Raw genomic sequence first — 72,089 nt, forward strand, 5'->3', positions numbered from 1 at the left:
TGGAGTAATCTCTCCGACAATAACAGCTACACCAGTTTTATAAATGGTTCCGTGATTTTTTACAAAGCACGTCATACTAACGTTTTCATCAGAAGTGTTGGGTAGTAAAATATGCTTCAATTTACTAAAATCATCCAATTCATACAATTTCTTTCTTAAAATTTTCCCCTCACAAAACTCATGGTGAAATCCTCTAAAAGTTATCAAACGGTGATTAAATTGCAGTTGATGTTGCATTGCAAGACTGAGTTCTGGATTTACTCGACTGGTTATCGATTTTGCAATAATTTTTAATGACTTGTGCTTGGCTTCAAAACGCATACAAGATGCTTATTTGAGAGAGCCTTTTTTTTTAATAAACGCGGATAATGGATTAAATGATGATATTTAGGTTTTAAAGATTCTTTACATAACTTTCTATAAAGAGAGTGATATGGTGATACTAGATCTCTAATTTTTTTTGCTGCCGTTGTGTCCGCGAAGACCGTCGCGAATTACAAACAATCAACACTGTCACACGCGGTCGCAGCCATATTGGCACTGTTTTCGATCAGCCGACACGAAAATCATATGAGCGTCACGCCACGAGTACCCAGTGGCCGATCTGTACACTTTGACGCATACGCCACGAGTACACTCTCAACACAAAATATTAGTACGACACAAACGAATGTGTCATTTCCCTGTTACGTCCAGAAGGGACGAACGTATTCGGGAAATTCATTTAGTTTTCGCTGCCACCAACCTACACGAAGTGTAGGATTTGAAACGAGAAATAATCGAATTAATTGCGAATGGTACTTGAAAATAGAAAATGATATGTGAGAAAATATTAAAAGGTGCCTATATGGTCCCGTACGGACCCCGAAGCATGAGATTGGGTCGCTCAAATAATTATTAACGGGGAAATCACATTTATTGATAAGATATGAAAAATGAAGGGTTCGACGAAAACAGGAATATATGCGAAAAGAAAAGATACAAAAGGTTTACAGTTTGAATGAAACAAGATATAATTTCGAAGATTAAAACAACAGTGAATTAGCGTTTACGCCAACTTACTCTCTCACACGAACAGGAACAATTCTCCCGTTCCGCTCCACACACCATAACCGCGCCTTCAATCAACGCGTGGTTCACACACACGCACAGAATTACCTTGGTTTTGGAAGAATAACAAAAAGTGAGTCGCGAGACTCGATAACAAAACGTCCGTGAGGCAAGGGGCAATGTGTTGCTCACTACGCGTTTGTTGACGGAACCAAGACTTATAACCTCTATGCGGTTGTCATTGTACCAGGATTTACTACCCCGCCGTGAGTTAGCTGGATTACGGAGTTATCCACGTGGACGACCGAGAGTCTAGAGCGAGCAAACGGAACTGATGTACAAAAATCCTCGCCACAGCGACGAGAGCTCGAAAGCGATCGTCGTGACGAGGTTTTCAGTGCATCTCAGCACTTTAGTCTCTAAGTTATGACTTTAGTCGTTGTCAAGGGTATCCATGAGCCACCTTGGAGGTCGCGATCAGGCGATGCCGAATCGGCGGATTCCAAGCGGCTTGTTCGATTTGCTAAGGCACGAGGCATCGCGTACTGACCAAATCAAGAACGTTCTAGTAGTTTTAATAAAAGAAATATTTTAAAGTTGAGAGGAATCGTCGTCAAGTCTCGCATTTAATGATAACTAAACGCGGGACGTGACACGCAAATTTAATAAATTACACTTTACAAGTAAATTTATAGTTAGACACACTTGAGCGTAGCCATACAGGTACATCGATTATCACTTACTAAGAACTCGCCTTCAATGAATCACGAGTACACTCATATTCAAAATTACTGTTGCGGATAAAATTTGTCATCGATAAGAGCGAAAGTCTTTCGCTAAACGAAAGCGCCACAAAAACACGACGTTAAAGTTACTAGTAATTCTCAAATAGAATAAGTAAGTCAAAACACACAATTCCTGTACACATTTTCTTTATTTTTACAATTGTATTAGTTTCATGAGTTTGTTAAATAAATTTTGTGATATCATGTGACAACGAATCAGACAAAGTCTACATTAATTCATACCCTCTTTCGTGTCCCGAATAAAAATTTAAGAAACGAGAAATTCAAATACGTTTCAATAAATTTATGTATGTCGTAGTATGCATGATAAGCATCATTTGATAGAAAAATAATTGAATGAGCGACATTCGAAGAGCATTGAAATTACGTTGCTAAGCAACGAAAAACAGAACGCTTGAGTGAAATCAATGACGTTCGAGAACGAATCGAACAGCCGTCGAGATCACTACGCTTCATAAATAAATAAAATGTTTAATTGAGTTTGTTTATCGAAATGTAAATCAATAAATTTCATTATAATAATTTCAAAGAGTGACTGAATTATAATACTTCAATAAATAAGTGAACAAATTACGTGATTGTAATATTTATTTCTGTGCCATTCTCCGACATGTATATAATCGATCGTTTGGATAAAAAAATTCGTATCGGAAACATCTCTAGCCAATTCATAATCAAAAAGCGCAACTTGAAGATTAAAAAAAGTGTCTGATAGATTTGAAAAAGCAATATATGAAGAAGAACGTGAAACTGTTATTCCTATTACTTACGTCATCGGTATGACGAAAACTCCTAAAGCGACTTGTAATAACGTTAGAGAAGTCAACGTTGAAATTACCGGTTAATTCTTTCCGTTGCACGCAGTTCTTGAACATTTTTTGAAGTTACCAAATGCTTTCAATGACATATTTTCGTACACGAATGAGATTTCAAAATCGTCTGAAATCGTAAATTTCATACAAGGTAAATTATGGATGTTCAAAATATTGAGTTACAAGTAATCTGATTTGATTCTGCCGCTTTTCATTTTTTTCGACGATGTTGAGGTTAATAATCTTTTAAGATCGCACAGCGCAAAGCTAGGTGCAATTTATGCTTCCATCGCCTGTTTACCTAACGAATGTCGTTCAGCATTGCAAAAAATGTTCCTCGTGCTTTTATTTGAATCTGATTCCAGAGTTATTTATAAAAATGAAAACGTTTCGAAACCACTAACAAGTGAGTTGATTCATTTAGAAAAAAGGCCTCACAATAAACAGTACACTTGGGTTAAAGCGCGTTTATAAATCACAGGTCTCATATTGGGAGATAATCTTGGCTTGAATAGAATTTTATATTTTGTGGAATCGTTCTCGACAAATTTTTTTTTGTAGAATGTGTAAAAGGGTCAAAATTGATACTGAAAGTGGAGTAGAGGTAGCGCCAGAATTATCCCGAAATAAGGAGAATTATCAATCAGATTTTCCAAAGGAACTTGCTATTATAATATGATAAAGAATATTGGAGGTTTCTGTTGATTACTTTTAAGAAGGACACCTTAAAAAAGTGTCGATATTCATTGGCAGTTCGTATCCACAACTCCATGAAGGGTAATAACAAAGTTTTGCCAAACGATGAATTTGACAGCTCCCTTGGCTATCATGGTGCCTGTTATCGTAGCTTCAATGCTATTGGTAAAAAATACAAAGAATTCTATAATGAAGCGAAGGAAGGCGAAGGATGCGCAATAGAAGAAGAAACGACAGGGGAGTCGTTTCTTACTACCTGCTCTTCCGAACCTGGAGCGGCAAAGGAGTTCGAAAAAGTTGGAGGCGCAACAGAGAAGGAAACAACAGGGGGTGCCGTTTCCTAGCTGCTCTTCTGATCGTGAACCGTTATTGGATCGAGAATCTTCCCCAATGCTGAGCGACATCAAGTAAAGGTTTTTTTTGCTACAACGTTTGCTTTTGTCAAAATTTGAAGGGAAATCTTTCTACATTTTAAAATAAATTTAAAAAAAACTGTGGTTTCCCTGTAATTTTTGTAAAATGCTTGGAAATAAATAACTTCAATATAAATTCAACTAGTATAAATAAAACTAGACTGTCAAGACCGTCGAGTTTATCATGACTCAGCATTTTGGTCTCGAAAAGAAAGGTGTTTATGTGAGGAAGGGGTTTAATACTATTTCACTGTCAAGGCAGTCGACTTTGTTATTATTTGTTAGCTGTTCGTATACAGCAGGGACGATTTAATTTGAGACTATTTTTTTTCATCTACATATGGTAGCATTGTTATTGTTTCAGAGCTCGACCAGTTTTTTCTCAGAATAAGTCTGTGAGTAGACACATTGAAAGTTGTCCGGACGAAAGAGTGGGTTTTTTTTTGTATCAGAAATTTTGTTCACGTGAAATTTGGAACGAGGCGCACATGCTCCGATTTCAATTTTGTAATTAAATCGTGTGCCTTTTTTCAACAAATATTCGCTTTTGTGTAAAACAAGATTTTTTCAAAAATGTATATGTTTATATATGTAGGGAATATTTTGAATATAAATTCACTGTTAAGGCTGTCTAGTTTATCACGACTCAGCATTTTGATCTTGAAAGGAAAGATGTTTATGTGAAGAAGGGGTTAAATACTATTTCACACAGTGAAAGTTGCCCGGACGAAAGAGTGGGATTTTTTTTTGTGTAGGAAATTTTTTCACGTTAAATTTAGAATGAGACGCACAAGTTCCGATTTCAATTTTGTAATTAAATCGTGTGCCTTTTTTAAACGAATATTCGCTCTTGTGCAAGACAGGCTTTTTTTTCGAAAATGTGACGTAACAAGAAAATTTCAAGGTTTTCATGATATTGTCCAGGAGAAAATAGTTGCATACAACCATGTTGAGTCGACTAGAAATTATTTAGAATTTTCGATTGATATATTTTCTCATCATTTCGAGTCGAAACTCTGATGACTGGAGTGGCTGAACTTGGAAACCACGAGGTTTGGGGCGGGATTGAAATTCCGAACTGCGAGAAATCAGAAGGCTCAAAATTCCGAAAATCTATAGCTGGGGCTCGAAATATATAGATATATCGCACTAGCGAGATTTTCGGACTTTTGAGCCTTCTGACTTCTCACAGTTCGGAATTTCAATCCCCCCCCCCCCCCCCGAGGTTTTAGGTAAAATAAGAAATGTTTTTTTACTTTTTAATTTTTTCATAGTGCAAATTCTTTCAATGAGAAAAGAAAATATTTTATCGACCATTTTGCTGGAAATTGGAAAAATTCTCATGTGGAATTTGAAATGACTGAAGTTTGAAATATTTTGATCCAGTAGAATTCTTTGTCAAGATGAAGAAGGATCTGGGACGGAGTCACCCGAAGCTTCCCGCCAACCATGCATATAATGCAAGAAAAACGTCAAAAAGTACAAAAGGCGGAAAGTCTTTGTCAGCATTACAACGAACTACATTTCCATGATCGCCGACAAGGAGTATGCTACAAAAATCAATGATATAGAGTTCCTGGGTAATCTTCATGAAAAAATGAGTAACAAGGGATCCATTCCGTAACATCGGATTTGCAAGACAATCTACCGCAAGAACGCTGAGAAACTTCTTAACAAAAAGCATACGGAGTGGCATGAAAAACGAAATATGCATGCGGCTGCATTTGCTAAATTGTGTGCGTTTATTCGCGAAAACATGGTCAGAGAAGAAAAATGCTATTTCATGTCATTTCTTCGACAGCTGTTTACAGAATTGCTCATCGAAAAGCACAGAGATTCGGGAGAATACGAAAGAGTCATCTTCGAGACACAATACATTCCAAAAAAAATTTTAGCACAAAAATCATTGAGGTCGAAAATTCGCTCGACCATGTGCGGAAAAAAAAATAGTCGTTGCTCCGCATGATGTGACGGCGATTACTAACATCGCTGAGCTCCAAGATCAATGCGTTTTGCAAACGGCAGCAATGAGATTGCGAGCCGAAATTTTGAAAACTCAAAAACCCAAACTTCCTCACAATATAACAACGGAGCTGACTATTACGGGTGGAAGTTGACTGATGATGATGAGTACTAATAGCACTGGTTCGACGGCAACGCCATGCCGACAACGATCAGCGACGTCCTATGCGCTTGGGAAGGTGAAGACGATAAAGACGAAGAGCAAGGTATGTTGAGAGCGAAAATTTTGTACCCGAACTCTTGGGCTTCTATTCTTAAGTCGACTAAATAAATTAGGTAATTTGTAGATACCGATATCACCATCGACGAAGACGACCAGAGCGAAGATGAGGAAGAGAATGAGGATGATTCTGGGGACAGCAGTTCAGAATCAGAAATTTGAATTGTTTACTTAATTAAATAAATTGAGAAGACGTAAATGTGACTAACATTTTTTTGAGTTCCCTGCATGATTAATTAAGAACACAAAATATATCGTAATAAATTCGATGAGACTTAAACGTAGTATTAATGTGGATACGTCATTTAGTGATTATACCATCAGGCCGCTGTTGAGCATAAGTTTTCCTGGTATGGCATTTCGACTGCACTGCACTATGAGTATGGCATAATTTTTTTTTAAATCGTTTCGCATCGATTTTTGAATAATTAAATGCCATACTGTAACACATTGTTTAAACATTGTTATTTTTTTAACATCATAGCGCGAGTGTGACTTTTCTTAAACCCATGGTCAAAGTATGGCACATTTTTTTCGGTACACTCGTGTTGCCAATAAAGAAATACGACAGTGCCATACTGTAATAAATAATTTTACATTTGATGATTTGAATCTCAAAACCTTCTGATAATCATCCGTTTTTGAAGTATGGCACCATTTTTGGACTTCACTAAAAGTATGGCATGTGCATAAATAATCTCACTGTATCATGAACTGTTTAGTGCTATACGGTAAAAAAATTGTTTTGCATAAATAAAAAATTTACATCTTTGCGGTGGTATGGTGGGTACTCAGAACCGTCATAATGGTATGGCATTATGAATTTCGTGGATGTTTACTTAAAGATCATCGTTAAATAAACAAATTGGCCTGTAACAAATGATTTGAAAAAAATTAATTAATTAACGCGTTCAATTACGTAACACGTAACAATTAGTATGACGGGTCATTTGCGCCGCCAGAAAAGTATGGCATTGCGCTAACGCCTACTTTATTTTTTACGAACTTCAAAAAAATGCCAGACTTTTTGTATAACAAATCATTTGAAAACCGTAATTTTTCCGACAACTTTGATTAAGTAATCTGTAATTATGCCCCGCGGGCGAGCCCTGAGATTCGTATTTTCGTTTCTCTAATCATCTAACTCGACCTTCTAACGGCCGTCATACTTGTAACAAATGACTTCGGTTTTTCTATCACCATCTCTCAAAATGAAAATAATTCGAACTGGAAACGTTCAACGACCGACTATTTATCTTCGAATATGGTCCTATCGATAATTCTAGTAATCCCTTATTTATATGAAGAAAGACGTCTAAATGGGAAAAAATTGAAAATGATCGCAGCAGAAATGTTCTATTTTGCGAGATTGTTTGGTGTCTTAATTGGAGATATTGTTTCGCAAATTAATCCTTTTTGGAAATCGTACTGTTGTTTATTACGCGATATCCTTGAAATTGTGATGGCCAGAAAATTACCAAAGACGATAGCTTATAATCGATAGCTGATAACCCTAGACTATACAGGGTGTCCCATTTTAATCTTACACCTGACTTTTCTCGGAAAATATTGCTCGGATCAAATATTGTGTGAAACAAAACTTTTAGGGGTTGAAGGGGGACGTTTGATAAAAATTGGTTTGTGGATCCAAAATTCAAAATGGCGGCGTTAGAATGGCCGACATGTTTTTTTCGAATGGAAACATAACTTTGTTTCATCACCAAAAAATTGTTCAGCGCAAAACCAACAACTTTTGTTGGAAAAATTTTTTGATTAAGTTCATATTTTTTAAGTGAGAACATCATTTTCAACTATTTTAGAGGTATCCAGGATGTACCGCGAAGAGATCTTTAACGTACCAAGTGCAAGTGCGTTTGCGTGTGGGTCTGCATATGCGTGCATACGTGGAGGTGCATGTGTGTGTGTTTTTTATTTTCATTTTATTTTTCAACTTTTTTTAAAAAGAGGGGCATGCAATGCCTTTATGCCCATAGGTACGAGCTCACAAGGATTAGGTCTCTGCGGTTCGTCACTACCGCAGTATTTTCGGACTCCAAACCCTCCTTGTAAGTGTACTCTGATCCCTCCCTAGAGATGTTCAAAGATCCCTCCATTCATGTTTAAACATGCCTGAACTCTTCTCTCAAAACCATCAACTGTGCGTAGGAGAACATCTCTCGGGATCGCACGGCAGGCAGCTCTTATCCGCTCCTTCATGTTCTCTCGTGATTCACGTCGATACAAATTTTCAGCTCGAAAGTAATTGCCCCGACACCTCCCAATGCGAGTTGACCCGGTGTTCGTCGCGCACGTGCGAGACGAACAAGATGGAGGACCGAAGCGTGCTCGTGAGAAAGAACCCGATGATTTTGAGAGATATACCGTTAAAATGAGTCCGAGAGCATGTTCCGTTGAATGAGCAGAGTCCGTGTAATTCTGACAAAATTATTAGAGAATGAAGAGCTTGTATAGAGTAACATCTGTGCAAAACGGTAGCCCTGTATCTCAAACCGTTTCCGAGTTATAAGCATTTGAATTTTGAATTTTGAATTTGAACACACACACACACACACACACGCACGCACGCACGCATGCACGCACACGCGCGGGCGCGCACATGCGGACATTTTTTCTAGATATGATTTTTCGATGTTTTGGAACATTTTGAGCACATTGACACTGAAAACTGGAATAAAAAAAATTTTCATCGTCACAAAGCTTCCTCGATGAGGAAACAAAGCGAATAGAATCATTAATAAATATCCTTACATTGAAATACGTGAATTCGAAAGTGGATGGAATGATGTTATGAAAACAATAAGTTTTTTAAGATGGACTGTTACGTAACAAATTTAGGATTGGCCATAATGGAGAATCAAACTCATGCATTTTTTTCTGATTTTCCAAAGTTCACTCAGTAAGATTTGTCGATTATTGATATCTTATCGCATTCTTGTGATGTAAGATTATTGATTTTAATTTACTGTGAAATTTAAAATTCATCATTAGATTTTTGTACAGCAACAATTCGCTGTGCTCATAATCATAACACACCCTGAATCATTAATGACATGAATCTATCTGACCCACATATATTGGAAGAATTTATCAGAATTAAAACTTACCACAGGAGAATTGCGACAAGTATGGAATTTTTTAGAGCTGTCTTGTAATTCCCAACAAATGATACGATATGACAAAACCTGGAGGCGTGTTGCGTCGGCCTCAGCGGATCTGATCTCTAAGCTAAATCTGTGATGGTCTGAATATTATCCTTGACCCATTTGAGCACGTTGTGATAGCCCTTAATAGCTTCGTCGCATTTCTCGACAGAGCGTTGTAAAAGACCGTAAACGTGCCAACAAACATGAGACTGTGGGTCGTTTCTGAGGCCCTGTCAAACATGATCGTAAGTCTCTTCCTTACACGTTCTAAGCCATTCCGAGTGAGACCTTTCATGGTCGAGATCTCTTCATGCTCGCTGAATTTTAGATTTGATAATATTTACTTGGCGAATTCCAAACCATTTTTGCACTGTCACCTGTCACCTGTCACATAATACGGTGTACGGCCTGAAGATCTTTTTCTTCTTTTCGGCTAGACTCCCGGCTGCACGGTGAGTGAGTTAGATCTAGCCACTGGAAACCGAATAACCGCTTCGGCCAAGGGTCTACGATCTGAAGTTGTTTCTTTGGTGATTATTCTTCGCCCCTGTTTTCTGTAGAAGTGGTATACCACTGAATAATTTAATCGCGCCACCATTAACCACTGTACGATAACCAAGAAATCTGTAAAAAAAAAATCAATACAGTCGATTTGAGGGAGCTAAATTTTGAAATTCATTTTTTTGAAAAAATGGTTTACCACTGAACGATCTAATTGCACCACCATTAACCACTATACGACCCCCAAGAAATTTGTAAAAAAAATCAATATAGTCGATTTAAGGGGGCTAACTCAGGGGTAAAATTTTGAATTTTATTTTTTGAAAAAATGGTTCACCACTGATCGATGCAATCGCGTCACCACGAACCACTGTACGACCCTCAAAAAATTTGTCTAAAAAAAATGCAAATATTTGATTTGGGGGGGGGCTAACTCAGTGGAGGTGGAAGAAACATTGGTCTGCAGGTCCAAACTTTTTTCGAAAATACTGTAAATCAGCTCACCATTATCCTTCAAAGGATCGAGTTTTTCATAAGTGTGATCAAATTGAGTATGGATATGTAACTTGTATTTTTTTATTGGATCTATTTTGGTAATTGTGTTTTGGTGTAGCAGCAGGAGTTTGATTGGATGACGATGACGCATATTCTAGGTTATGAATTTTGCAATCTTCAGCATTATGTCTACGTTTGTCGAAACACACTGCGTTTCCTTTTCCTCCCCAATCTTCGAAACCGACGAAGTCAGAAGAATCATCGACGTTTTCTTCTTCTTTTTGATTATCAAGAGATATTTCCACAGTACGGGATACATTGTTGAGAATATCAATATTCACATCTTCAATTTCTTTCATAACCTCAGAATCGACGTGCCAGATATCGTGAATCTCAGTGTTCACGATTTCAGTCTCTTCCATAGCTTTTACACGTATGGCCGACTTTATCTTTTTTTTTGTGCAAACGATCGTTATTGTACTGCACAATTTTACCAGAAAATATGCAGTTGGTTTCTTCATTATCTTTCATGTGTTCTATGAGAAATTTTTTAGCAGCAATTGACAGAGTATAGTGTTTTAGTACGTTTCTTTTCTGATCATTAAAATACTCTTCGGCATAACTGGAAGTAGCTCGTGGAGTGTTTTTCGGCATTCCAACAGCCATCCAAATAGGAAATTCTTTAGCCAATTTAATGAGAGGCTCAATAAAGTCCGGCAGGTAGAAAGCGTTGAGAGTCTCACCCTGACTAATCGCTTTCTGAGCTCGTGCTTGCACACCGTCCATCCATTTCCTTATACAAGAATCCTGGTCGTTCACAATATCTTCTTCAGCTTCTATGACACGAGTAGCTTTGGTTTTACTAAACTGATTACCGAATGGAGTGTCGCGTTTCTTTGAGTTATATTCCGTATCATTTGTGATACCTCCTTCAGAAATCAGATTTTCCAATATTTTTCTTGCATCCTTAGGAGATGATATTCCTGGTAGATCAATGACAGAATCTTCGTGAGTGTTGAACGCAACAACGACAGTGAACATCAAAACTCTTTCAAAGTATTCTAAAATATGGCATTCTAACATTAGCGCAACACAACGCACGAAAAAGTCTTTTTCAGCCCTCCGGGCGGAAAGTGGCAACTTTCGGCCCGCTGCGCGTGCCGAAGTTGCCGCATTCCGCCTGCGTCGGACCGAAAAATCGTATACACTCCACGGGAGTGAAATTAGACCACCTCAAACCGCGTGCTTATCACCCTCGCCTTCGGCTCGGGTGACAATTCTGCCCGCGGTTTGAAGTAGTCTATTTTCCCTCCCTAGGTGTGTAATATACTATTGTGCCCTCCGGGCCGAAGTTACCGTATTCCGCCTGCGTCGGGCAGAAAAATCGTATACACACCTCGGACAGGAAAAAGTAAAGCCTCAGACCACATGTTTGTCAGCCTCGGCTTCGCCTCGGCCGACAATTACATGTGATCTGAGACTTTCCTTATTTTCCTGCCCTAGGTGTGTGATATACTATATCTTCACAGTCGGTCGAAAGTACGTACTTTCGGCATCGATTTCAGTGCCGAAAGTATAACATTTCTGCGCTGTCAAAACTGCACGCGCTTCATTTGTCTCAGCGGGAGCAAAGACTTTTCCTGCATTCCGAAAGGGTTGACGTAATTATTTTTTTGACTTTTGACGTTTGACGTTTGAATCGATATTGCCTACGTGTTTTTTGAAAGGTTGTATCTAGTCATCTGCAACCCGTGCGAATAAGGTTATGTTATTCATTCGAAGATATGTTATGGAAATGTCATGTTATTTCCAAGCACTATTATCCAAACAGCACTATACTGCTACAAATCCAAACGAATAACATACATTTATCCTTTCAGATAAAATCAATGCGAAGGCCAAAAATAAAGTGACCAGACTGATAAAATGAATATAGTCGTTCGGAATCCCTTTTCATAAAGTAAGGTTGTGACGCGTGAATTAGCTGTTCATTGTTATCGCTTTTCCGCGATTCCGATTGGTTCTCGTAATGATCTATTTTCAGGTTCATAGGAATGCAAATATTCATATAAATTATGTTTGCTAATCTTGTTTTTTTGATGCCTGCCCCCCCCCCCCCCCCCCCCCCCCCGACCAGCAGCACTCGCTTCGCTTGTGCAGCAAATGTCGGGGCAGGCATCACAACATCTTCTATCGATAGATGCATATTTCGGAAGAAACGTACTTTCGACCGGCTATGAAGAAAAAGAGTATACACCACACGGGCAGAAGTTTGATAGCCCTGAACTGCGCGTCAAACTTTCTGCCCTTGTAGTGCAATATACTATTAATTTACAATAAAGTACAACTGCATCCGAATAGATTGACAAAATTTCAGGTGAGGTTATCGACCATTTAATGAAGAATTAAAATGTCCCATATAACAGCGACTTCTTAGAGGTTAGGAATCAGTCCAAATTTCGAGTGCCCTAGTTTGCGACACCAAAAAATACGGCCCTGCGAAAGGAATACCTTAAGAGCAACACAATAGTGAATCTACTTTACCTTCATTAAGTCACGCAGAGTATCACTTATCTGTGGAGTACTTCACAATAAAAAATCTTCATCTTGATCAAAAACAGGAAGTTATCATGTGATTTTATGCGATCAGCAGGAGATAAACGCGGAAGCAGTGGTGTATTCAATTTTTGTTTTATTTTTTTCCACAGTAATATATGATCAAGCTTAATGTGTCAATTTTTTATCACCATTCTATCTTTTGTTATAAAAATAAAAAAAAAAAAGATAATAATAAAAATATTCCATTCGCAAAAATTTCATGAACGAAAATCAATGAACGAAAAAAATTGAAATCTATCCACTGTAATATTATGTGTGGCCAATCACTGGGGATCCTCTTTCGCTTCTCGATGTATGAGAGACTATAAAAGTTTATTCGCATTCCGACCGAGATATAGTTATATCCATTCCATACACGTACTTAGAGATATTTCAGGTGGGCATGGTTTTTATTGTATGATCCTGATAAACACTGAATGAACTTCATTTAAAAAATTCTCGTAAATTCTTCCGATTTCAAGAACACGGAACACCAAGTTAGTTTGTAATCTCACCGTATAGTTCAATATTAAACTATATTTGAATGTCATACGAAATAAAATTTGTTTTCCGTTCATCATAGTAAGTGTGGATAACCAATGTACTAAGCATAAAAATTTTGAAACTTTATATCGAACGAGAACTGACAGTAATAAAATTTGACAGTCTTAATTCGTAGATTCATGCCAATGGCTACATTTTAGCTAGCGGTACTTACACAAGAATTTCAGTATTTTTCTCAAGAACAAGTTTTATCGTACTCCATGTCAAATATATAATGAAAACAAACTATATTTGTTTTCACGTTTCATTTAAGTTTTTATCGATTTTATGGATAAATTGTATTTTGTAATTAATATCGACAAATGAAAGTAAAGTAGAGACTCCAATAGATGGCAGCAAAAATCTCAAAGTAAATAATCTTTTTAAAGTGTGTTGAGCGGACGGCTCCATGTACGTATGTGCATATTATTATCATCAATGATAAACAACACATAAAAGCTAAGCAGAGAGACGCACGAGTGTTTTATACCGCTGACGTCTCTGGTTTACTGCGTCTGAGCTGTACAGTCTCAGTCGGATTTTCTACTTCAGTCGTGCAACGAGCGTCGTGCTCGAACGATTTGTTTCGGACTATCGGATGTATGAACGTGTTTTAACTCGGTGTACATAAAACAACGAAAAAAAAAAACAGAAAATTCGGGTCATTTATATCGACAATTAAAAAAGAGTATAGTAAAGTATAATAGCTTAAGAATTCTACGAGTGATTAATCCTAACGTTAAATTTTCTTGATAAATATAAGTGACTACGAAAACATGACATTGAAAACATATGAAATATTCATGAAAGACTGTTGAATAACGCAATTTAAAAAACTGAGTGAAATTACATTTACAGAAGCGAAAAAAATCATCATGGATTCATTGATAATTAATAATTTATATCTGTAATAAAAAATTCAGAAAAAGTATGATAAGAAATCGAAACAGAATTATCTGATGGTTCTATGTTCCTTCAGAATGCAAAATGACTTGATAAATATTCAGTAAGAGTATTGAGTATTGTCATTATTTCTAGCAACATTGTTGAGTAAAGTTCTTGTTTTTGTTTCATCGATGAATACAATTAGCAGTACATTCGATGAAGTTTTTTAATCGATCATGATTCGCATCTCTCATCCATGTGTTCTGTGTGAATACAAATTCGTGTTCATTTCCACCGACAAGAAAAAAAAGACGATGACGTTTTAAGCGCCACTGAATTTTTGTGCAACAAAAGTATTCGATTTCCTTAGTGTTGTGTAATATTTACGGTTTACCAAGGCCTCCGGAAAACGGAAGTGAAAAATGTAAAGGCACATTATTTTTTCCCCTTCTGTATTTCATCCCATTGAGTTATCCTTTATCTATTTGGTCGGGTATCTTCGGTTGTATTTTTTGTCCATCATCGACGTCGGCTCTGATCGTGAAATCGTTAAGAGTTCAAGGTCGATACCAGAAGAGTCGTGACTCCAAAGAACGGGAATATTGATGCACACAAAGAAGAAACGAGGGTGGCTTGGGATGCTATTGAGGATTTTGATAGTAAAAGAATTCGATGAAGTAAGCAATCAAACATCTGATTTTATTTTTATCTATACATTTTCTTATGGGTAAGATCAATTTAGGATAATTCATTGTTTCCTTTTCATTCTTCTTGAACCATTATTTGGAAGACATTAATGTCCTACTTTAACGGTAATTCTACGCTGCGAATCATTTAATTACAACTCATTTTCATTGATATTTTGACATTTGATAATCTAATATTTCTCAAATTCCAATTGTTCTAAATTTGATATTTTCTTTATATTTGATATTTTTCTTTCAATAAAAAATCAGCTGATCTTAATATTGATCAGCTGATCAAGATGATACTTGAGTATGATGAACTTTCATAATCCTAAATATCAATACCTTTCAACTTTTCAATAGTCAGAAGGAGTTTGATTCGTCTCAGACCTTTGTAACTTTCATGATGCTAAACAATCGTAAGCGCTTCATTGATTTCATACTGTTTCAAAAGGTTTCAGAAATCGTTCATAAAAGGAAAATGTGTAATTTTTAGTTTTCATGGAAATTGATTGCAAAAAAATACCCATTTTACAGAATCGTGATGAAGCTAGAGTTTATTCGAAAATGTACATCACGGAAACTTCACCAAGCATCAAAGTTCAATCTTCGATGGAATTTCCCATGGTAAAGTTTCCTTAATATGCATTTTCGACGAATGCAAATCGTCTTCGTTCATGTCCAGTTAAAAAAATTCGTCGATACGACACTTAACAATTGATTCGGGGAACACAATGAATCATGGTAAAAATAATAATAATGAGGAAATATAGTCGGGTTGAGTAGAGACATTACGAAAATGATTACAGTTTTCCCTTACATCAATTACTTGCAAACAATTCGTATATAAAATTAACTTAAACTTTGCTCAATCGAAAGAAATACTTGACTCGATAAACTTGCACCAAGCAGATTTTTCATTTGTTTTTCCATTTCATTTTTATTCGAAGAATCCAAAGCATATGGCTGTTCAGGAAAAGAAAATCGAACATGCGTAGATCATGATATAAAAATCGTTCAACTGATAAGTCAGTTAACGTTTTTCGTCCGTCAATCGGTTGAAGTAAGTGACGGGTGGCGACACAATTCTGTTGACCTTGCTGATAACCCGTTTGCGTGCCGCCCCCCCCCCCCCCCCTTCCCGCGGAATTTTTCCTCTAGCCATAAAAACTTTCGTTACGGCGGCTCAATATCAAGAGCACAGAGCGTAAAGTGAGAAACACTAATTTGACCCACTGTCAATCGGTCTGCTTATTTATTTCCTTCTCTTCTATCCCGTCAGAGAATTCCTGCAGTCTTGAATGTGAAAAATATTTATTACATCGGAAAGGCTAATAACCTGCCACAACATTTTTTAACTGTAGCTACGCTAAAAATCGAGTCAGCGTTTCTATTTGAGCTAGAGCCAATTAGTTTGCGACTACCATGCATTTTTCAAACTTTCATTTCATTTTTTTCAGCAACGTCGATGCCTTGATACCCCAATTTAGAGCAAAGTTGATGTTACTGTTTTATTTTTATATAATTTTTGACAAACGGTCCAATTTTCCTTTTTTAAAATATCTGGTGAAATATATTTATTTCAAAAAGTTTCTCGATCTGAAATTTATCAAAATTATCCTTCGACGATCGGGCATGCAGTTTGTTTTATTCGAGGCAAAATGCGTCGCATTGTGAGCCCAAAAGATTTTCAAGATCTCGTGTATTTATGTTTTTGAGGCGAGTGCCAAGTTTCGTGCCTCCCTCAAGTATTAATTATTGCGCACATTTCAACCAGATAATGTACACAATGTGTTACATTGATTAAAATTTTTCTTTCACCATCCCACGCATATTGAGTACGGAATAATTCCGGAATAATTCAGCATGAGCATGAGTCTTGATAAAATATTGAAAAGTACAACTTAGAAATTCGTTATTTAAATGTCGACTTCAAATGAATTTAACGTAATTCGCATCGAGTCTTATAATTTTTGGTAATTGTTCAAGAGTTGTTCACTTTGTGATGTTGACGAGTTGAAGAAATTTTTGTTGAAAACGCATCTCATATATTTTTGCATAAGATAGCATGAAGCGTTATCAGACTTTTTTATCGTACCCGCCAATATTTGTCGTATAAAGGACGTTTACCGATTTCGGAATTACAAAAATATGACTTCAACCGAGGTTAAATTGAGATGGATATATTCTTACGACATCGGTAAAACTTGGACGCTGGCCTTGTGTGGCTTTCTGTTTAAAACTTTGTTCCTCTTAAATCCAGAAAAATGTTTTCTGATCACACCCATTCGCATATAACAGTGAATTTATAATTCATTCATCCTACTTTTGCGTATGAATTGACATTAATCGAGCGAAAAGAAGGATTTAGTAATGTCATATTGGTAGAATACATTTTTTTGCCTCAATGAGTTCTCTCTATTATTCACGAGTAGACGGGAGAATATGCACAAGTTTCTATGCTTTTGTCGACCATTTCATTCGTGATTATCTTTCCAAGATCAATCGTTGTGCATTTTTATTGAATTCGTAGTAAAAATAACTCATCTGTAGTGTCATTTGTCGCGATATTTTCTAAATTCCAGCTGATCATGGACAGCGTTTAATGACTACGACCCTGGACCATCTTAATTAACGAGCCAGTGGTAATGTCGTGGCCTTTCGAAATCTACCTATATGTTTTCGAACTCGGATCGCAAATTCGAATATTCTATTTATACATTTTGTCATCAGTTTTAGTGTGGTGAGATATTTTTTCTGTTTCCTATTTCCACCATATTACAATAAATATCAATAAAGCAAAAGCTTATAGCAAAAACTGCAATGTCCATGTATTATTCACATAAGTTCAAAACTTACTAAATTACCGTCAATTTAGATAGGAAAAAAAACAATCGCATTTTCTTATTGATTTATGAAATTAAAAACAATATCATATTTCCTAAGAAATCTTCAAATATTTCTTCATAATCGCATATACAAACGAAAATATGGAGTTTGTGTGGAATATGAATACCACCGACTCAGCGTGTGAATAAAAAAAACGACGTGCCAGCACCTTTTCGTGACGTTTGAATGGATATTGACGTCATAGTTCATGAAAACTATGCTCGGCGATAACCACGAGTTGTTTATGCCTCCGTGAGGTGTGGTAAAACGCCGTGTCATCGAGCACGACAATAGTTGTGAAATTTCTTTCTTTATTATTATCTGAAAAAAAATTGGGGAAGATTTAAAAAATGACTGAATTCTCGGGAAAATAATACGAACGTTTTTCTTGAGAAAATCAAAGAAAATGAACGATTTATTTGAGGACCCGAATGGTGATTCCAGTCCTTGGTTGCGACCAAATCTGAAAACGACCTCAATTTCGGAAGAAGTTATTCGATGGTTCAATTTTGTCAATTATTTTGAATAATTGAACAGCAAGTGTACGATTTGCTTAGAATGACCTCGTGGCTACGTATGCGCTGTTGTCGCACATGGCTTCATCACTGCGTAAATTTGCTGAGCTGGCGGATCGTGAGTTGTGACACGTGATGTTAGCAGTGATACGCATATAGTATGTGTTATGTACATACTGAATGGTACATACGAGTTGATTAATGCCTGAATAAACGGCTATGCACTTCACCACATGCATCTGTACAGCATTCGTAATTTTATTAAATTGCGAACTTTCTCATCAAATTTTCGATTCCTTCTTCAATTATCACTGTATTTTTTGAATTAAAATAAAACCTCAACCTCATGTATTTAAGAATTTTCATGATTCAACCAGTTTACAATTGTTTATGTAGCAAAGCTGATGACTTTCCACGTGCCTTCGACCTCCCTACCCGAATGTCATTTACCTCCCACTCTTGGACCTTGAATTTATATTTGTCGATACTACGATAGCTACGAAATACCCCTCTCCCGTTCTCCATCTCCCTACATTTTCGCTCAACGCCACGTGCCCATCCAAACAGTATATCTCAATACGATTGAATGCAGTTGAATACTTGTCGACTGATTATATATGTTTTATATTCCCAATTTTCTAAATTACCACTATATTTACTTCGATTTTCAGTTTTCAACACAAGAACAAAGCCACATCGTTTTTACCTGTTTCGATCAATAATCGGTGTACAATAAAAAAGTTAAAACCTTAAATCTTCGTGCGGTAGCATCTTGACACTGTTTATTAAAAAAACAGTTTTTAAATAGCAAATTGTGCAGCGTATTTATATTCGAGATTGGTCGGTTTCCTCTCTTTTTAAACTTGTATGTAACTTGCATATCAAAAAGTATTTAAAAAAGGTTTGACGATTTTTTTCCCGAAATTTAAACAGCTCTAAAGTTGTATTGGGTCCATATGAAAAGTTCATGACCACTCTTATAGAAGATTTTATCCAACTGATGGTCAAGAAGCATGTATCACGATGGTTACCTCGAATTCTGAATCATTTTTTACTCACAGAAATGTAGAAGTGTGCGTTCGACAGTGGCTTCGGTGCGTTACCGATTATCTCGAGTACATCTATATGTACTTGTTTGTCTACTGTAGTAAAAGATCTATCTCTGAATTCTCTTATTTTCTCAACCTACATGCGTCATCGACTTCAGAACTTTTAGCGTTACTAGTTTTGTGAAGCTACAATGTTTCTATCTGTTGTTTTGCATGTTTCAATAATAATAGTAATAAAAATTATAAAACGTGATCGTATAATTTCCTTGAATGATAATTCTAGGAAAAATCGGTTAGAAATGAAGAAAAAAGACTAGATGCGGGGTTTCATGATACTAAATTTATTTCAATCAATCAATCTTGCCATACATCATCAATTACAATTAAATCCTATACTTTTCCTCATCGAGTAACGCTGAAAATCTTGAAATCGATAAAATCACAATTATACATGAGACATTTCCGGGGTTCCTTGAAACCTCCAATTATCCCATGTTATTCTTAATTATTGGGCAAAAGTGGATAAAAATATCGACAATTTTTTTATCGATCGTTCTCATGCTTTGACGCGGCTATCGGTCATCGAAGTGAAGTATGCAATAATAAAAATTCTCTGATTATTCAGCTTTGTAACGAAAAAAATATGCGACTGTTTATCCAAGCATTTAAAAATAAATAATTAAAGAGCTGTTTTTCAAGACGCAAGCTCCACAAGCAGTCCGCATTTTTATTTGTATTCAACGAGAAAAAATTTCATACTGCAATAATATTTCGCTTCATTTTTTCTCGGATTAGGCCAACTAAAAAGTAGAAACTTGCGAATTTTCGGAATGAATTGATTTTTTTGCAAGAAGGAAGAAGCAATGGGAGCACCGACAGCTTCGCAACACAGTGTCGTCTAGCCCTGGTATTACGCACGCTATTTTTAAAGTGACCAAGTGCTTCGTATAAATAAGCTACCTTCGCTCGAACATCTCGGAAGAACTTTCACATCTTATTGTGCACATTCGATCTTTACTCTACGTTAGCATCTTTTTCATCAGCCTCTTGCTCCTTCTTTTTATTTTGAATCTGGATTTAGCACTTTCTTACGTTTTCTACAAGCAACAAAATGACTCAGAGATTTTTTTCAAATATCTGACCGATTGCGATATGTCTGCGATATCTGCGCGAATGCGATAATATCGGCGATATGCTCGAATATCTATATCAAAGATTTAATATATTGAAAATATTCTTTGTTTTGTTAAAAGTTAAATAAAATCTGTCTCAACGAAATATCACGATATTCATTTATTTTGGTATTTTTATAATGAATAATGGGTAAAAAACTAGTTCGATGATGCAAAATTTAATAATCTTTGAAATTATTCATTTTTCACATTTTTTCTTTTGATGTACTCATGAATCATTCGAAAATGCAAAAATGTTACCAAAAACCGGATCGAATCATTTTCGTATTATCAATATCGAAAAATAGATTTTTTTATATATGGTTTTATTATTTTGAGAGGTGTTCAATAATTGTTTTGGATGGGTGTAAAATATGCCATAATCCTTGCCAGAACTGCCAGAATGGACATTACACAACAGCAGATATTTGACCAATTTACATACCACGCTCATTTTTTTTGATACTTACCAAATACGATAAGAATATTCGAGAAAAAGGGAAAAAACACGATCGAATCGGACCACTGAGAATTTTTTTTTGTCGAAACAAATTTTGTTTCGTGCGAACAAAATATTTTGTTCAATATGGATAACGAAACGCTTCAGAGATAAAAGAAAATAGTTCAGATGTTTTAACATACAAGTAAAACTGTAAATTAAACTGGATATTTTATCACCCTCACGAAATATTCATTTCAATCAAACAATTGGATATAATTAAGTTAAACTATTATTCTTTCGATTGATACGAACAACCTACAGTTTTTTGAACAACTTGATAGTCTATTTTTTCGACTGATACTGGAATATATAATTTATACTTTTTGCACTTCGGAAATGTGTATTCGCAACTGGTTTCTCATCATTTATAGTGACGAACCAGCCATCGAAGTTATAAGACTCCGAAGAGTTTTTCAAAAAAATTCGTTTGGTGGAGTGATACATGTTCGTTATGTTATTCTGCTTCACAATCAATCGAAGTTTGTAGGTTGGAGCAGTTTATTTTATATAATTTTTGCAATCTATGTCTTACAGCTCACTGTGTATGTGGGCAGAGTCTTGGTGCTCTGCGTCATGCCTTGGCAGGATCGCAAAACTACTCGGAGGTTCTTCAATTCGTTCAACAACCCATTGAGTTTATGCTATAGGATTAGTTGGTACAAAAAATTTCTTTTTTCGTTTGCGACAATGCATCACCGAAATAAAATAATTTCTTTATCAACTTCGATGCATTAGCCAATTTGATAGTTGAATTTCAAACAATTTTTTTTAATTCAATAGAAAATTATGCGTTTGCAAATAAATAATACCAGTCATACAAATAAAATCGGTCAATTTCGATGATTGTTTCATCTATGTGTTTATGATTTAGTCGAATCAAAGTAATCATTTGATATTTGATTGAGAATTCGGGGGAACTACGAAATTTCGACCCAACAAAATGGATTTAGTTCAATAAATAACTTTTTTATCTCAGTAAAAACGGTTGAGTTTAAATTTTTCGAAAAGTTTCATAATATCAATAAGAATAATGTCGAATATGTCAATCATTTTGCCTCAACCGTTATGATGTTCGGATGTTTTTCAAGAATATATTTTCTTCGACTCAATATTAGAGTTACTTAATTAATAAGAATTTTTGACCCATATTTTCATTCTAGTAGGATCGACAAATTTTTATTTCCATTTGAAGGGTTCTGGAATCTTTAATTGAACGATTAAACGAACTTACCTAAGTGAAGTTCTATCGTAATTGTATGAAGCGCCTCCTCCGAAAGATCAACAGTCGTAGTACCCGCTCCAATGCTCGCAGTGCCACAATGTTCATAGTGATGACTAAAAAATTTTGTCGATCACATGTATTTACGGTTAACACCTTCAGGTGCTTGGTTCTCGATCTTCATTCTTTTAAAGTTCTGCCGTACTAGTATCAACTGGGTTGAATGGGGTAATCTTAGGGAAAATCAATAGGGTGGGACTGATCTTTCGGAGGAGGCGCTTCATACAATTACGATAGAACTTCACTTAGGTAAGTTCGTTTAATCGTTCAATTGTATTACGCGCCTCCTCCTTCAGATCAACAGTCGTAGATGTTTAAAGAAGTACGTGCAGAAAATAATCAAGTTTTTGAATCATAAGAAATTTATGAAACTCGAACGTGGAAATTTACACTCAAGGTGCACACTTAACTAATTACGTATTTGCTTAGATTTTAAAATAGTGTTTGCAAAGTTCGAACGGTCTTCTACGACTTTTCGATTATAAAATTTTGCAAACGTTTGTGAGGACGATGTCCATCCCGCGGTTTTTCTAATTAAATCAATGTTAACTCCATTTCTCATGGCTGCCGATGTCGATGCGTGTCGTGTAGTGTATGCCGTAAATTTTGTTGTGTCAATACCACTTTGTTGGAGAACTTGCTTTATCCACCTGCTTAAGGATTGCGTGGTAACAGCCTTGTATGGTTTCTTCCATGATACGAAAAGGCTTGATGTGCTATCTCGCAAATTCTTCGTCCTATTGACATATTCTTCGAGAGCCGATGCTACACAGATCGAAGGATCTGCACGGAAAAAAGGAAGCACGAGACTTGGTTGATTTCGTCTTGGGTTTGACGTTTTAAGTTGAGCAGTGATCTTTATTTCGATTTGATCACGGTTCTTGTCAATGTTCGCAACCTCGATTGCAGCTAAAGTTTGAATTCTATGGCCAGTCGTCAGAGCCAGAAGCGTGACCACTTTACTTGACAATTCCTTTAGTGAAATTTTTTCATTCGGAAACCACTTTGAAACGAAATCGAGCACCCCTTTTGGATCCCAGGTACTGTCGTATTTAGGACGTGGTGGACGAAACTTTGCGACACCTTTGCAAAATCTTTTGATGTCCGGGTCATTTCCCAAATCTGATCCTAAAATTAAGGCTATACCGGATCTGAGTGAATTAACGGTGCCATAAGAAGCTCCATTATCCACTTCACTCGTAAGGAATCTCAAAACATCTGGAATTTTTGCCCTGAACACTGGGGTTTCGGTAAGATGGCAAAATTTCCACCATTTCTTCAGAACCGAATCATATTGACGTATAGATGCTTCCGATAGTGAAGCAATGCTTATTTTTATAGCTCCTGGAGTCAAGTTCCTTTGAGAGAAAGCTTGCGTGATAATTTTCCGCCCACCAGGGAAAGCTGGGACCAAAGTGGATGAGGTTCTCTGTTTGATGACAAAAGTAATTTATTATTTGGCTCGAAAATAATTGGAGATGATTCGAACATTGCCATACATCTAGGGAACCACGCTTGTGAAGGCCAGTTAGGAACTACTAAGATTCCTGTTGCACCATCATTTTGAATTTTTCTTAAAACTTTCGGTATAATTGCAAAAGGTGGGAAAGCATAAAAAAACCAGCTGTTCCAATCTAAAGTGAATGCGTCGATAGCAAATGAGCCTGGGTCTTTTTTCCAAGACACGTATTTTTGGCATTTTGCATTATTTCGACTGGCAAAGAGATCTATCTCCGGACTTCCGAAAGATTTTTCCAAACGATTAAAAGCTTCTCTAGATAAACTGAATTCCGTTTCGGGTTCTAATCGTCGCGATTCAGTATCTGCGTCTTCATTATCTTTTGAGGAAATGTATGATGCAAAAATAAAGATATTTCGAGTTTCGCACCACTTCCAAATATCTTTCGTAATTTTACTTAAATTTTTGAATTGGACTCCCCCCATACGATTTATGTATGCAATAGCTGTGGTGTTATCAATTCTTAGCAGTATGTCACAGTTTTTCTGACTGCTAGCGAAACATTTTAAGCCAAAAAATGCTGCTTGAAGCTCCAAATAATTTATATGATTTTTCCTCTCATGAGAACTCCAGAACCCATGAATTCTTTCATCCTGACAGAAAGCACCCCATCCTGATAAGGATGCATCCGTGAAGATTATCATAGAAAACTTGGGACTTTTTATGGGCTTAAAAATTGTTTTAATATTAGATTTCCACCAAGTAAGGTCTTCGCACACCCGTGATGACAGTGTCATTTTTGCCTCAAAATTTCCCTGATTTTCTTGAAGTGCTAAAAATTTTTCTCTTTCCAAGCTTTTCATATATACCCAACCATAGGTAGCTGCTACGCATAGTGATCCGAGTACTCCTATCAATGAAGCAAAATCTCGAATTTTGTACTGAGAATTTATAACAAATTTTTCCAATAATTCTGCAGTCTTTGATCGTTTGTCGTCTGGTAGTTCCACTTTCATTTCAACAGAATTTAAAATGAAACCTAGGAATTTTTGTTTTTGTGCTGGATATAATTTGCTCTTTTTCTGGTTGATTATAAACCCAAGGCTTTCCAATAGGTATACTGTTTGTTGAATGCTTTTCAAACACTCCCTTTTAGAATTTTCTAATATTAAAAAATCATCTATATAGACCACTAAGAGACAGCCCCTTTTTCTAAGAAGTGTCACTACTGGTCTCATTATCTTCGTAAAAACATAAGGTGCCGTACTTAACCCAAAGGGTAAACAATTAAATTCGAAAATCTCGTTGTTAAATTTGAATCTCAAATATTTTTTGCTGCAGTCAGCTATAGGGACGAGATAATAAGCGTCTTTGAGATCTATAGTTGCCATAAAACAATGTTTTTGCATTAAATCTCGAGCTATCCTCAAATCCTCCAGTTTGAAATGTTGAGATGTAACGAACTCATTTAACTTTTTAAGATTTAAAATGAAACGGCTCGTTCCATCCGGTTTCGGGACAAGAAATATACTCGAAAGAAACTGACCCTCATTTTCTTGACACCTTTGAATAGCACCTTTTTTCATTAATTCGTTTATATGAGTAGCCATCTCTAATTTTTCTTTATCAGACCATCGTGGTTCCTCTGGTGAATTTATTTGAAATGGCGTACGTGAAAAGGGAATAACATAGCCCTGTATCCATTTCAAGATAATTTTGTCAGAAAAAAGATTTTTCCATACACGAACGAAATGCTTTAATCGTCCTGATGTGATATTTACTGATTTTGTTATCGACGTTTCCTGGTGTACGTCGTCCCCTGCCTTCTTGTTGGATGCTTGTAGCTGGAAGATTTCTGATTCTGGTGGCTTTGTTTGCGCTGCCCCCCCGTCCCCGAGTTGTTCATCGTAGATTGACGGCGGGGCCCCTTCATGTTTTTTGAATTTTTTGGAAAAGATGATGACACTTTGTTTGCTGGCTTAAGGTCTTTCGACGAACGTTCAAGTGATTTTGCTGATTTGAGCGTATCCTCAAGGCCCTTGCCAAACAACCACTCGTCTGCCGTTGTAGAATTTAGAGTATCTTTGAATGATGCGTTCAAGTTGGCAGAAATAATGAGACGTCTTGTAAGTGTTTCATCGCGTTGTAAATCCACCAGAATTCGTCCAATTTCACTTAAATTGGCTATCAAAGAGATCGAGTCCAGTGCAACACCTTTCAAGAGACTCGATAACATGGTACCGATCGTAGATAAACAGACCGTTACTTTTTGTTGTTTTTCAACAATTCTGTTATCTCTGTTTATAATTTGCTCTAATAATGAAGCTTTCACTTCAGCGTTTAACTTTGGTGGCTCTAGAGACACGCAATTTTCTGGTGTTAAATGTTTTTTATATAAGTTTTTCCGTTCATCTTCTGGTAGGCCTTTTTTAAGAATATCTTCCCAACGTACCACAATATCATTGTGAATAGCTGGGGATCGTTGTTTGTCGACATCAAGACGACTTCCCATGACAGCTAAGATTTCTGGAATTATAACAGGGTCTTCGACTTTTCCAATATCCAAAGGGGCTGAAGTGGATTCTATCTGAATTTCATTTTCACCCTTTTCTTGAGGAGGATCTTGAGAGAAAATTATATGTTCATTATCTTGATTATGGTTATTTGTTTTGGAAACATTATCCGGAGTCCGATCGCTTTCCCGAGCCATATCATCAATACTGGCTGTATTTGTCGCAGGTGAATTTTCACGATTTCTTTGCTGATCATATGGAGTTCTACTACGATGACGGTACGAGCGGCGATGATGTTTGCTAGAGTAACTCCTCGAGCTACCCTCTTTTGGCGATCTCGATCTCGATCTAGACTTATCTGAAAATGTACATTTACGTGTGAATTTTGCACGTAGAATCAATATAAAATATTTATTGACTCTCAAAAGATTGAAAAGTTGTCGATGGTTTATGTCAAAATAAACCAAATTTTGTTCTTGACAAAATAAGCACAATATCGTTCTTGACGATATATACGTGTCATTTTTTTTTTTTTTTTTTTTACCAATAAAATAAATTTGGGTTTTTGTTGGCTTGGACCAAATTTCGTTCTTGACGAAATAACCCATTTTTCGTACTTGACCAGACGAACAAAATTTCGTTCTTGACGAAATAAACCATTAGTCGTACTTGACGAAAATAATCAGTATTCGTACTTGACGAAAAGAACCAATTTCGTTCTTGACGAAGTGAACAGAATTTCGTTCTTGACGAAAGGAACATTCTCGATGACATATTGTAGTTAGGTTAAACCTACGTTTTTTGCGTAATCGATCAATTTCGTTTTCCTGTCGATCCAATTTTCTCTTCATACTTCTCAGCATTTCCCGTATATCTTCTTCATTCTCCTCTTCTATACGATGTCCTCGTTTACCCATTTTAATGAAAGAATTTCCACGTATTTCAAAAACGATGTGGCTTTCTTTGAGCACAAAGAAAAGGAATGAAGATCGAGAACCAAGCACCTGAAGGTGTTAACCGTAAATACATGTGATCGACAAAATTTTTTAGTCATCACTATGAACATTGTGGCACTGCGAGCATTGGAGCGGGTACTACGACTGTTGATCTGAAGGAGGAGGCGCGTAATACAATTATGTATTCCTTGAGTGATACACCACTGGAAACAATTAAAGGAACAAGAAATTTTCGTCAATTTTTTCCCAATGTTTGAAAGGCTGTATCTCAGTCAAAAATAGTCATATCACGATAAATAAAATAGTATATTACACACCTAGGGCAGAAAAATAAGGAAAGTCTCAGATCACATGTAATTGTCGGCCGAGGCGAAGCCGAGGCTGACAAACATGTGGTCTGAGGCTTTACTTTTTCCTGCCCGAGGTGTGTATACGATTTTTCTGTCCGACGCAGGCGGAATGCGGCAACTTCGGCCCGCGCAGCGGGCCAAAAGTTGCCACTTTCGGCCCGGAGGACTGTAATAATCGAGATTTTCGATTTCCAGTTTTCGCTACTTTATGAAAAATGTATTTTAAAAATGATTTACACATAGGAAATTATTTTGTTTGAAGTCAGGTAGAAAAAACATTTTCAGTTTATATGTACAATCGGTAACGTTGTTTCCGCAGATAATTTTGAATAACTAATATTATGGCAAAATTGATAACTTGAATTCGAGGATTTTGTTTTTTATTATTTAATATTTCAATACTATGCCTAAATAATGTTATATTATTCATAAAAACAGGAATTTTTCAAGTAAAACCAAAAAAAAAATACTTTTCTTATACAAAAATTCATTGCAATAACCATGTTTTTTCGCACCAGTGAGTTTATAAATCTTCCGATAAAATAGACATTGTTTACTTCCTGTTTATTCAAGTAATCTTGATCGTTTCAGTGGTTCCAATAGATCATATTGGAATGTAAATAGTTTTTAATGCTTGGCGTCGAGCCGTTACTGCGTCTCTTGATCCAGTTATTTACACCAAAAAGAATCAAACATACAAAATAATGAATGATATTTTAAAGGTGGATTCCAAGATGCGGGGAGCCGGATTCATACTTAGCCTGGTGGTCATCTTATCGATTATTCAACTCACTGAGTCAAATCAATGTCTAACGATGCTCGAAGGTACTGTAAAATAATTGTTAGATATATCCTAATAGACTCAATATATGAAAACGAGCAATAATAAGTACGAAATCAGTGAATAACAAGTCCGGACCGTCATTTTGTTCAGATGTTATATTTGAATTCTATCTTGCAATCAATTAATATCCAAAGGTTTCTGTAAACTAAAGCATGTTAATAATAACGGTGCTCTGTATTTCAAGTCGCAATATTTGAGATTAGTTAAGTATATAACTTGAAAATTAATCGTATGAGTAACTTGAGGGTTAAAGGATACATGATTCCGATAAGTTGATTGTGTACCTTGCGGTATAGAGCTTATTAAACTTGTCCCTTAATCATTATACAATATTGATTCGTTGAACCGCAATAAACCCTGACGTTTCAATTGATAATATTGTCTCGAACTTGAACTTTTTTCATTTTTCAGGGAAGGTGATGTTCATTTCATACACAAATATTTATTTCATGTTTTTATATTTTCATTACATGTGCCATGTCCAGAGGTAAATCCAAAACGAGTTGTTCATCTAGATGGCCAATCCTTGGTTATACCTTTCGAAATGACTCGTAGGTTGACCCAGAGATTGGCCACAAGAATCATGAGGATATTTCTAGTCGAGGCCCTCGGATATCCAGGAATAACGCTATTAGAAAGGGACGATCGGTTTGATGCCCACACTGTTTTTTCCAGGATGTCGGACTCCATTTCTTATGCTGGCTACCGGGTGTAAGAATTATTTTTTTATTATTACGTTTTTTTTATGGTTGAAAGTCTTTTATTAAAATTCAAGGGTAAATGTCTTCAATTCCATGAAAACTGGTGCCTATGAAACGGTTGATGAGCGTTATCATATTCGATGGCGGGCATTAGAATTTTTAGTTGGAATAAAATAATCAATGGATTTATCATTCATTTTGTTAACAAGCACTGGGACACACACTGGAAATTGTTATATCATCTATTAAAAATTGATTCATATGTGAAACTCGAAACTTCTATTTAAAAATATTCAATTTATTGAACAGAATAGTAAGGAAAAAGGGTCCATGATAGAACCAGTGGTTTAAATAATATAACTGGTTATACAAAACACATACAGTTTTAATTTTCCATGAAAATCTTAGTGTCGATTTACCCGATAGTACTGAATGACAAAATCTTAAAACCTTTTTATAGCTTTGGATATTTTGAGCTTTAAAAGCCAGGAAGTATATTTTTCTAAAAGGCAGGCAGCATATTCTTCATAGTGCATTTTCAAAGGAACTATATTTTGATACATCTTCCTTCTCGTATATCTTCATGTTAATACCATCGGACGAAATAACAAAGTTGAATTTCTATACCTACATCTAAATGATGAATTCATTAAAAAATCTTCATTCTGACACATTTGCATTCTTCTGCAACTTCTTTCATATATAAAAAATGATAACACCGGCACACAAAAAAAATGGTCAGTACTTTTGATCAAACCTATCAATTTCTATGTATTTCGACGCATTAAACCCGAATTTCGGTCTAGTTCAACGCCTACACCTACCAATTTTGAGTAGATTTCAAAAAACCATTGAAAATTTTAAAAAATAGCATTTTTCAGTATTCAAAAAATATTCTGACCTACAAAAAAATGTGGTTAAAAAAATCGACTATTTTTATTTCTTCAAAGTCCTGGTTTCAATTGTTGCAGTGAGATGAAAAAAGATACAAAATTTGAGCCCTTGGAAATATTTTTTAGAGGTGATCATGATTCTCTATTTTCCATTTAAATAGTACGGGGAAGACGTTGCTAGCTGCTTTCGAATTTTATTCCTCGTCAACGGGTGACGGTCCGACAATGCCCAAGGCGGTTGTTTGTAGGGATTTGAATGCTCTATTAAAAAGGTATCCTATCGTTTTATGATAAACCTACTCTTACAAAAGTTATTCAACGTTAAAATTGGCTTTGAAGAAAATTTCAAAATTTTTTCACTTTTTCGGCGAAACTATCGACCTTGTCACAAAACGCTGTGGAAACTTCTTCGGAAGTCATATAATTTAATACAATATCGTGTTCCGAAAAAAAAAATCATGTATGACATGGGTCAGAAAAAACTTTTGAATTCTGAAATATGCGATTTTATGACATTTTTAACGTTTTTTTGCAATTGACTTAACGTTCAATTTACATAAAAATCATGTATGACATACATAAAAGAAACTTTTAATTACTAAAAAGATGAAATTTTTTGACATTTCTAACGGTTTTTGGAAATTTACTTAAAATTGGTGGGTATAGACATTGAACTGGACCGAAATTTGGATTCACTGTATCGAAATACATAGAAATCGATGGGTTCGGTCAAAAGTACTGACCACTTTTTTTGTGTGTGCTGGTGTAATTAGAAGTGCGTCACGAAACAATCGCTTATCTCCACTTCATTCATATGGAACGAATATAACTGATGGTGTTAGAGCGCACTCTAATTATCGATGCTTCAATAGAAGGAAGTTGTAGCAGAATGCAAGCAAGAAAGATTGCTCTTATATCAGAACACAGTTTCATTAGAATACATATAATATTTACAAAAATATGCAAGTGCAAGAATATATTTAGTTACTTGATCATACCGTTATCTAAAAATTCAATAAAATTACTGCCATTTGAAAACTGATACTTGAACCCTGTACTTGATAATTATGTTTGCATAATTTGAGAAATGTATACTTCAATAAAATGTGAAAAAAATTGAATATTTATATTCATGATTAATTAATTCTTTATTTGGCAGCATTCCGGAAACAATGGTCAATATGGAAGTGTGGATACCTCCACAGGAAGACACAATGCCACTATTGAATCGATACGATGTTAAGGAATGTGGCTCAGTGACAACTCCCGGTCGTTTCGGTTGGTTCGTTCCAGAAAGGCTCAGTACACCAGGAGATAATTGGCGAACGTTCGTGAGACAGGAAACTGCTGCGAGATTCGACGTTGACGTGGCGAATCTTGAAAAAGTAAGGGATCTCACGGTTGATCCAGTGACTGGCAACTATTACTGCATTGAAAATTTCTGCGAGAAAGGAATGTATGTACCTGATCAATGCCGAGCGATCGGAAATAGCACTCAACCGTGTGCTCTTCTATTAGTCGAACATACCGATTCTACAGATTTCATCAAAGACCATATAGATCAGTTGAAGCTGTATGTTAAAGTAGCTTGGGTTGGTTCGAACCTTAAAGCACTGGTGAAATCATTGACAAAAGAGTATCTTCAGCAGGCTAAAAATGTAAGTGACATAGACTCAAAGAAACCTCTATCGCGTTCGCTAGTAATACTCCATTGGACTCCTAGTAACGTAATACCAAATGATCGGGAATTTGTGTCATTGGAGTTCCCTAGATGCGGTACTAGAGGAACTGAGATTGGCTGTAGATACGAATCAAATCGGTTAGTCAAGTTGGTTTGGTCGAGATTAGAATCAATAGCTAAGTTTGCTTGGGAAGCTATTAATCGGGCACACTTCGAACCTGAAATGTACGAGGATTTGATCGTTCGCTATAATAAATTATCGAAACTCAACGTTACCGAAGAAGAAATCGCATGTAGATGGTTGAAAGACAATTTGAATGTTGTCCTCGATGAGTGGATGCCTAACAATGCAGACAAAAACAGTTTAATCGTGGGTGGTATATTTCCAATGAGCGGTACGGCATACACAGCTAAGACTATCGTTTTAGCTGCTAAAATGGCTAAGGAAGCCATCAATAACAATAACACCGTATTACGCGACTTCAACATAGGTATATTGGCGAGCGACGGTCAATGCAAATCGGATATGGTCATGAAAGCATTTATAGAATACGTAGCTCATGATTACTACGAGAAAATGGTTGGTCTTCTTGGACCTGCTTGTTCGGAAACCGTCGAACCGTTGGTTGGTGTTTCGAAACATTTCAAGACTGTAATCATCAGTTATAGTGCCGAAGGTTCTAGTTTCAACGACAGGAAACGTTATCCATACTTCTTCAGAACCATCGGCGAGAATAAACAGTACAAACACGTTTACTTGAAACTACTCAAGAGTTTTGGATGGAACAGGGTTGCCGCGCTTACGGAAGATGGGCAGAAGTATACAGAATACATTTCTTACATGCAAGAAACATTTCGTGATAACGGTATCAACTTTATCGCGAATATCAAGTTTCCGAGAGAACGGGAAAGGGACGAAATGACTAAGGTTTGAATTAATGTAAAACAATTATAACACAAATTGCCTTAGAAGCTTAAACATTAAATTTACATATTTCCTTTTTAGTATCTTCAAGAGTTGCAGCAAAAACGAGCTAGGATCATTATTGCCGATGTTTATGACGTAGCGGCTCGCCAAGTAATGTGTGAAGCCTACAAACTTGAAATGACTGCCCACCAGGTGAATATTAATATGATTGCTATTGCTTATGCTGCCTGCTATACTTTGAAATATTTTTGGTATACATTTTTCGTATATATTGCTCATTTCGTATAAAATAACAACCACATATTCGTACAATGAGACGGAGTATATTTATTAGTAGTTGTAAAATATCTACACGTGTCTCCCATACCGGTAAACTCAAATTACATTCCAAAAGTTTATTCACAAGATTATCAATTTTTTTTACGCACAAAAACTACATTATGATTAATGTTGGTCTTATAACTAGCTTTCAATATGGCATTACTTATGAATTCCATTTCTTCTTGGAAATTACATATATATTTCGTTTGAAATCTCCAATTGTTTATTGAAAAATTTCAATGGATATATACTGTAAAACCGAACTGAAAAATTAATATTGTTTATTTTGAAACTTCTAAAGAAAATATCTAAAGTTAAAAGTGAACACGCTTTTCAAAGAGGTTTCAATTTTTTCTTTAAAATTCTTGAAAAAGAGTTCCGGATAAAATTCCGGAAAAGCTCCCGCGCTCTTTTTTGTGCCACGACGCCGGTAGTCAGTATATTTGGATGCAACAAAGTACATTTTAAAGGGGAGATATTAGGCTTCAATTTAGTTTTTTTTTAAGTCTCTATGCCCTTTTTTACATGTACTACGTAGTTTTGAAAAGTTTGTTTTTTGACTTTATGTTTTCGTTTTCAACTGGACCGTGTTTTGAGATAAAATTCTTCCTCCTCCACGGTCAAACTTTTGACCGGTAGTGTATATCCATGTAATGAAGGAGGGATACCGGATTGCATCTGTTGAAAAAAAGCTTCATACTATTCGTGAAATTTCCATTCTTCCCAACGCTGGTTTTTCAAAGTCTTTCAAAAATGTACTTAATCACTATGAGAATTCTTCTAGTGCATTTAATGTTCGGATATCGTTGATCATTTTTCTAGGGTTACGTCTGGTTTCTTCCACTCTGGCTTCAACCTCAATGGTACGATACCGATTTTTACAACAGCCAGGGTGAAAATGTACCGTGTACAACGGCAGAGATGTCACGAGCTATTAACGGTCATTTTTGTATGAACCACGCGTATTTTGCCCCGGATAACGATATTATGCAAGAGGGTATAACTGTTCGTGAGTGGAGAGATAGATACGAACGAATGTGCAAGGCCAGCAATGAGGTACCATCGAATTACGCGGGTTATGCCTATGACGCGATGTGGACTTACGCGTACGCGATGGATACCTTACTCAAAGAGAATCAGAGCTACGTTTTCAATCTTCATTCCGACCATACCGTCAATCGACTTACTGATATCATTGCTCAAACAAATTTCAATGGTGTAAGGAGAATTATTCAGACATAGAACTGAAAATATTATTCAGTCATTTCTTGTTAGAAGAAATATAAATGATTCCAACATCTCATTTTATGATAATTTATTATTTATTTCGTAAAATCAGTAGACTTGAAATACTAAGAAGAAATGTATAGATTTCTCTAAAAATGTGTCGTTTCGTAGTTTTTCGCCAAAAAATACAGATCAAATAACTTTTGTTTCAAAATCAAATTAATAATCGTGTTTGTTGTTTGACGTTGTGAAATTTACGATTCTTCACCTCAGATTTGTAATCACAGCTCCATAATATATATTTTCAAAAACTCTGTACATAATGTAAATTTTATGTATCAGAAGGTTAAGTAATGTATTTTCTATTCGGTCATTCAAAGGATATCACAAATATTGAATTTTAGTTCTGAAAAAGCATCCAATCAACGAAGAATGCAACTAAAATTATTTTCGGGAGAATTTTTTTTCGTGAAAGAAGCGAGACAAGAGAGGCGATTTTACTTACAGTACCGAGATTATTCGAATATAATAACTTGAATCTAGTGATAAACAATCACACAGCCTCAACAACATCTATGTCCTCGGAATGTGAAGATGCTAGAAACAGTACATAAATCAGGAAAATCTACGTCATAATTACACACTATGAAAAATAGTATAAATTATAGATGAATCTTTCGTTTTATGTTGCCAAATAATCTATTATTGCATCCCTTCTTATTTAGATCTTGGAAATGATTGAAATTTAGTATTTCTCTTTAAATTATCGTATATTTGTTAAACAGTTCTTGAGTACTCAGTCGATGGTTTATGAATTTATGCATCGTTTAGGTTTCCGGCAGCATCAAATTTCTCGGTGGCCCTTCCCGTTTTTCGGTAATCACTATTGTCCAAAATATTGACAATGAGACACGAACTATCGGGAATTTTTATCCGAACGTTTCCGAGGAGAAAAACGAGGTCGTTGGGGGCCATTTGGAACTAAATAAATCGGCAATTGTGTGGTTATCGAATTCAGTACCTGATGATGGATCTGAACCACCTGTGAGATGCGTTTTAGCGGGTCTATCTGAGCTTCTGGACGTTAGTTGCGAGGTGGCGATCGTGATTGCTAATATAATTGGATTCGGGCTTTTAGGAGCTGTTCTCATAACCGGCTTCATCATTGTTAAACGAAAGTGAGCATTAAATTTGAAAAATTATGAATATCATTTGCATTCCAAAACAATTACTTTGAGATTACAATCATTTCCAAAAAATTTTGTAAACACACAATTATAGAGTGCACAGTTAAATCTTTATTTTTGTAGATCTAGATTGATCTCAAAACAGACTTGTATTCGTAAATCGTGTTTCTTATATTTATTACTTGGATCTTCAAATCTACAGATATGACGAAAAGGTTCGTCAGCATGAGAAAGTGATGGAATCTTTCGGTTTGGATCCCCGTCAAACTACATCAGGCCTAGATAAATGGGAGATACCACGGGACCGCGTAGTGATAAATCGGAAGTTGGGGGAGGGAGCTTTTGGGACAGTATACGGTGGTGAAGCTTTTTTCCCTGAAAAAGGGTGGCTTGCTGTGGCTGTTAAGACCTTGAAAGCAGGTAGTTCAACGGATGAAAAGCTTGATTTCCTCAGCGAAGTTGAAGTTATGAAGCGTTTCGAGCATAAAAATATCATCAAACTTCTTGGTGTATGCGTTAAATGCGCTCCCGTTCTGACCGTTATGGAATTCATGCTTTACGGAGATTTGAAGACTTATCTTCTCGCCCGCAGACATCTTGTCAATGATCAGAGCTATGAGGATTCCGATGAGATATCGAATAAAAAGCTCACTGCAATGGCGCTTGATGTTGCCAGAGCACTAAGCTATCTCGCTCAATTAAAATATGTGCACAGGTATAAATCATTAGTTTGTATATTTTTTATTTCTTTCATTTGACCTTACTGTAAATCTAAATATCAGTGCCATATGCAAAACTCGAGGAATGAGTATTGGGAGTTGAATTTTTTGAAATCGAATTTTTGTACTTGATTATTGCATAGGACGCGATGAAAACAATCTTTTACCTTTTCACCAATCCTTATTGTCGTGACACATTTCCTAAAAATGTTCGTAATAAATCAATATTCTAAAAAAAGATGCAAGCCGAAAAAACGCTTATACGAAATTTTGAAAATAATTCGATTCACTTCGGTCTGTCACTGTCGATTGGAAAGCACGACATTCATAGTCATCCGGTTTTTCTTTTGGTAGGATCGAAAATATAGAGTATAAAATAGCAACGGGATTCTACTGCAAAAAATAACACTTAAACGAATAATTAGACATTTGATTTTTTTTTCATTTAGTAATTCTGTTTCACCAAAATTTAGTAGGTCTGAAAAATTTTTTCGTATGGCAATTAGTTTAGTTCATTTATCTTGAGGACGAAAATTTCCTATCGATAACTGGTATTATTTATTTTATTAAAAACTTTTTTCACAATAAGAGCAACTGAATTTTTCCACCTTATTTTGGGTATGATTTGAAATATTTTTTTAACAATATCAAATAAAATAGTTCGATTGAGAGAAAAAAATTCATTTTGATCAACAATTTCACTTTCTTAGTGCACTTAATTTCTACGAATGAATAATTTTTTAATTATTGAAGTATTGGAAACATCCTCGAAAGGGAAAAAATAATAAAGATAATAAAACCAATCTGCTAGAGCTTCAGATATTTTATATAAAAAAATGGCTTATAAAACTTTGATATCTCCAAGTATTTGTTCCCAAGAGCGATCGAAATATCACCCTCCTTTCGACCTTCGAAAGATAGACTTCATCATTATTTCCACCTGATATTAGGTTTCACTGTGGAAGATGGATTACAGCCACTCCAATATTTTTGTACGCAATTTGAAACGCCTCAAAATTGATGGAACATCTCATTATAGGAACATAATTTTCCCACGTTGTTACATAAAAAAACGATATTTCAGAACGAATCGCTTATAAAGGGTATTAACGCGAAACCTAGTTTTATCTGTATTCAAGTTATTTACTGTGATATTTTATGCCATTGGTGCCTTTTTATGAAGAAGTAATAATGATACAATTTCTTCGAAACGTTAGAAATATATTTAAAATTTTCACCGCACATCACCCGATTACTGATCTTTCGATTAGTTTTTTTCTTTTAGTATGAGACTTGAGCTTTCAATCTGATTTTATTCGAGTTGTAATCTGACTTCTTCCAGAGATGTGGCTTCAAGGAATTGTCTTGTTAATGCTGCAAGAATTGTAAAGCTCGGTGATTTTGGAATGACAAGGCCCATGTACGAAAACGATTATTACAAATTCAATCGGAAAGGTTAGTTTGATGTTATCACATGTATTTTAGCTATTGATCCTTTTTTGACTTCATGCGTTTACTTACGTTTGTATTGTAATGTGGCGAACGCTAAAACAGGGATGTTACCAGTAAGATGGATGGCTCCGGAGTCTCTTGGACTTGGAATTTTCACACCAGCCTCTGACGTATGGTCATACGGAGTACTTCTTTACGAGATTATAACTTTTGGGAGTTTTCCATTCCAGGGCATGAGCAATAACGAAGTTTTAGCTTACGTCAAGGCTGGAAATTCGTTGGCTGTTCCAAAGGGAGTTAAGCCACAATTGTGAGTTGATCAATACTAATCCCTATTAAAATTATATCCCAATTCAACACCTGTGAAATTGCCAGTGTCTATAATATATAAGGGGCATTCCACGCCAAATTGGCTACTTTTTGACCCGACTCGCTTTGATTTCATTAAATTTTTTGGGTATACTTCCAAGAGCTGATGATCGGACGTTAAGCTAAAATTTGTCACGCAGCTTCGTTTTGATATGAGAAAACTTCCTTCCAAAGGATTTCTAACGCGGTTGAATATTTTTCGAGATATTAAATTTTGAAAGTCGTTTTTTAACGGTACAGGATATATCAATATAGTGTCGCTTCCCCACGCTTCAATAGTTTGTATTTTTACAAATACAAAACTTCCACAGATACAATGATAGAAGTAAATAAATACAAAAAAAAAACTACAAATACACAGAAATCGAAAAATATTCCGGACCAAACCAATAATGTCGATGTGATAAAGATGCTATTGTGCGTGTTCGTGTGCGTGTGTGTGTGTTTATTATTAGTCACACGAGGGATATAATATGCCACACATATATACCTGATCATGCTAAAAACGATATTTAAAATTCGATATCTCGGAAAATATTCAACCACGCTAAAAATCATTTGGAGGGAAGTTTTCCTACATCAAAACAAAGATGTATGTCAAATTTCAGCTCGAAATTTGGTTCTCATCTTTCAAAAGTTTATCCAACTTTTTTTTATTGTTTCACATTATTTAAGAGACTTTCTGAAATTGTTTTGTTCCCCATTTTCGCGTGACTTTTTTCATTTAAAACTTCTTATACTCCTATATTCAAGTGCTCATAACTTTTTTAAAAATGCACCTAATACGACGTTTTTTTTTAAATTTTTTCGTTTTCGAAGACACTTTTAGAAAAAAGGCACAAAAAGCACAACAAGAATTCTGTTGCATTTTATTTTCAATATAAAACAAAAAATATCTGGTTTTAAACTAATTATCTACTTTTATTTTTTTCTAAAATATTTCAAAAAACGTTGAATTTTGAAATTTTTTATGTTCAATTTTTACACGATACTGTTTTTTACTATTGAATTTTACGATTATTCAAACTCTCTGATTCGTCTTTTTCATAATTTAATTACTTACATATTCATAACTAAATGTAATTAATAAACGATGAAATTCTTAAAGATTTGATTAATTCTAAGCTTTGCTGCTTTTCCGATAATTATCTTGACCTGCCCCCTGGTGATTCGATTATCAAATATGACAAATCTTTTATTCATATACAAGATCATTTGTTTTGACGTCTTTCCAATATCGTAATCTAACATCTTTTCTAATGTTTACTTTAATTTTTAGAGCCGACAGGCGATATCTGAAAATATACTTTCATTTGTTTAAAAATAAGAGCGATTATTGAAAAATAATACATTCAGTCACGAATAAGTAAATAAATTACGAAAAAAAACGAACTAGAAATTTTGAATAAACGGGGAATTTAATACTGGAACACAGTTTCAAGTAAAAATCAAACGAAAAAATTCAAAATTCTGAAAAAAAGCATTTCCCCGCGATGGAACCGGCGGCACAAATCCTTGAATTTAATGGAAATTTTTTGAAAAAAAAATTAATATTGGTAATCAGTTTGAAAGCAGATATTTTTTGCTTCACATTGAAAAAATGCAAGAGAATCGTTGTTCCCAAAGCGCTTTCGAAAACGAAAAAATTAAAACAAAAAATATCGCATTAGGGGCATTTTTGAATAAGTTATGAGCATTTGAATACTATAGCGAGTTTTAAATTAATTTAATTACGCAAAAACGGATGTACAAAAAAATTTTTTAAATTGAGGAAGTTTCTCACATGATGTATAAAAATGAGAAAAAATTCAATTAAATAAAAGCGAGTCCGCTCAAAAAGTGGCCAATTTGGCGTGAAATGCCCCATAAATATCCTCACGCTATTGAACGGTGTCAAATAAAATTTTTATATATTGGGGGCTATTGAGACACTGGACGTTTGGCTGGTGTAAAATTGGGACACTGTCACAAAAACAAGACATTGTGTCCGATTTTCAAAAAATTACTTCAACCTGAGCTTTTTTCAAATTTCAGGGAAGGTCTCATCCGTTCTTGCTGGACTGTAGATCACGCGAAACGTCCAACAGCACCCGAAATCGTTGATTTTCTTGCAAATAACGCACGCGTACTCTGCCCCTGTTTGGACGTTCCTTTAGCGAGTGTTCAATTGGAGACTACTAGCCAAATGGATTTTCAATTACCGGAGAACTTAAGAAAATTTTCTATGTCATTGTCTTGGCCTCCTCAACAAAATCGTCATCCAAATGTTTCACCGTTGGCGGCGTTTGCGACTACGGAACCATCCGATGCTCCTTTGCTTGACATTAATCCTGGAATCGGAATACGCGACAATAGTTTGGAAGCCGTTTTAAACGCACGTAACGGCGAACACGATATCTCTTTGCCTCTCTTACCTGATGATGACATGTGCTCACGCTATATCAAGCTTAATGATAACGCTCGTAATGATACTAAGCATCCTGAGGACCATCCACGATACGTGAATCTTCAACCCGGTAGCACGACAGTTTCTTCAACGGGTTTAAGGATGGATGAAAACAAACCCATGCTTCAAGATCCAACAAAGCCTGAACCAGAAGAAGATTCGTTTCTCTGAGACCACGACGTTGAAGGTCTCTCGAATTCAATCGAATTGAGGACTTGTAATTTCCTGAATATCAGCGTTTGCTCACGCTTCACCTTTGCTCTAGATCTCAAGGTCAGATATTCCATGAGCTACGTTTACACGCAGTCTATTGTGTCAACGTCACGAATGTGAAAAATCTCATTTCTGCTCGGTACGGATAGAGCAGAACGATAATTCTCACAATCAATAAGAGAGCACAAGGTGACTTGAAAATCGCCTGGAATAATCGTTATTACATACGATTATAATATGGACCAAAAATTCACCCGTTGAAGTATATCGATTGCTTATCTAATTTGAATGAAATTCCATGGGTAGATGTTAACGTACAATTATAATAAAAAATTACTGATTTCTGTTAAGTTGATAGGAAAGAGACATATAGTCAAAAAGTTGCAGCTCTCGCGCCATGACGTTCGAGATCGAAGATTTTAATGTCCGTTTATTCATATGAATAGCATCTAAGGATTAGATCGGTGCAAACGGCTTCTACAAAACAATATTAATATCATGTGAACGGAAGATAAACAGTGATAGGGGCGTTCTACGCCAAATCGGACACGTTTCGAATTCACATTTTTCATTTCATTGATTTTTTTTCTCAAAAAGGGTTTACTCACAGGAACTGACGTGATTTTTTTTTTAATATTTCTGTCGGCTACAAATTTAAAAAAAATATCCCAATTTTTCGCTTTAAATATATGAAACTCCATGAAGAATTAAGCGTACTTAATGCATGAGGGGGTTGAAATCATTGTCTTGGAATAACCTTTCGTTTGAAAATATGTTAAAGATTATCAATAAATTAGTTAAAGCAATTTTATTTCTTTTAAGTCAAATTTTTTTTTAATTATATTAGTCCCGCTCGATTCTCTTTGTAATTTTTAATTAAAAAAATAAACATGCATTATTTTTTTGAATTTATAACAAGAGTTTCAACTCCAATTATCTGTAGGGCGTTCAAAAATTGAATAAAGCCAATACACAAGCGGTTAAAATTTTAGAAAGTACTTTGACTTAAACATACGTAAACAATCATGAAAAAAATCATTTTTCAATAATTTTCTTCAATAAAAAACCATATTGCTATAATTTTTTTGATGTTTTGGATAAAAAAATTTCTTCCTCCCGCTAGCCAGCTTCGATTTTATTTATAACTTTTTATATATCTATAATCCACGATAGCTATCAAAATATGCTAGCCTTTGAAAGTCTCTAGCGTGAAAAAGAAAATTTTGTTGTCCAAAACAGAACAAAATGATTAAAATCATCTAAACCAATATTCGACGCTGAAGAAGGCTGCCAGACGGCAAAGTAAAGTGTTGCAAAATCATTTTCTAAAGCGAAGTAAACACGCGATAGCAAACATCGTAACTAATAGTACATGGAACATAGAAATTGATAAAAAGTATCTCATCAATAACCGCGGAACCCACGATGCCATTGTTCATCGCGAAATTCAATGTAAATAGCATTCGCTTTATTAAATTCATGAAGGCCTTGCAGATAATTAAAGTTGGAACTCTCATTATAATTATAAATAAAATATAACGGAGCATTTTCCCATGATGGTACGAGGTTTACAATTCATTGAAAAAAATGAATGTTTTTTTTATGAAAAAATACAAAGAAAATCAAAGGGGACCAGCATAATGAGAAAAAAATCTGACTTGGAACAGATAAAATAGTTTAAATTTATTTGTTGATAAATTTTAACTTATTTTCAATCGAAAGATCATTACAAAACAAAGATTTTAATCTCCTTGTGCATTAGTTTGGCGTAATTTTTCACGGAATTACATAAGTATAAAGAAAAAAATTGCCATATTCTTTACAAATTCCCAGCTGACAGAAATGTTAAAATGAAAATGAAATATATATATATATATATAAGCCAGGTGAGCTCCTGTGAGTGAGCTCTTTTCGAAAAAAAAATTAACAAATTTAACCCTCAGTGTGCACACCTTCACAGCGAGACATTTCGTGCACATGGGCCACTTTGGCCCCAGGTCATTTTTGACATCGAATATCTCGGTAACTATGCGTTTTTCGGAATAAAAGGTTTAGTCACTTTTCGCAGTGAATTGATTCAACTTTAAGGCTGCAAAGTCGGATTTCCAAAAAAATCTTTTTTCATTGTTCAAAAACGTGCTCAAAGTTGATAGTGCGCGTAAAAACCACTTTTTCGGTTAAATCTCTCGTAAAAATTTAAATTTTGAGTTTTGAAAAAAATCCTTACATAGTTTTACAGACAAGGGTCCATGCTTTAAGGGAAAAATAGTCCACTTTGCAAACGTTCCAAAAAGTCTATTTATTTTGGAGTATAAAGTGGCTATGCTCCCTACTTTTAGAGAGGGGATAACGATTTCTTAATATTGGGGGTTTTACTTATGAGATGCTCATCTGTAAATGATATTCATGCGAGAAGAAAATTTTGGGGTCAACCTGACCGCAGATGCACACTAAGGGTTAAAAATTCCAGTCTGAAAAGAGACTGTGGCGTGGAACGGCTTAAATGCATTATCGTTGTTTTCATCCTGCACTTTTTTACTACTGCTCATACGAAATAGTCCCTCCAGGTAAATGAGAACTGCTCCATTACGCGTTGGATTAAGATTGCAAGTAAAGATAATGTCGGAGATATGAACTTTCTCGGGGAAGTTTCCAATCGTCAGGGCTGTGATTCATGCCGAAATTATTGTTAAGTTTTAAGATCTAGTCAAGACTTTGTTTATGTTCAATGTAAATTAAAAAAAAAAAAAAAAAAACAGTGGGCGTCGAAACGTCGTGTTTTTTCGCCTTTCGTTCCTTCATCCTGGCATTTATTCTCTTTGTATGGATTTTGCCTTGGAAAGTCATTCCGCTGACTCCCTTCGATTTTAATGAAATTTAAACATGTTATTCCACATAAAAATCTAAGAGACACGTATTTTTTTTTATCGGCGGAAAAACGTTTCTAGGGGGTGAAATCACCCTTTAAAGTTGAGACCTCCGAGAGGTACTTTTCGGGTTTCACCTATTTTCACCTGAGATAATAGAATGCACCCAAATGGACAATTACCCTAATGATAAACGATGAAAAATGCAACTGGTTTCATATCGGGAGGGTCGCATAGGAAAAAAATTACAGGGTTTGAAAGTCACAAAATCGTTCTAAAAAAAAAACTATTGCACCTATCTCGATGAATTCAATTGCACTTTGAAAAGGGCAAAAAAAAATAGATACGGGCTTTTGCGTTTTTCTCGCAAATCGAGTTAAGGGGTGAACTACCCCTACGTATGTTTACGTTTGATGTCAATAAATCCGCAGTAATTCTTTTTTTTCTTATTTCTTCTCCTACCTAGAGATACTTTTTTTTTTAATTTACAACAACCGTATCACTCATATAGCATTTAATGAACGGTTTTATCTAGGAGCCAACTTATTTATAGATCGATTTTTCTATGAAAAAGTATTTATATTTGATTTATCGATAATTCTGACTGATTTATATTTGGCAATGAGACAACATAGGCATATGATAAGCGCTTGCACACATTCGTCTCGGTTAATAAGTTCAAGTTTTGGGATGACGCATAGAAAAACTGTATAGTCAAGTCAAAAAAAGAGAGCGAATATGCTTGTATCATTTATTGATAATATGTCAACAGTCTAACAAAATAATCACTATAGCAATAAATAGAAGCGAATATATATAATAGGGTGCTTCAAAAAAAATCTATATTTTTTTTTCGTGGGCCGAAGAGGGGTGTTAGTATATGTAAAAAAAATGACTTACTCAAATTTTCAGATCTTTTGAAAAATATATAACGGTCCCTCAAACGACTTTTGTATTTTTTTCCTGTTTTGGGGACAAACGTCATGAAAAAAATCATAAATCGTTATGCAAACATAAAATGCACTTCTCCCTTGAATACCTTTGTGTTGAAAAAAAAAATCATTAATTAAACGGTCCCTCAAATGACTTTTCTGTTCGTATGACATTTTGGTTCGTACTAGTGCACTTGTACTTGTTACATTGTAGACCGTGAAGCAATATAAACAGAGCTACTATGACCACGACAAGGACGAAGCTCAACAGCTACATGAGCTAGGGGCTTCGCAAAAAACATGGAAAAAATATGCTTCATATTCAGCGCAGAGAAAAATTATTTACGAGCTAAATATTCAAAAAACATATAACATAATTTTGCAATGAATTTGCGTAGTATACTGGAATACACATGTTCAGCGCATTATTCCAATGTATTTTATGCTCACAATATTTCACTTATTCAACAAAGAAAGTACATTTTATGTTTGCATAACGTTTCATGACTTTTTAAGACTTTTTCCATGGCGATTTTCCTCAAAATAGGAAAAAACATAGAAAAATCGTTTGTGGGACCGCTAAATATTTTTTTTTTAATCTCAAAGTTTGGGAAAGTCACTTTTTTTATATGTACTAACATCATTCTTCAGTCCACGAAAAAAAACGATCTTTTTTGAAGCACCCTAATATATAATTGTATGCTCTATTGGCTGTTGTAAGTACTGTAGTAATGATAGTCATTGAAAAAGTGTTTAAAACATAACGACTTTTTACACCAGGAACAGCGAACAATAGCAACATTTTCACATCCTGGAACTTCACAATGTGAATAGCAGGAATCTCCAAATGCAAAGTCTACAGGGTTTTCAATATTCGCTGGTTTTTCTTCTATGTAACCACTTTTGTACCAAGAATATTTGAAAAGATCGATATAACGTGGTGATGAAAGTTGGTTATGAACGAGTGATTGCAGCTTTATGATATTATTTCTCAAATGCAAATCATTAGGTTAATTCATGTGATCTGAGACTTTCCTTATTTTCCTGCCCTAGGTGTGTAATAAACTATTAACAAAATTTTTCCATATTCGGAATCCAAAAACATCGAGGGTTGGATTTTTCTGGTAGCTCCTTTAGGTATAATCATTACTTTGAAATCTCTATTTGAAGGTTTCATATCAAGTACAGCTTGAGGATAGTGTCCAGTCCAAGAATCAATCAGTAATAAAGATTTTGGGCCAACTTTCGGGAAAAATACATGCTCCAACCGAATTTTAAAATGATCTGAAAATAGAAAAACGTATTATTTTTTCTCTCAAAAAAATGTCTACACAAAAACAGTGGGTGTAATTTATACCTGAAGTAAGCTTCCCAGACTTGGATACTCTTTGTACATATTATCGGATCTGAAAAGTGTTTTCGCCACTAATGGACCAATCTTGTCAGTTGGTTCTTTTAAAACTAAAAACAGAGGAGATAGCAGCTTGCCGTTAAATGCTATATACGTGATACGGTTGTAGTAAATTTAAAAAAACGTATCTCTAGGAGAAAAATAAGAATTACTGCCGATTTATTGACATCAAACGTAAATATACATAAGGGTAGTTCACCCTTCTAAGAGGATGGATCAATCGGTAACCTCACTTGGAATTTTCGAAATCGAAATTCTTTGACATAGTTAGATCGGTTAAAAAAGGCTCTGTCAGCCTACACAGAATGATGGCAAAAATCGACTGACAGAGCTTTTTTTTCATTCGGTCAAACTGTGTCAAAGAATTTCGATTTCGAAATTTGCAACTATCTCTCTCGGACTCATGGTTGCGATATACCGACTGATCCATCCTCCAAACTCGATTTGCGAGAAAAACGCAAAAACCCGTATCTATTATTTTTTTCCCCTTTTCAAAGTGCAATTGAATTCATCGAGATAGGTGCAATAGTTTTTTTTTTTATAACGATTTTGAGACTTTCAGCCTCTGTAATTTTTTTCCTATGCAACCATTCGATATGAAACCAGTTGCATTTTTCATCGTTTATCATTAGGGTGCTTTTGTGTGCATTCTATTATCTCAGGTGAAAATAGGTGAAACCCGAAAAGTACCCCTCGGAGGTCTCAACTTTAAAGGGTGATTTCACCCCCTTGAAACGTTTTTCCGCCGATAAAAAAAATACGTGTCTCTTAGATTTTTATGTGGAATAACATATTTAAATTTCATTAAAATCGATGGGGGTCAGCGAAAAGACTTTCCTTGTTAATGATGCATGATATTCCAATATATCTAAATTTCTACAAGCTCATTTGGTTAGTTGTGAATTTATGATATTTACCATGCGTTTTGAATTTTTTCATAAAATACATTCTCATTTTGAAATGACAAATTTATTGGCTCCAGTTATTCCTATATATCAGACATTTCACGTTATTTCCACATTCCTAAACCCTAAATCCTGCAGATTCATACGAATTTTTTATGTTTTTCTGTGTGAAAAAAGAGAACAAACTTACTTTTTGATTTTTGAATTCAGCTGTTTTTGAATTTTGCGACGGCTTGTTTAATTTACGACTTCGAGCTCAACTCCTTCAGATTCAGACCGCATTAACTTCAAAACATCGAATTCAATACGAAATGAACGATGTACAGACATTTTTTGTGTACATTTGGAAAAAAGTGGAATTTCTATAGAATATGTAGAGCAATAATTTGTCCTAGTTTGAATGTTATTTGGTATTTGAGAAAAATAAACTCCTTAAAGAGAATTAATATATTTTATTAAAAAGGAAATTTAACGTTAGTTTGCCGATACGACTGCTCCGTTCAGCACTCCGGTTAACTTCAACTTATTTTTTAGCATAACATTTTTAGCATTTTTACTTCACGACTTTACTGCCGCCGAGCTACTTGAGTCTTCACGACGGGAAAGTCCTCGGTCAACCATTTTTGTTCTAATAACCTAATCCTTAATTTATGGTCTCAATTATCCCGCTCGTCATTTGCGCACATGCTAGGCTCATTCATGCATTCTAAAGAAAATGAATTTTTTGAAATAATACAGAATGTATTTTTCATATTTTAAAAATTAAAATTGTTACGTGCACAATCTACTAAATTGCCAGGCCGGCGCTCCCGAATATGACTTAGTATAACGAAAAGTACGGGTGCACATTTCTCTACGCCAAAAGCAAATCAATAATAAGCCCCTTTTCGACGAAAAAGCAGTAAGTTATATCTAGTGCTATCTCATCGAACGAGCTCGATATCTTACCGATTCAAAAATTCGACGGGACATGAATGAAGTGATGGGGAATGATACAAAAATGAAAAGGATCAAGGGTGATTTAATTATGAGAAAGATACCAATGTTAGACTTGGCTCAAGGACTCCATGGTACCGCGGTGACCGAACGAATCTCTAGGAATGAAATGTAAAACTTATAAAATTCCCTCGCCAAGTCGAATTGTGAGAAAAACATGAAGTAGGGGAGGGCAAGGCACGACGGCCTCCATAAAAGTATCGGCGTGAGGGGATCGTCGTGCCATACCCTCCCCTATTAAAACTTTTGTAAATTGGCCAACCTCTAAATTGAGAAACTGGTTGCTTTATTACTGCGTACTGTGCTTAGAAGGGATCATTCGCGACGCTGATCTAGCATATTTATCGTTGCTATCGGAAACCATACATACATTGTCGAATGTTTACTTTGTGAAACATTTTCCACGGACTGTAAGAAAATTGAAGGGCTCCGTAAGTTCATCGTGACTTTCAATTTGAATCGTATAATAAAAACCTTGTCGATTAAGTAACAAGCGTGAAAGGGAGGCCTCTTCAGATCATGTCATGGTATTTAATGGGAGATTCTATAATGGACAACAAATGCGATCCAAATGATGTAATGAAACAATTAGTGAAATATTGTCGAGAGGATTCAGGCACCCAGTGGTGAATGACGGCGATGCGAGTGATTTTAATGGCTTAGTAAACTTCAGCAACGTAGTGCCATTGGCTTGTATTGGTTGTACGGATAGGGTTCGAATGTGTAGCCGAGTTATGATAAAAAAGATTGCCATAACCAGACTCGAAGAATTCAACACTGTGACGAACATTTTTATCGAACAATAAATTGTATTGTAATACATTCTTGGATCCTATGTTAATTTATTCAATTTATTGTGTTAGTAAGATGAAAGCAATATTTTTTAAATGATTTCAGAAGTGATTGTTCAAAGAGTATAAATGTACTTGTCTCTAGTTTCTTCATATAGCATTCATATATCTTGATATATCTGGTTTATAACGATTACGTGAGTATAGACAATATTAAAAAATGGGATTTAATTATAGTCGATTACAGCTCTGGTCCGTTTTCAGACACCAGATTTATCGTATCAACACAATGAATAAATAAAAGTACGAAGCAGTTTGCGAGCATCATAACGCTTTTTATGTCATAGTAACAAAGAAAAAATTTGGCTCGGAAATACTTTTTTTACATCCATAAGCTGAACTACCATATAGGTTGTTTAAATTTTTTTAGGTGCAGATCCGGATTACAATGCAATGCCCGGGGCAATCGACAATGAATACGAGCCAGCATTGAATCATAGTAAATTGAAATACGATCAATCCATAAAGCGTATTTAGAACAATTGCGATTTATTTTCCTAGTATTAAATGATAAAATCGTTGAGTTTTATAAATAGAGAGATACTTCAACGAACTCAAAATTGAACCATTTAAATAAATTCTCAAACAATTACTTGAAGTAGTATGAAAGCACGTTAAACAGTAGAAACTTGAACCAGCATGGGCCATTCTTTACTGACATGCATTTTCCTATCAAGACTTGAGAAACGAACTTGGAGAGAAAAAACTGAATGATATACACTAGGCACAACAATTAAAGGATATTGAAAAAATTTCAAATTTATAGGTGATTTCCAACTGGCTGTAATTCGGAGGAAAATGATCGCACAGAAAATAAAAAAAAAAAAACAAATTGTTGTTTCAAGTATCAAGTTTCTGGAGCTGTCCTCGAAATTTTTTTAGCTCGAGCGGATAATGAGTAATTCCTAGAAAACCATCGAAAAAAAAAATTTGTTAAATTTTTATCGTCTTTCAAAACGGTGCACGGCCTGCAACCAATGCGGTCGCATAGGGCTCCCCGATTCAAGAGGGCCCCAGGGACCCACGGACGATTCTTTTTTTTCTAAAATATTTTTTCAAGGAGGGTGATATACAGGGTGATTTTGAATAGCATATAAACCCGTGACCAGCGTGTTCGGGACGCGATTTTGAACGAAACTGCTAAGGGATTTTTTTTTCAGAGCCATAGTTTTTAAATGGCAAGCATTAGAATTTGCGCTTTTTGAACCAATAGGAAGACCGCTTTCATCGATAATACGCGATGCCTCAGTTAGACTATACTCACACATCAAAGACGAAGAGTATTGTCTTTTGTTTGAAAGGCAACGTCTCGCGGTACACCTTCCACGCGCAAAGCTTTTGTCCTTCGTGTAGAGTCAGCATGGAAATTAATTGACGATACTGACGGCTGATGATCGGCTAATGTTTTTTTTTTACCGTTGGCCGATAACTACTGCTTTATTATCGTTCAAGATGATAACGTAGGGTTGATTGAAATAAATCGTGACAGAAAAATTAGAACGATATAAGATTTTGTTCAGTATGAGAGGGGCCCTAAAACCAGGATGAAGGACGAAGACGAGAGCGAATACGTGAACGAAAACGAAGACGAGAACAATGACAAGGACGAGAATGTGGAGGAGGATGAAAACGAACGACGAATATGACGACGAGGATGGGGACGAAAACGAGAACAAGTACGAAGACGAAAACGGGAACGAGTACGAAGACGAAAACAGGAACGAATACGAAGACGAGTACGAGGACGAAAACGAGAACGAGAACGAGTACGATGACAAGAATGACGACGAGGACGAGAACGAACAACCAAAATAAACAACGAGAACGAGAACGAGTACGAAAACGAGAACGAGTACGAAGACGAGTACGAGGACGTGAACGAGTACGAAGACGAGAACGAGTACGAAGACGAGAACGAGTACGAAGACGAGAACGAGTACGAAGACGAGAACGAGTACGAAAACGAGAACGAGAACGAGTACGAAGACGAGAACGAGTACGAAAACGAGAACGAGTACGAAGACGAGAACGAGTACGAAGACGAATACGAGGACGAGTACGAGGACCAAAACGGGAACGAGTACTCGTCTTCGTACTCGTTCTCGTCCTCGTACTCGTTCTCGTTTTCGTCCCCGTCCTCGTCGTCATTCTCGTCTTCGTTCTCGCCTCTGTTTTTGTTTCCGTCCTCGTCCTCGTCGTTGGTTTTCGTCCGCTATTTCGTTGCTCGTTTTCGTCTTCGTACTCGTCCTCGCAATCGTTTTCGTTCTCGTTCTCGTACTCGTCGCTGGTTTTCGTCCGTATTTTCGTTGTTCGTTTTCATTTTCGTACTCATCTTCGTAATCGTTTTCGTTGTCGTTCTCGTACTCGTCGCTGGATTTCGTCCGTATTTTCGTTGCTCGTTTTCGTCTTCGTACTCGTCCTCGCAATCGTTTTCGTTCTCGTTCTCGTACTCGTCGCTGGTTTTCGTCCGTATTTTCGTTGTTCGTTTTCATTTTCGTACTCATCCTCGTAATCGTTTTCGTTGTCGTTCTCGTACTCGTCGCTGGATTTCGTCCGTATTTTCGTTGTTCGTTTTCATTTTCGTACTCATCCTCGTAATCGTTTTCGTTCTCGATCTCGTACTCGTCGCTGGTTTTCGTCCGCATTTTCGTTGCTCGTTTTCGTCTTCGTACTCGTTCTCGTAATCGTTTTCGTTCTCGTTCTCGTACTCGTCGCTGGATTTCGTCCGTATTTTCGTTGTTCGTTTTCATTTTCGTACTCATCCTCGTAATCGTTTTCGTTCTCGATCTCGTACTCGTCGCTGGGTTTCGTCCGCATTTTCGTTGCTCGTTTTCGTCTTCGTACTCGTTCTCGTAATCGTTTTCGTTCTCGTTCTCGTTTTCGTCTTAGGAATAGTACGAAGACGAGGACGAAAACGAGAACGAGTACGAAGACGAGGACGAGTACGTAGAGGAGTATGAGACGAGGATGGGGACGAAAACGAGAACGAATACGAAGACGAGGACGAAAATGCGGACGAAAACCAGCGACGAGTACGAGAACGAGAACGAAAACGGATACGAGGACGAGTACGAAAACGAAAACGAACAACGAAAACACGGACGAAAACCAGCGACGAGTACGAGAACGAGAACGAAAACGATTACGAGGATGAGTACGAAAATGAAAACGAACAACGAAAATACGGACGAAAACCAGCGACGAGTACGAGAACGAGAACGAAAACGATTACGAGGACGAGTACGAAGACGAAAACGAACAACGAAAATGCGGAGGAAAACCAACGACGAGGACGAGGACGGAAACAAAAACAGAGGCGAGAACGAAGACGAGAATGACGACGAGGACGAAGACGAGAACGAGGACCACGACGACGATGGGAACGGGGGAGACGACGAGGACGAGAACGAAAGACGAGAACGAGGATGAAAACGAACGACGAATATGACGACAAGAACGGGGACGAAAACGTGAACGAGAACGATGACGAGGACGAGGACGAGAATGACGACGAGGACGATAACGAACAAGGAGAACGAGGACTAAAACGAACGACGAATATGACGACAAGGTTGGGGACGAAAATGAATAACGAGGACAAGTACGAAGATGAGAACGAGTACGAGGAGAAAAACGAGAACGAGAACGAAGACGACACCGAGAACGAGGACGAAAATGAGAACAAAGACGAGGACGAGAACGAACGACGAGGACGGGGACGAAGACGAACGACGAATATTATGACGACAACGAGTACGAAGATGAGAACGAGTACGGAGACGAGAACGAGTACGTAGACGAGTACGAGGACGAAAACGAGAACGAGTACGAGGACGAGAACGAGTACGAAGACGAGTACTCGTTCCCGTTTTCGTCCTCGTACTCGTCCTCGTTCCCGTTTTCGTCCTCGTACTCGTCCTCGTATTCGTCTTCGTACTCGTTCTCGTCTTCGTACTCGTTCTCGTCTTCGTACTCGTTCACGTCCTCGTACTCGTTCTCGTCTTCGTACTCGTTCACGTCCTCGTACTCGTCTTCGTACTCGTTCTCGTTTTCGTACTCATTCTCGTTCTCGTTGTTTATTTTGGTTGTTCGTTCTCGTCCTCGTCGTCATTCTTGTCATCGTACTCGTTCTCGTTCTCGTTTTCGTCCTCGTACTCGTCTTCGTATTCGTTCCTGTTTTCGTCTTCGTACTCGTTCCCGTTTTCGTCTTCGTACTTGTTCTCGTTTTCGTCCCCATCCTCGTCGTCATATTCGTCGTTCGTTTTCATCCTCCTCCCCATTCTCGTCCTCGTCGTTGTTCTCGTCTTCGTTTTCGTTCACGTATTCGCTCTCGTCTTCGTCCTTCATCCTGGTTTTAGGGCCCCTCTCATACTGAACAAAATCTTATATCGTTCTAATTTTTCTGTCACGATTTATTTCAATCAACCCTACGTTATCATCTTGAACGATAATAAAGCAGTAGTTATCGGCCAACGGTAAAAAAAAAAACATCAGCCGATCATCAGCCGTCAGTATCGTCAATTAATTTCCATGCTGACTCTACACGAAGGACAAAAGCTTTGCGCGTGGAAGGTGTACCGCGAGACGTTGCCTTTCAAACAAAAGACAATACTCTTCGTCTTTGATGTGTGAGTATAGTCTAACTGAGGCATCGCGTATTATCGATGAAAGCGGTCTTCCTATTGGTTCAAAAAGCGCAAATTCTAATGCTTGCCATTTAAAAACTATGGCTCTGAAAAAAAAATCCCTTTGCAGTTTCGTTCAAAATCGCGTCCCGAACACGCTGGTCACGGGTTTATATGCTATTCAAAATCACCCTGTATATACGAGAACGAAAACGAAAACGAGAACGAGAACGAAGACGAGGACGAGCGAGAACGAACGACGAGAACGGGGACGAAAACAAACGATGAAAATGAACAACGTGATCTTCGTACTCGTCCTAGTCCTCGTCTTCGCTCTCGTTTTTGTCATTCTCGTTTTTATCCTCGTTCTTGTTTTCATCCTCGTCCTCGTCCTCGACTTCATCTTCGTACTCGTTGTCGTCTTCATATGCGTCCTCATTGTTCGTTTTCGTCTCCCATCCTCGTCGTCATATTCGTCGTTCGTTTTCATCCTCGTCCACATCCTCGTTCCCGTTCTCATCTTCATACTCGTTCACGTTCTCGTCCTCGTCGTTGTTCTTGTCTTGGTTTTCGTTCGCGTATTCGTTCACGTATTCGTTCTCGTCTTCGGTTTTGTTCCCGTCCTCGTCCTCGTCGTTGCTTTTCGCTCGCATTTTCGTTGTTCCTTTTCGTCCCCGTTCTCGGCATTCGTTTTCGTCACCATTCTCGCTCTCGTCCTCGTACTCGTACTCGTCGTAGTCCTCGTCATCATTCTCATCTTCGTCTTCGTTCTCGTTCTCGATTTCGTCCTCGTCTTCGTTCTCGTCGATGGAAATGCAGAATAAGAATGAATTAATATTTAATAACGAAACAAAGTTATTGATTAATATTTTTTTTTTACTCGGTTTAAAAATTACATAAATCTGCACAATTATTATGTATCACGCAGATAACAATCTGAGAATTCACCTGACTCGAAACTTTCTTGATCGTCGACGTGAACGCATTCGCGTGGTCATCGTTCATTGTAACGTCTTGCGGAGGCAATATTCAAATAGCCATTTGACGCACACAGTTAATATCGATTAGATAAATGTCTGAAATTCATAAAACAATATAGCTATTTCGATCGATACTTTCAATACGTCGAGGATAAGGAGTAATTTGGAGTAACATACCAGTTCTGCAGCTTATTCGACGCGTACATTTGATCCCTGCAAATTTCACGAGTCCAGTCGTCGTATCAATAACCTCTCTCTGTCGTTGACCGAAATGAATAGTTTCTCGTTGAATTACCTTACTTGGCACGGTTACGAGCTCATCATCCAACCTGAGATTTCACTTGCTGAGCTCCTGCACGACTTTTGACTCATTTTGAAATCGTTGGTTGAAGCTGAGCAGTTTTCGTATTCGATCGTTTGGATTCGATCATCGACTGAGAGTGTCATTGATTGAGCCTACTGCTGACAGTGCTGACAGCTAACTGTCACTCGAAACGAAACAGTCCTTCGCGCGAACGTAGGCTCGGCGCGAAGTTGACTTTTTAACACGTTCGCACCCGAACTCTCTACGCTACTGAGGCGTCGCACATCATGGCGGCAAGCGACCCTCTGATTCGCCTAGAAGTTTAAAATTCTATTGCTTCTCATTTAAAAACTATTTCACCGAAAAAAAACGCCTTTGCAGTTTTACTTAAAATTGCGTCCCGAATACGCCAGTAACGGGTTTTCCACTAATTCTGAATCACCCGCGTACGCCCATCACACCCGCGCTAGCGGGTGAACCCAACAAAGAAGTCGGAATTGAGTGGACCAAAGAAATGCAGTGTGGAGCGCTTGGGACAACCTCAACCAGCTGTTTCAAGACACTCATGCCCGCTCTCTCCAACATTAATCCGAGTTCACCGAGCTGGAGAAAACGACCACCAGAGAGTTGATACCCAATAAAATAGAAGGATCACTGTTGTACGCCAATCATATGGCGATATTGTTTAAAATGAAAAAGTCACAGATTGGAGTGAAACATTTACAATCTTTAGATAGGAAAAGCTTCGTGAGATCTGAACCGGGCTCGATATTCAACCTTTGAAGGACTGAGAGAAACTTATTTATCGATTCGGTATACCGATGGCATTGCCAAAAAAGATAATTAAGGTTGCAAGAATAATATCCGCAAGGGCAAGACTCGTCCAGGATGATACCCTTTCTAAAGAGGTGAGACGGCGTAAGAGTGTGACCAGTTTTTATTCTATTAATCATAGTTATGTATCCTCTACTCAAATGGTAAGAGTGAAACCAGGGGGTAGGCCTAAAAGGCCCTGCTCTCTGACTGAACACAGATCCTTTGAACGAACTAGTTAAATTAAGATACTTTGTAGTTGATTCAACTTGCGATTGTTTGAAACTAGGAGAAAGATCGAACCACTCACATTTTGAGAGAGGTGTCTCATCTGGCAAAGTTAGCCGTCCTGTCTACAAATTCATTGCTGAAGATGCCGACATGGGCAGGAATCCAAAGTAAGGAGACGCTTTTCCGTAACTTTTCTGTACAAGAATTTGGCTTTTAATAATAGAAATCAACGGATGGGTTTTAGAGTCCAAACTTGGGTTACCAAGAGTCAGAACCGCGGAGAGAGAGTCTGTACAAATTATTAATTCATGTATCCCTTCTTCGTCTAGCACTGTTAGGGCTTGGAGGATTGCCGATATTTCCGCGGAGAAAATAGAAGAGAGGTCATTTAATCTAAAGTGCCGAACCATATGTAGAGATGGGTAGTAGAAAGCAGCACCTACCCGATTTGGATTAGAAGTTTTAAATCCATCAGTAAAGACCGCAACCGCGTTCGGGTAATTACGAGCGATATTTTCTTCGAATAACTGGTTAGGTGAAATCTTTGAGTTGTTATTCTTGATTTCCATGCCGATGGAAGTATTATTTTGGACAGAAAACATATGGGCTTCTATGTCATGGGGGAAGTAGGACGGAAAGTTGTATGTGGTTAGTTCTGCGTAGACGGCTTTATTTTTTTTCCAAATTCTGAAAATAGAAAACTGAGCAGCTATTTTATTTTTGTGTCGGTCTGTATGGGATAATCTTTCGATTAGTTTTAATCTTGGAATTATGATATTATTGGAGAAGGAGGAGGTTTTAGAAAGAAATCTTTTTATTAAATAAATCCGTCTTGAGTTCAGAGTTGGTTCGCCCGCCAAGTGAAGCAAGGTATTAGTAGGAGTGGTGCAATTGCATCCGAGAGAGACTCTCAGGGATGCGTATTGGACTCTGTCCAGCGATTGAAGATTAGAGAAAGCGGAGTCTATATAACCCTGGGAACCCCAGTCTAAGATGGCTCTAATTAAAGATTTATATATCAATAGAAGAATTTTTGGGTGAGCTGCCCATGAAATACCAGAAATTGCTTTCAGGATTTTAAGAGATTGTGTGGCCTTATCTTCAACGTATTTGACATGCTTACGCCATAATAATTTACTGTTCATTCACACTCTAGAAATTTGGAAGAGTTCGAGTTTTTAATATTAAATCCGTTCAAAGAAATGGTTGGATTGATTTCTGGGAGTCTTTTTTTTGTAAATACCACTAATTGTGTTTTATGAGTCGAAATACTCAAACCGAGAGATTGGAGCCACGAATCCGAAGACAGTAAGGAGTGCGAAATTTCCCGTAATGAGGATGACAAAATGGGATCGGAGTTATAGATAACAATATCATCTGCGTAAGTTAAGACCTTCGTAAAGGAGCCGATGTGTGATAAAATATCCTGAATGTAGAGGTTGAAGAGTAATGGGCTTGAGAACGAGCCCTGTGGAAGACCCCTAAAAACTTGTCTCGAATTTAACGGGATGTTTTGAACTGTGGGAAAGATGGTTCTGCGCCAAATGGAGTTTGCCACAAATTTGAGAATCTTTGGAGGGACACTAAGACGATGGAGAAACTCTATAAGCTTAGAAGGAATGACGTTGTCATATGCAGCTTCTGTGTACCTAAACCCGAGGTACGGAACAATGACGGCCACCAATGGTTGGCTGCCAGTCATGAACCGACACCGGCCAAAGGGTGGGGGATTATCGGGTCCCAATGCTCAAGTTCGGCATTGGCTATAAGCGTGGGCAACTATACTGGCCCGTGCTCGGGCCCAACGCCGAATCCCAACGGTAGGTTATGAACCGACACCGGCCGAGAGTTGGCTGATTGTTGGATCGCAACGCCCAAGTTTAGCATTGACTAAACGTGAGCAAACATGCTGGCCCGTGCTCGGGCCCAACGCTGAGTCCCAACGGTCGTTTACCCAATATCGAGCCAAGCATCGGCCATATGGTAAGAATCGGCAATTTTTTCACGGGTATGTCAATAAAGCATGCCGCCAGGAATTGTTTCTTGATGAAATTAATTTTTATATCAGATACTAAGGTGATAATATTGTCGGAACATGATTTAGATTTAGATTTAGATTATAGATTGAGATTAAACAGACCCAATAGTGAGTCCATAATTCTGGGATAATTCCCGAGGTTAAAAAGGAATTGTAGAATGATGTAAGAGTTTTTTTGCCTTAATTGATAGATTGATTAAAATTTCATTGGTGATAAGATCTGTGCCAGGAGAGGATTTAACGTTGGATTTAAGGAGAGCTGCTTCAACTTCCGTCACAGAGATTTCTTTTTCAAGGTCTGGAAATCGGGTTAGGGGATCCGTTATTGCCGGAATCGGAGGTGAATTCTGCGCACCACCGGGGACTATTTTATCAAGAGCCTCCGCTACATTTGGGTCCTCCTCAGAGTATCCTGGGGATGCGGGGCGAGAGGAATATCTTCGTTTGAAGGCTTTGATAATAGACCACATACGAGATTTGTCCATTTGGGGGTTGATAGATGAACAGAAAAATAAAAAATTTCTGAGCTTTTCAGATTTAAAAATTTTTTTAGCTTGATTCCAGGCTTCCAAGTACCGATGATAATTATCATCTAATGGGGAGGATAGATACTTTTTTTGACAAAATTTACGGTTATTCACCGCTGAGGAACACTCTTTAGTCCACCAGGGGACTGGAGGAGGGGATTTGTAGTTTGAGAAGTGTCCTGAGGGGAATTTTGCCCCTGTTTCTAACAGATTGTTTTGTATATCCGAAATGAAGGAATGATATTGTTCTGATAACTCAGAATGGGGGGAAATGCTCGAATTAGGGGAAGATTCTGACAGTAATCGGAAATATTGCCAATCAATTTGGTTGAAATTGAATTTACGACGAGCATTTTTTCGAAATAGAGATAAGAGACGGAAATAGAAATTATGATTGGAGAGTGATCGCTGCCCATAGCATCTGAAAAAATAGATCAGTGCGTAAAACTTAGAAGATTAGGGGAGATGAGAGTTAAATCTGGGACACTTTTTAGCGCCGGATCTATATGTATTCTTGTTGAGTTACCGTCATTGATTATTGAAAGATCAGAGTTAGCCAGAGCCTCAGCTAGGGCTCTACCTGAGTGATTCATGCGGTCACTGCCCCAGGAATGATGTTGGGCGTTAAAGTCACCATAAACAATGAGATTTGGGTATTTGTCAGAGAGTTGGTTCAGGAGATACGACCATTGACCGCAAGTAACGTAATTATTGGGGCGGTTGTATATATTGAATAGGTGATATTTTGTAGATCCGATGAAGAAATGAATGAATAAGAATTCAAACTTATTGTTCGTTTTAAAATCATTAATTATCTCAAACGGGGTATTGCTTCTTATCAATATTACCACTCCCCCTCCTGGTGGGGTGTCTCTGTCTTTACGAATTGTCGAGAAGTTGTTTATAGATAGGACGGAGTCAGTGTGAAGCCAGGACTCTTGGACACAGAGAATGTCGAGATTTTGTACAAAATTCTGAACATTATTTAATTTACTAAGAATACTCCTACAATTCCACTGGCCTACAATTATGTCCTTTTTTGAGATTTTAGAGTTACTATACATCTATGCTAAATCGGAGGAAACCTGCTCCCCCGCAGCGTTGAGGTGTTGAATAAACTCAGAGGACAGGGCCAATTTTTTAGGGAATGATTTGAGGAAAGCCTCTTTGAAGGATTTCGCCAATCTGGAAACTTCCGAGGATACGATCTCTTCAATATTTATGATTTGCGGTGAATGACAGTCACCGTTCTGATCCGAAAACGCCTCGTCAATATTTTCATCGTTGTCGCTCTGGACGTCTTCACCTGGTCTGCTCTGGAAGATTAGATATTGCAATTCCGTCAGAAGATTTCCCAGATAGTCGAAAATTAGGCGAGTCACGCCTAGGGGTTTCCTGCTTTTCTATTAAACCAGGCGAGTTTCTATTAAAGTTATACAAAGGCCTTGAGTTTCTTATTTGTGAAAGAGCCAAAGCTTGAATAGTTTTAGATCGTGAAAAGAGACTAATTGACGACGAATTAAGAGGCATGGATACAGCTCTGTGCTGTACTACTTGCTCTGAGGAAGTAAGAATTTTTTTTTTGAGGAAGTGGGGGAAATTACGAATTATATTCGCGGGAGCGATAATTCCTGTTCGAAATCTCCTGATCCCGTACTATCTGTTTAGCCTTATTAATGGAGACTGTTCGAAAAATGGTATTTGTTTATCTTCTGGTAGAATGAAAAGCGTGGGCACTCCTTAGAAAGAGGCGGATGATTCCCGAAGCAATTTTTGCAGAAAAAGTTATCTTCTTTGCAATCAGATCGAGGGTGAGAACCCGAGCACTTCGTGCATTTTTGACTCTTGCTTCTACATTGAACTTTGGTATGCCCGAATATGAAACAGTTGTAACAGATTTTTGGAGCCGGAATAAACGGAACCACGTTGCGCCTCACATACCAAATGGATACCCAAGTTGGGAGTTCTAACCCTTCAAAAAATATTTTAATGGCTGACGTTGGTGTACGGCTTGAAGAATCATTCAGAGATGCTTGAGCCTCTATGGTGTCTGATCTTCTTGTAATTCGTTCAATATTACTTACTTTTATTTCGGGAGGGAAGATGCGGAGACCCTCTCTAATGTCAGAGATAGATAAGTCTTGATCGACACCTCTGACCAAACCTACTGTTGAAATTTGGTGGTCGGGAATAAAAGCAATCCAATTTGGATTAATGCTAGAGATTTCTTTATCAACAAGTCGGTTTGCCACTTCCGCTGATTTGAATGTCAAGCTGATGCGGTCATTGCCCGAAGGCTTAATTTCGAGTAAATCGTTGTTGAATTTTTAAAATTCTTTACCAATTTTCATGGGGTGGAGATTGCCAAAATGGTTGTCTTTTCGAACATCGATTATTTGAACCAAAAAAGGTTTTTGAGAGTTCTCAGAATATCTGTTAGCAACTTGTCTAAGAATGAGAGGCGGGGAGACAGCTATTTGCCGAGACGAAGATTTCGGGGATGGTTAATCCGAGTTTGGAGGTTTTTACTCTAATGATGAATGTCGTCGAATGAATTTTCGTTCATTTTGCGAATGAAAAATTCAATTCTTCTATTTGATTCTTTCAAAATACGAAAATGGAAAATGAACATTTTTTTTGCCGATCACTGGTAACTAGATCAGATTTTTCGTTGAACCCCGAAGTTGGAAGTCACAAAATGTATTATTTTGGTTATACATTCGTTCTCGTTGCTTACTGATCGTTGGTTTGACTCCTAAAAAAAGTGAAAAAAAAAACAATGATTTAACCGTAGATATCAGAATTTTTCCCTTTTCTATATTTTTTTATTTCCGTTTTTCCTCTGTATTTGTGAAGTAAAAACGTTATTCCATGCTCCATTGATAAATTTGTTTACCTTTTTGTTTTACGCTTCCTCTTGGGAGACGACTCAATCTTTTTTTTGGTCGAAATTATAGCTGGAGATTTGGTGATTTTAGAACAGCCGTATGTTGCCGAGATTCGACTTCTCGTCAGTATTCCATCGCTGTGGATTGATTCCAGAACGAGGTTCGAAGGCTTTGGGCAACCCTTGCGAAACCGCCGAGATCGCGATGCCACTAAACCCTTCGCTGCCCTGTCTGAACGCTTCCACGTGTAATAAAATTCCACGATCTCACGCTGCACGCAAGAAAAACGAATCTTTGATTCCTTCATTAATAACATGCTGATTTTCTATTGAGTTTTTACAGAAATTATGCAATTTCTCACGAAAATTTATTAACAACGTAAATTTATCAACCTCCCTATTTTATTCAGAGCTGATAAATCTTCTACTGTATGTGGAACTGTCTTTTTTAAACTGTAGAGCAAAAATAAACTTCGATCACTTTGAAATGAAAGGGACAAAGAAATAGATAATTCTCTCACCAGTTTCCGGTGCTGGCTCAAACCTCGTCCGGAGGCAATCTAGAGAAAAATAGTCAAGTTTATATTCCATCATTCATCTAGAAAGCAATTATTTTATCGTTAAAGCAAATCACTGTTAACTTTTGAATCGGACCTTTATCCGAGCACCTTCAAACCGTACACAGATGCTACTTGAAATTTTAGAATTCCAACTCAAGTTTTCGGGAAGAGATGAAACTGAAAATGCAGACATAGCGTGATAATCCACTTGAGAAAAAACTGAATTTGAATATTTCATCTGCGATTCGAGTTTTGCTAGTGTAACTGTGTACAGTGTAAGGGTCAAAAATGCATTTCTGTAATTTATTATGATTTTACAAAAATGAATTATTTAGGAAAATCGACTCCTCTGGAAATTTACTGAAAATTTTTTGATTTCGTTCTCTTCGTCAAAAAGCTGGTTTTGTAAATCAATTGAATGATTTTTTTTCCAATTTTTCCAATGAATCCGAGTGAGTAGTTTATCCGTACGATTGTGTGTTACGTTTAGAAGGGACGAGCAAGGTTTAAGTTAATCCGCTGCCACTAATCTGCACCGATGTGCAAAATTTTAAATATTTTATATGAAACAACTTTATGTTAGATTGACTAATTGAGAAGCAATTAGCCTCAAGGAATTTATACTGAGAAAAACATAAAATTCATTGAGATTTAATTGGTGCTGGAATCACTCAAATTAATAAGATAGTAACAAAATAAGAAATATAATTTATAATTTATCGAACTGGTAAAAGAATAAAAGCTTGGAGGCTTATTTATGACTTATACACGTTGGTTTTCTGCGGGGACGATCCTCCCCGCGATGGTTTCATACTTTCAACAATGACTGCGCTACAAACAACGCGCGGTTCTCACACATACGCACAAATTGAATTCAATAAATCGAATTAAACCCGGAACGTGACATGCGCAACATTGAAAAGGAGAAATAGTTTCGACTTTACAAGGTTCTCGATCGGCCATCGGTCCCTGATTTCTTTCGATAGCGTCTCTAATTTCAAGCGTTTCAATGCAATTAGTGGATTGTTAATCATTTGATTTGTTAAGAACTTTCAAAATATACTCGAGGCTTGAATCGCTGCAGGAATTTTCCAACGCATCTATTACCGGCACGCCGTTGGCGTTTTGATTTTCGGTTAGAACTGTTTGACCACTGTTAATGTACTGCGATATCCAATTCTCATTGTTTTCCGGTAGTGGATTCCAGATACGTTCCTCGTGAAAACTCGCATATTCTTAGATCGGATTTATTTCCGGTTGATATTTCGGTAATTTGGCTGTGCAGGCCGTGAAATTCTGAAAAGAAAGCTGTTTTTAGTATGTTTTATTCTTAAAAGTAGATAATTTTTTTCAAATTTCCAACAATTTTTCGATTTTCATGTAATATTAACACTTGGAAGACTCAATCACTCCAATTTTTTCCGAATATTTCATTGATCGATCAAATTTAAATTGAAATATATCAAATTATTAATTGTTGTTCATTCTCCACGAGTTCTTTGCATTAAATTATTGATAAAAAAAATAAAATTGAAAACTCGAGTAGAAAATTGTTGGTTTATTATCTGGGAGCTATTTAGCGTGTGATGGCTCGGGTGGTTATCCGTTACGATTTTTGTCATGAAAAAACCTTTACCACCACCGCGAACCGTTTTATTCAGAGAAAGTATACTCGGCGAGAGCCTCAGGCCAGCAGACGACAGGGCTGTCAATGTACTTGTCCCGAGACTCTACCGAGTCTCTTGATTTGCTTGACCTTTTTCAGCATGCGAGCGTAGTCAAGTGACTAGGTAGAGTCTCGTGAAAAGTACATTGACAGCTATATGTCCGTCGTCTGCTGGCCCGAGGCTCGCGGAGACTATATTTTTGAACAAAATAAATTTCAGAGGTGGGGGTAAAATTATTTTGAAGTTTCACCTAATTGTCGAAGCTTATATAAGATACAAATCAACCTGAAAATTGGAATGGAGTCTGATTACGCGATGCTCTGTCGATTGAGCTTAAAACCGTTATATGATCACGCATATATTTGCTGAGAAATAACTTTGCACATGTTTAGGATTATACTCAACTCCACTACATCAAAGATTGGACGTGTCTACACGTGCGGATCATTACATACGGAGGCCTTATGTCTAAACACACTGCAAAATCGGTGACTGTCGAGAATATCTGAAGCAAGTGCGCCAGGTGAGATTTCAACGAACATCAACAATTGGACAAATTTCGTGGTCCTATAAACGACCAGGGATAACATAACACGAATTATCGAATCGAAGATAACTTGAAAAAGGATATTTTTTGCTTTAAATGGAAAAAAATGCTGCAAATTAAAATTTGCAAATTGCTTCCTCAAGATGGTCAAGATGCACGGTGCTCAAGATGCACGATACTCAAAGCTTACTCTATGAGGTGCTATATTTTTCATTTTGGCTTCCTCATAGAAGCTCATAGACACGTGCGCATGCACGCGTGCGCGCAAGCACACATATCCGGTCATTTTTTCTAGATATGATTTTTCGATGTTTTGGGACATTTTGAGCACATTGACATTGAAAATTGGAAAAAAAAAATTCTCATAGCTTCCTCTATGAGGATGCAAAATGACAAAGTAAGGCGTTGATGGATGGATAGAATGAGAGCATAAGAATGAGAAATTGTGAATAAGAAAATGAGAGCGAAAGGATGAGCGAATAATAGATTAACACAATAAAAATGAAAAGCCAGAGACGATTCTATGAGAATAAGAGAATGATAGTCTGTGTCGGAGAGATTAATAATAGAATAATAGTCAATGCTCGGATAAGACGAATTTTGTACTAGTTTTTTAAGCAAATGGATTTCCTGTACTAGTAACGACTTCGAAGAGTATACTATTTGGGTCTTTAACGAACCTATTTTGAAATAGAAGGAGTAGGAGTAAAAGGACAAACGTAAAAATGCAAAATTTGAGGATTTGGCGTACACGGTTTATTTAGTTACATTTTGAAAACCAATGCACGCCAAGTTTTTGTTCAAAAGCTAGAAATTTCCTTTCTAAATTTTTCAAGAATAAATAAAAATTTATACCTGGCGTTATTTTTTCGACTTTCAAAGAGCTGGGGATAAATAATTTCTTAGGATGGAGAATGTGCAAAACATAGCATTGCAATGCTAAGAAGTTAATAATCAATGTAAACAGAAATACCTAAAATATAAAAACAAACATGATAATTCAATCCGATATTCAAGCAATTTTTTAATTATTAAGGAAAACAGTTTTGGATTAAAAAATCGAGAACTCCGTATAGAATGGACGTAAAAAACAAACGAAACGGTTGATCTTTTTCATGGCATGAGATATTATATCAGATCTATGATCACTAACTGTATCACTTTTTTCTGAACATCGAGTTTACCGACATCATTGTGGTGATGTGATTATTCTGCTATGAATGAAGGAAATTCATTTTCTGTCCGATCGAAATAGAACTTAGCTCACTCTAAAGCCAATAAAATTAGCTATCAAATACAATCTTTCTATTTTCAGTTGCGATGGAGCCTAGTGAGCACGGGCGTTAAGCTTCGTCTTTTGGCCGCAGCGCCGCGCAGCATAGAAGGATTTCCCAATCGCGCATCATACATCTGGAGTTTATATAATGTCGACGCTGCTTCGCGCGAGCGTTGTCTGGCTTTTGTTCGACCGCATAACCAAACCAGAACTCTCACGAGTTTTGTTGTACGAGAGTGTTGAACTTACTTATTGGATACGAAATTAGGTCAAACAAATGAGGTTTTATTTTTGAAAAAAATAATAATGCATAACGAGCGGTGCCATTATACACGAAATAGCTCCCAGAAACTAACTGACTAAAATTGTACTCGAGGTTTTCTTTTCATTTTATTAACAAATTAGTGCAAAAAACGCATTTTTTTGGTTTTTTGCTTACAAAAGAAACCAGTGGAGTAATATAATGGGTCCCAACGTACAAAATGTAGAAAACTAAAATACGAACAGAATGAGACATGAAAAAACCCGATCGGTTGATTATTAAGGGAGAAAATCCGATTTGGAAAGTAGAAGAGTTTAGCTATAAAACTTCAATCTTCACTTTCTATTGGTATGCTGCAAAATAGGTAAAAATTGTGCGTAAACATAGGCGAAAACAGCCGAGCGCGCTAAAGTGGCCGTGGAGTGGGGGTAGAACAGCAGACTCGGGGAAGGCGCATACATAGCAATACAAGCGCGCTTCACGCGAGTTATGAATCTTCAAATTCGATCGTCTCAGCAACTAGTTATACTATCTTAACATATTTTTTTCATATTGATATCACTGGACCCACGGAAACTAATTCTTCACTCTAATCTGATAAAAACATCAGCGAAAAACTTTTTCCAGATTTTTTTAGTTACACGTCCTTACATTATTATATCGATGCTGCTTACGAAAACTAGCACGATTCAAATTTCTTACGAAAACTAGAATATTCAGGTTTTCGCCACGAAAACTAACACGTTTTCAATTTCACCGCGAAAATTAGTACGTTTTCAATTTCTCCACGAAAAGTAGCATGTTACGGCTTTCACTACGAAAACTAACATTTTTTGGCTTTCACTGCGAATACAAGCATGTTTCGGATATCATCGCGAAAACTGGAGTATTCCTCAAATTATCGATCTCATATTTAGAGATGTTATAATAATCTTTTTGGGAGTTTTATAAGGAACAAATGGAAAGTTTTAAGGATGTATCGTCCGTACAATCTCATTATCAGCCAAATAAAGTTTTGGTGCTCATTTGAAATCTTTCATAGTGAGGTAAAAATCTGAAAAAAATCGACCAATTCGATTCGATATATTCCAATTTTACAGTTCAGCTCGAATTGAAGTGACTGGCAATGGGAATGATTCTTGTATATGAAAAACAATACAAATTGGTAACATATTGGAATCGCTTTTTGGAGTGTGAACCCAGCAATGGTTTTTTTACCGCTGGAGAGTTTGAGTTCAAATCAAAATGGTCCATAATGAAAATTGTTGTAAATAAATAAAAAAAACGATTGTTTTCTTACAAATAGAGAAAATTGTTTGTTCATTTCGACCGCTTACTGAAGCGAGAGCCCAGCGATTTTTTAAAGTGATAAAAAGTTCACCATGCGTACGAAAAAAAAAACAGGGGGTTAACTACCTCTACATTCTTATATTTCTCAAGCCACAATGAAAAGGGATGAAATTATGCAATGAAACGGTTTCTATTTCTATAAAAACATGAAAATAAAGTTCAAGCGTTTTCACATTTTTGCAAAATGGCAATCTTAAGGGGGTGAAATACCTCTTGTTTAAATTCTCGTACTGTAAGTAGCTTCTTTCTGATTTACATGTTTATCTGATTCAAAATATTATAATAGTTTCGAGTCAAGATTTACTGGCATATTAAAGTCAATACAAGACTCCGAAAGCGTGAATCTGCTCCACTCGATTTTCCTCTTTATTCGCTATTTCAAAATTTCTCTCTGCATTTCGTTCAATGTGATTGCCCTGCATCGACATTACGAATTTAATAATTTTAGGAACGTATACAACTCGTATTGACATGGATCGTGGTGGTTTGGCAGGGGCGGAGGGAGGGGGGGGGGGGGGGGGGGCAAGTTGTCACAACTACTTTTTCGGTTATCATAGAAAGCTTGAAAAATGCACCTAAATTCATAGGTACCATGCTCATGTACAGATAAAAATATTTCTATAAAACACTTTTTTTAACTTTGGTGGAGAAATAGAGGCGTACACATATGATCCTAATGTTTGTGCTAGATAAAAATCTTTTTGGACTGTAAACAAGCCTTTCGGGTTTCATCGAAAAATAGTACTATCGTAAAGTTTTGGCAAAGTTTTACACTCCTGACTAAAAGTATATGTACAGTGGAAATAATCGTTAAAATAATGAGTTGGCGTACCTCGAAATATATGAGATTTTGGGAAAGTAGCAAAAGAGAAAAAAGTTGTCATTGTTGTTTGTATATTGAAATCTCTGCTTTCTCATAAACCCGGCTAGCGAGAATTCCACCACCAAAATATATAAAACTACATAATACTACTACTACTACTACTACTACATTCAATGCATAAATAAATGTATGAAACTATAAAATTGCAAGCAAAAAATATTCCATTAATTAAGAGTAAAAAAAATTCTTCAAAAAAATTGCAATATGATCAAAAAAAGTATGCAGAAAAAATTGGAAACAATACCAGTGTTATCGAAACGTGCAAGTTTTCGAGGTGAAAGCCGAAATATGCTATAGGGGAGACCGGAGCAAAACGGGATACCCGAAAAATGTGAGAAATTTTTTTGTCTTTTTTTCAATTTTTATACTTGTCCGAAAAGAACATGAAACATATTTTTTCCAAACTATTCTGTTTTTTTTTGGATTTTGATTTTTTTTTAAATTCGTTTTTTTCAAATTTTTGTTTTTTACATCACTTCCAAAGTGAAAATGTTTTTGCACAGATATACAAAAAGTATTTGTGTATCTGCAATTACTGCTTCGTAAATTACTGTCTACGACAGTAATCGCAAATATATGTTTGCGGACCATCATGTGTGGTTACACCTGCACATGAATCATGTGCCCACTCCGCACAATTTTGGCACTGAATCCATGATTCAGTGGACAAAGAATACAATTTTTTACAGAATAAACATTGGCAATCTTCGTTATTATTCATATCATTAATTTTTAATTGAATTACAGAGGGTGCGTTCAATGTACGTTTGGTGTTAACAGTCAGTTAACACCAAATCTTCAAAAAGTTACAATGGAAATATCAAACGTAATAACTTTTCTTCAATCAGTAAAATTATTAAACTCAGCGAAACTCAAATTTAAATCTATCTCAACTTGTAATAATTCCGCTTAAAAAAACGAAGTTGACCTTCAAATCTCCGAAACGTCTCCACCTATCAAAACAATAAATGTATCAGATAATGTGCCCTTCCAAACCATGAAACTTTTATCTAAACGTTTTTTTCATACAACGCCTAGTTTATGAATTATTCGAGGTAGTCACGTTAAATGATTCACTCTGTATATATGTATATAGATCTTTCACCAGGTACGCTACAATGAATGGAAGGAACGAGTCATCGCGCCCTGTCTCTTTTGCTCGATTGGACGCGAGTAGAAGGGACAGTCGCGTTCAGTGGACGGGTCGAAACGAAACGGGGCAAAAGTCACGTTTCGTGCAAAGGACGTATGTCCAAATATAAACATGAGTCTTTCTGACTCCAAGCAACTAGAGCGTACCGAAAGATTCGATTTTAATCGCCTTGATCCCGTCACTGTGAGTGACACACATAGAGGCAAAAAAAAGTCGTGCCATTTTTGTGTCATGACACATATAGGAGCATTTGAAAAAACCATATTTCTACTGCATTGATTCGATTGAAATTTGGTACACCGTGATTTTTGGGGTCGCTGATTACGAATTCGACATCAGATTTTCCAAATTCAAAATGGCGGATCCAATATGGCGGCCGCAAATTCGAAAAATGGTTTGATTTTGACGAAAGTGAGTACTTCATGGTTTTTGGGATCGCTGTATTTTAATTCGATATCAGATTTTTTAAATTCAATATGGTGGACGCAAATACGAAAAATGGATTGATTTCGACTTGCAGATATTTATGGTCGCGTATATCGAATTTGAATCCTGACTCCAAGTATGTGAAGCTCGGATACAATATAATAAATAAAAATTTGGCAAATCATGTACGACAAACTAGTCATAAAGAGAGCGATTTAAGTGTATAGTAGATGCCCGTAGGATGGTATCCTCGATCTGCGTGTCACAGGTATAGCGGGAACATTGTAGAAGCACTAGAGTGCAGACATAGGTCCAGCGGACTCGGATATGAGATGAAGAGTACCGATAAAATTAATCTACAACTGATCGAGTACAAAAATACGCGTATGAAGCCAAATGAAACCGATCTATATCGAGTATGAATATTGTGTCTTTATTTCCGCGATCTGGGAGCCTATACGAGAAGAAAAAATCTCGCTACATATTTACATTGTTTAGAATACTTTTATATTATGTTGATTTATTTCTCATATTTAGGCGCTTGAGTTTAAATGAACTCAATTAAATCAAAACTCAAAGCCTCTCGTGTTAGAGTGGATCTACTATTTGAAATTATTAGAATCGGATTTCTTCTTCGGATTCAGCGCTGGGGAATTGTACGATATTTAGTTTCGTCAGAAATAAACCATTTTTCGTATTTGCGTCCACCATATTGAATCCGTCATTTCAAATTTTGAAAAACCGATTCCAGATTCGGATTCAGCAGCCCCGAAAACCATAAGTTACTCACTTTCGTCAAAATCAAACCATTTTTCGAATTTGCGTCCGCCATATTGGATCCGCCATTTTGAATTTTGAAAATCTGATGTCGAATTCGTAATCAACGATCCCAAAGACGTTCATACTGTAACTTCGAGACAAATCTAAGAAAATTTTTTTCCAACACAAAAATGGCACGAAAATGTGATTTTCACCTCATTGTGAAGGCGTTAATCATCGTATCTCGGGATTGAGTGAACGGATTTACTTGCAACAACGATCAATTGAAAGAGAAAAATCGAAAAAAGATCATCACGAATTTTCAGATTTTCAACTGCAATGGTTTGTCCGTGAGAACGGTTTGAAAAACGTTATGACGTCATAAATCGACATATTCGCGTATATAAGAGTGCGACAGTGCTCGCACTGGCTTTTCTTTTATTTCCACTTTCGTTTTTTCTTTTAATACTTGGCGTCGAGCCGCTACCGCGTCTCTTGATATTAGAATAATAAAAAAATAAATTGATTTATCGAACTACCCATGAAATCATAATCATATATCATTGAATTTGATTATTCATTAAGTATGAAATATCTCAAAATCAATTACTAAGATTGATTTTTATGTAAAATAAATTTCTTGAATGTAGAAAGAGTTAAAAACTAACAACGATTGGTTTTTTTTTCAATCGAAAAACAATAGAAAAAAATTCGGCTCACTAAGCAACTGGAGAAAATTAAAAAAAAAATTAACCGAGAAACGTTAAAAAATAAATGATTTCTTTTTCAAAAAACCGAAATTATTCATAGAATTTGACTTGTAAAATTATTTTTGTACTTTTTTTGAAAAGTACATGTGAAGACATAGCTTGAAAAAAAAACGTCCGAGTGGGTCAATTTTTGTAAAAGTTATAGATATTTGAAACAGCGAATTTGATAGATTGTTTTTTGAGTTGGGTAGAAAAATTTTAAAAAATCATAGGAACTCAAACATACTTGAACAATTTTTAATAAATTATTTTTCAACAACAAAAAAAAAACCGCAATATTTTTCATTTATTTTGAGCAAAAGAAATTTCTCATGTCAGCCAGCTTTGATTTCGTTGAGAATTTTTTTTATATTTTATAATATAGTTTCGTACAAAACTTCTTCGTGATTTTATTCTTCCAATGAGGTCATTGCACTGGTGTGACGCAGAAGCTCGACGATGCCACACTCAAAGGTAATCGAAGGTGGCTAGTTCTCAAAATAATTTTTATAACTTCGGATATTTGATAGACTGTAATTTTTAATTATGAACAAAACGGTTACAGGCAGATATACACTTACTTAATTAATCGGCAACCATGAATCAATACTCAAGCACGACTCGGCAATGCTCGGAGATGTGAAAAAGATATAGAGTAGACTCAGCTCCTCTAGAGTCTCTTAGTTGACTCGGCAACGTTTCTCCGAGAACCAACTCGACATTTTTACCAAAATGACAAGTCTTGATTTTATCCCCACTTAGATCGGGGTTGATACCTAGTACAAAATCTAGAGGTGCATTTTTATTGGTTTTCCACTTTTCACGAGCATTTCACTAAGGATTGCTAGTCCGTACAAGAAATACCCGAATTCGCGAACGGTCGCCTTAGGATAAAAAACTAAGAATACACGTAAAACATCTGGTCGCCAGAAGGGAAGACAGAGTTTTTGACCCTTACCTGGGAATCCCGGTGGACAGTGAGATTTGGGAAACAGTTCTTAATCGGTTCACCACCATAAAAACTCTGTCTTCGAGTTAAAATGAATAATTAAGGCATAAACTAAGCAGATGTGTCAAATTCGGTTTGAAACGCGGAAAAAACCCAATGAAAATGCGTGTCCCGTTTTTTTCTTTATAATATGAGCGTTTAGCCGTACATCTATTGTCCATGTGTTTTGAACTTTAGCGTCTCAGTCGACGCTCCAATATATCATTATACTTTGATTTTTGCAAAAATCTCAATATCAACAACAGATATTTGCAAAAATATAAAAATATTCATATCTCGGTCTGTAATAGAGATATTGCGATTTTTTTTTAAATTGTTCTTTTTCCAAAAACGCATCGAATGGTCCAAGATTTTTCCGAATATCTTTGTAACTTTGTCCAGAATTGCTATTTGTTTATAAGCAAAATTTTTAGAACGTCAAAAAACACTATTTATTATCAACAAAAACGATTTATTTTTTCCAAAAAGTTTGTGCACGGTGACACGACGCTCCTCGATTTTTTTCTACGCTGTAGGCCTTCATCG

The 72,089-nt window shown here is 36.5% G+C and overlaps 1 protein-coding gene across 2 annotated transcripts; it reads left to right on the forward strand.

The window, feature by feature from the left end:
• Positions 1-13,866: 13,866 nt before the first annotated feature.
• LOC122417999 (uncharacterized) lies at positions 13,867-42,113 on the forward strand. 2 transcript variants are annotated; one of them, XM_043431969.1, is made up of 12 exons: positions 13,867-14,882; positions 21,553-21,674; positions 28,298-28,400; positions 28,905-29,130; positions 31,173-32,622; positions 32,701-32,814; positions 33,766-34,161; positions 35,002-35,348; positions 35,560-36,072; positions 37,419-37,531; positions 37,631-37,838; positions 39,932-42,113. In XM_043431969.1, exons 3-12 carry the CDS (start codon positions 28,310-28,312, stop codon positions 40,512-40,514), a joined length of 4,041 nt encoding a protein of 1,346 aa, XP_043287904.1. In that variant the 5' UTR covers positions 13,867-14,882; positions 21,553-21,674; positions 28,298-28,309; the 3' UTR covers positions 40,515-42,113. The 2 variants fall into 2 exon arrangements, with proteins under 2 accessions (XP_043287904.1, XP_043287903.1); XM_043431968.1 differs by lacking the exon at positions 21,553-21,674.
• Positions 42,114-72,089: the final 29,976 nt, after the last annotated feature.

This window comes from Venturia canescens, chromosome 11, assembly GCF_019457755.1.
Source record: "Venturia canescens isolate UGA chromosome 11, ASM1945775v1, whole genome shotgun sequence".
NCBI lineage: Eukaryota > Metazoa > Arthropoda > Insecta > Hymenoptera > Ichneumonidae > Venturia > Venturia canescens.

Bases quoted from the DNA above. Each gene is read 5' to 3' on its own strand.
- LOC122417999 (XM_043431968.1), top strand. From the start codon at position 14,811: ATGCACACAAAGAAGAAACGAGGGTGGCTTGGGATGCTATTGAGGATT. The intron at 35,349-35,559 runs GTGAGCATTAAA...TCAAATCTACAG, and splicing joins TTCATCATTGTTAAACGAAA to ATATGACGAAAAGGTTCGTC. The intron at 36,073-37,418 runs GTATAAATCATT...GACTTCTTCCAG, and splicing joins CAATTAAAATATGTGCACAG to AGATGTGGCTTCAAGGAATT.